Below are 72,089 nucleotides of genomic sequence, written 5' to 3'. Positions count from 1 at the left end.
CACAAAATTGAGCAGAAATAGTTTAAATTTAGCAGTCTTCCCATATGTGTACAAGGACTGAGAGCAGAAATTGGATTTGCTTCAGTGGAGTCAATTAAAAAAGACTCAACAAGGAAGGGTTGAAGTGCATTGACAGGGCACTGGGAATTCTGTGAATATTGACTGGCACTGGCTTGGGTACAAATTAAGGAAGGCATTCTGGTTTCTGACATTAATTTTCTTCAACTGAAAAATTACACTAATAGATAAACGATTATGTAAATAATAATAATGATAATGATAAAAGACAAATGTAGTGAAGAGAAACATTCACCAGTGAGCAGGTCCCAAAAATGGCCATGTCAGTTTCACTCTTATTTTTAAGGACTCTCGTCATATAGTTTATTTCACACAATTCTTCTGCTGGGACTCCAGTCATCACGCCTCATTCCATTTCATGGTATTGTTCACATAATATTTACCCTGCTCTAAAGAACTGAGAGGTACCTAAGAACAAAGCAAAGTTTTTTTCCTTTCTCGTATCTATGGCAAATTATTTAGCCTACTCTGGCTTACTCAGCATGTCACTCACTTCCCTTGCTTTTCCTATCAGCTCTGAGGTTTGAAATGTTAGATAGGAGTCATTTGTGTAAGTGTTTACCATGACATGAAAGGCAGTGAGAAGTTGTAATGGGGAGAATGTGCTAATCAAAACAAATCAACACCCAAGTCTGCTGTTCGGTGCTCATTTCATTAAAAGCTGCTAGATTAGGAAAGACCTCCCAAAAAGAAAAATGTCAAACAAATTTCCACTTTAATGGATTTTAATTCTTTAAAGAATTATGGGAATTCAGAGTACCTTCAAATTCTACAGTCTTTGGAGGGAGACAAAATATAAGTAAAACTAAAAGTGAAGAGAATTTTATACTCTCTTCCTGTGCCTTATTTTTCTTGCGTTTTCCCCCCCATGAAGAATATATTTAAAATGAACATGTTGGTAAGAATCTTGCCTTGCAGTAATTGGTATCCCATCTCTGTTGCAAAATTACATGTTGAGATTTTGTTTTGCTTTTCTTTCTTTTTTTTACACAATTGAAATCCATGCCTTAATCTTATAAAGAAAATGAATATTACTGTCGCTTACTTATCAAACAAAGAAAGGCAAGCATAGGTTAATGAAAAATACTAACAGGAACCTACAAAGCCTGGAAACTAGCAGGACAAAATGCATTTAAGAATCTACTAAGTGTTGGACTTTAAAGTATTATTGTAAATACCTAATCTAACAAATTTCCGGTACCCAGGACAAAAATATTTAGCTCCGAAGGAATATTTTTAAATGTTTAAATTTAAGGCCTTTGTTTATATAACTCAGAAACCATGATTTGGTATTCATAACTTTATCCTCAATTTGCATTCTCCAAACCCAACACTTTACTTCAATAAAAAGCAAACTCTCCTCAAAACTGTTGAATTCCTTGTGGTTCTAAAACCTTGTGTTTCCCATTGGACTACTCTGGGGGGTTGATTTTATAACAGGGTGAATTGGAACTGGGAACTAGAAACCCAGGGAGGAAAGCTTTTTTCTCCATCTCTGGAGAACTTCATGGTCTCTAGCCCATATTCTTCCCTGCCAGCTTCAACATTCCCTCCTTCTGCTTCCTAACATCAGAACTGAACAATGGCCGCTCTGGCAATTCAAGTGACCAATCCAACTGATGAGAGCAGGCTGGCAATCCCAAATAACTCTAGCTATTAGGCCCTGACAAAGTAGGTGGAGCAGAGGGAGAGAACATGGCTCCAAATCAGCCCCGCTGCTTTTTTACCTTAAGGTAATGTCGGACTTTGTATCTCCAGAACTTTCATTTTTCAAGAGAAGCAAGAATTCTAATGTGTGTGTGTGTGTGTGTGTGTGTGTGTGTGTGTGTGTGTGTGTCAAATCACCCAATTTTAAAATGTTAACAATTTTTAAATAACACAGTTCAGACTAAACTATGCAAGCCCCTGTGCCAACAGATACTAGCTGAGAATTGGAACTGTAGGTGAGGAAACCACCAGACAAAAGCAGTAGTCATGGGAGAATACTGCTGTGCCCAGAAACAAGGCATCAAAGTAGTGTGAGTGGGGAAGAAATACTTGGCACTTCCTGTCTTCCATTGTCTCAGCTGCTAGAACTTTTCATTGGCTAAATCTAAGACTATTGAGCAAGGGAACCTAGGTGATATAAACTGCCCTGTTTGACCTCCTGTGACAAGGAGGAGAGCAGAGAAAGATAAAGAATCTGGAAGGTCAAATAAAAAAATATCCTGCACATTTTAGTAGACTGTGTATCTTTACTTCCAGGGCAGTCCATCTTTTTATGGATAGACGGATGGATGGAGAGATGGATTAATGGTGGCGTGAACTGATTGAGAACTTGGACACTAAATGCAGTCTTTCCAGATTCACGTTGCAGCCACCCACTTTTAAATGTGTCTTGGATAGTTTCCTCAGTATGTAAAAAGAGAATACTGAGAGCATCTACAACATAGGATTGTTTTAAACTTTAAATTACAAAATATTTTTTAAGTTCTTGAACCCATGCTTGACAGATCATAGTATCTGTTAATTATTAGTAATTATAATCATTTGCTCTGTTTCACTTTGCCAAACGCTTCTGATGGGCTGGCCAATTGGCCCAGCATAGAGTCAGATATAAGACAGAATCATAGGTACTGACCAGATGAACCTGCTAGGTAGGTATGAGTCCCCAGAGGGGTAAACAGAAGAGATATTGTTATTGTAATAACCATCTTCATTGTTGCCAGCAAAGTTGTGACACATTGGATTGGTAATATATTTGATCATCTTCTCATAATTCAAGCTCTAAATTTTCAGACCTTTAAGAGCTTAAGAATAATTCAGTAAACTAATACTTGGTGTATCTAGTTAAATAGAAATACACTTGGAAGGAATGAAAAGTTTTCCATACATGAACAATATCAATTTGAATCCCATAAGTTTTTGCATATTTTGTTTTCTCCAAATCACTATGAGAAAAGACAGAATTTTAAAAATAAAGCCAATGAAAAGAAAAAGAATAAAATGAGCTTGTTATTTCTCAAAGAACATCTAACCATATACCAAGAAATTACTTCTTCCTCCTCAAGCTTATGCTGTCAAGATTAATATCCTCATATTGGCAGAGAGTCAAGACTAGAAAAATTACTAAAACCTGAGTTAAGGCTAGACTAGTTATTGAAAGTATGGTCACTTGAACCAAGAAGGCCAGTACAGCCATTAAGATCAAAATCCTTGTGATTTGGATTGACTAAGATAAAATAAAGCATTATGAGACAAGAGATTTGTCTTTATGGACACTAGAAGCTAAAATGGAAGGGCAGAAAATCGTGCCCAGTTCACTGTAGCATCTCAGTACTGAAACATCTGCAGATTATCAATGGGTACTTAGGAAAGAGTATGAAGAACTATAAGCTTCCCATTCAGTAGTGTTCTCCAAGGCATGAATGTGTAAATACAATGACACAAAAATAGTCTGAAGACAAAATAATAACAGCAGCAGACCTTACAGAATGTGGGGTAAGAATCCTACAATTGTTTTTCTAGTGATTAAAAAAAATTAATACTTGATTTACTCATACTGTTGATTTGGGTCCTCTCAGTTCCACCGTGTATTAAATCTATTGTTAGGGGCGCCTGGGTGGCTCAGTCGTTAAGCATCTGCCTTCGGCTCAGGTCATGATCCCGGGGTCCTGGGATCGAGCCCCACATCAGGCTCTCTGCTCAGCAGAAAGCCTGCTTCTGCCTCTCCCACTCCCCCTGCTTGTGTTCCCTCTCTCACTGTATCTCTCTCTGTCAAATAAATAAATAAAAATCTTCAAAAATAATAAAAAATCTAAAAATTAAATTAAAAAAATCTATTGTTAAAGAATTCTACTCAGGTATACTACAATGTGGAAAGCACAAAGCAGACCCACTGATTTTTTTCAGAATCAAGCTATATGATTCACCTCTGTGGAACAGGAGCTCTGAGATTCTTGGGAGAATCTGAGTGGCAAGAATGTTCTCCCCTAAGAATCTCAGAGCTCCTGTTCCACAGAGGTGAATCATATAGCTTGATTCTGAAAAAGGATGTTTTGATAAATAGCTATGGAGAGGTAAAATGAGTCTTATATTTTATTTCTATCAGAGCATGTAATTTAGTGTTTCTCAATGCTGACTAGACACTAGAATTGCCTGAATAGCAAAGTAATAATGCCGGAATTGTACTCCAGACCAATTAAATCAAAATCTCTGGTGGTAAAATTCAGGAATCAGAATTTTTTAAAATGTTCTCATATGATTACAATATATAGACCAGATGAATACCTCTCTAGACTTCTGAGTCACACGCAATTCTTTGAGACATCTAATTCTGGTCCCATAATATGTTTAAGACACAATAAAAGAGAGCAGCCTTCAGTGCAGCTTTGCTTCTAGGTATATAACTAAAAGCAGATGGTTTTTATAAGGATTTATAGAGCAAAATTTAATGGAAGATAAGTACTTTAGAAATAAGGAGAACTCTATTAGATACGAATTGCTTTTTTGAACCATAGAATTTAAGAGCTAGCCGAACTGAAAAAGAGTGTCTAGTTAGAAACAGTAGAGCATCATGGATAGATGCTATTTTAAAGTTTCTTGGTTTGCTACATCCCTACCTTAACATTACCTATTTTTAAAAAAATGAGAACATGGGGTGCCTGGGTGGCTCAGTCATTTAACATCTGCCTTCGGCTCAGGTCATGATCTCAGGGTCCTGGGATCGAGCCCCACATCGGGCTCCCTGCTCAATGGGAAGCCTGCTTCTCTCTCTCCCACTCCCCCTGCTTGTGTTCCCTCTCTCTCTGTCTTTCTCTCTGTCAAATAAATTAATTAAAAAAAAATGAGAACACTGAGGCCTAGTGAAGGAAAGTAAGGACACTAAATTCATGAAATTAGTTAAGAAAGAGGTAACATTATAGTCTAAGTCTCTTGACACTAAAGCCAGTGTTACTCCTACTTTACATGTTACATGACCAATTTCAAAATAAACATAATGATTTCATTATTTTGGTGGGGAGGTGGTGGTATTGGATTGTTCTATTGTCATTTTGATGACCTTGGGAACCATGTTTCCCAGAATCTCTTTCCCTATGTGGGACTAGATTAAAGTTGGCCAGAAATGAAGGTTGTGTGTGACAAGGTAGACTGGAGTGAAGCAGTTGACATGACTCTGAAGATTTGGGGGTCAGATGCAGTGACAAGCAGATGCATAAGTACTGGAATATTCTTCCTTATTCTCTCTCTCCTCACTTCATATCCAGCTTTCTTCCTAACTTCTAGCATTATTGACCAACAGCAACCATAAGCCTGTCACAGACACTTAGCTGTGAACTCACAGGGGCAGTAGGTACAAGGAGCCACCAACCTTCTGTGGAATTTTCCATGGATCCTCCCTCCTAGTCTCACTGTGGCAGCACACTCTGACTTGTTGACTTATACCAGTACTCAGAGAGTGTTGGTTAACAACATCTTTTATATATTTTAACTTTTATTTGTGGACTCTTGCATCTCTAGTGCCTTCCACAAAAGTGTGGGATCCTATAATAAATCTCTTATTCTATTATTCTCCTATTAGTTCTGCTTTCATGAGTGAAGCCTGACTGATATGAGGGGAAGAGGGTAATAAAGTAGGACTTTCAACTTCTCCAGTGCGGTTATAAACCCAAGGTGATGGTGATAATATTCATTCTCAAAATGCTCAAAATTTACAAAGTGACTCTTTATAGTTTCTAATTAATTCCTGTTTTATAAAGAAAAAAAGCATGTTCAATTCAGAAATAAAGCAGCCTCAATTCAGAGGAATGAAGGCAACTCTACTGAATCACTAGTGCCTATGGCTCCCACCCCAGGCTCCCCTGACTCCCCTGCAGACAGGCCTCAGATGAATGCTGACACTGTTGGGAAATTCTGCTAATTATACAAGTCACTTTTGAAATATTCATTTGGATTACTTTACAGAGATGGATATTAATGGCTTGCTAGCTTTGAAAAAAAAAAGAAAAGATGTTCTTTGATCTTAGAGAGTAAGGTCCTATGCTTTGGTAAAGAAAAATGGACTAAAGAGAAGGGAATGTGAGCATTTCCTATTCCTCCAAGTAATGATGGTGAAGTGAGTTTTCTTTGATTTAGGTGGTTATACTTAAAGGTATAGAGCAAGTGTTGTAATCATCCTTTCAGGAGTCATTCAAAAAAACCACATTAAGCTACAAATGTCTAAATCGGACCAATTCAATATGGTTTCATTGTCAAAAGCTAGATTGAGAAATGCGGAATGGTTACAACAAGCCCAACTATAAAGTCCTTAGGCACTGTATAGAAAGCATTGAGTAGGAACTGGAACTATTCACATATTAACAGATCAGAGGTATTTAGTAGTGAATTAGTAAAGAATGCAAGTCTATAGTTATTTAGAGCTTAAGAGAACACTAAGAACACCATAGTTCTTCAATATCGATATGCAAAGATATCATCACCTTGTGGTGTTTGCTAACTGAAGTTTCCTGGGCCCTACTGTCTGGATATTCTGATTCAGTTGATATACAATGGGACCCATATTTGTTATCAATTGCTACATTATAAACTACTCCCAAAGATAGCAGTATAAAGTAACAAATTTTCGTTATCTCACAGTTTCTGAGGTCGGAAATCTAGAAGTGACTTGGCAGGGTTGTTCTGGTGTAGGGTCTTTCATAACGTTACACTGACGCTGTCAGCTAGGACTTTATCACTGGAAGAACTGAGTTGGAGCCAGAGGAGCTCTTTCCAAGATGAGGTAATCAAGTGGCTGTTAGCAGGTAGCCTCAGTCCTCATTAGTTAATTCCAGGAGACTTCGGTTCCTTCCCACATGTGGTTTTCCACAGGGCTCTTCTACATGGCAACTGGCTTTTGCCAAAGTGAGTCATCCAAGAGAGAGAGGCTAAGTGACCAAGATGGGTACCATGGTGCTTTTTACATCTAATTCTCAGAAGTGACCTATCATCACTTCTGCTGTATTCTATTGAATATGATCAATCCTGACAGAATGTGGGAGGGAACAACACAAGAGTGTCAATACCAGGAGGCAAGGATCACTGGGGATCATCTTTGAAGCTGCCTTCCACAGGCACTATAGTATACTTTAGTAAGCACCTATGAAGATTCATTTGCATGTGGTCTGTAGAACACAATTTAAGAATGTTCTATAGAGCATGTTAATTTTTAAAAAGTGTACAATTTACTCATCATTGATCCATTCATTCATTCATTCAATAAATATATATTATTTTCTGAGATTTATCCTAGAGAATGTTGTTTATCACTGGGACCAGAAGTTTTTTAAAATCTGGCTGAACCCATCCCTAAGATTTTGTCAAAGGCATGAGTGGAATGAGGGGAAGACACTGAGTCTGATATAAACTACCACCTAGTAACTTCGAAGCATCTTTATCAAGGCAAACAATGATTTGGTAACTCCTTGAAATATTAAAGATATTCAAGCAAGTATTTCTGAGTAATGCAGATGATAGGGTTACTGGTCACCAGAAAGTATAGTCACTGATACAAAAAGGCTTCTAGAAAAGTAATGGGAAAATAGACTAAAGATTCTGCTGTAGTTATGATTGCCAGCTCAAGCACAGCTCCCCAGCCCATTCCAATTAATGAAACCTTTATCAGTCAGAAGAAAGAAGCTTCCAAACTTGGCAAGAAAGAGAGATCCGGAACAATTGGAAAAACACCCACTAGGGCTTTGGAAACTAGTATAGTTGGAAGCTTAACCCAGCAGATAAAAGCTGGCTTGTCAGGTAAAGGGACTCCTGCAAGGCTTTAAGGAATAGAATTTAAGTTCAGGATTTTGGTACTTCACTTGGTTCAGGTATGTGTGCTCACAACTGGCGATCCTTCAAATCTTTCACATTAAACACTGATAACAGGGATTAGAAGCTCTAGTCTAACAGAAAGATGCAGGGAAGGAGTCTTTAGCTTTTGCCAAAAGCTGCTCAGAAGTTTACCATTTGTCAGTGTAAATAGGCCAATCAGAAAGACATCCCAGCAATAAATTTGGACAAAAACCTTCTCAACTACATGCTCATCAACACCAAACTGATGGCAACAAGCAACCAGTGGTTAATGGCTGTATAATTTTTATTGTAATTTTCCGGCTTCCTATATATCCGGGATCAGCAAGCATCAAGGATGCTGATGATCTTTTCCAACACCCTCAAACACAGGGCCTGAAAGAGGTTCTGATTAAGCACTCACATGTGGAATTTAAGAAACAAAACAAACAAACAAAGGGAAAAAAATAAGAGAGGGAGAGAGACACACACACACAAATCAAGAAACAGACTCTTAACCATAGAGAAAAAAATGATGGTTATCAGAGGAGACGTGAGTTGGGGGGATGGGTGAAATAGGTGATGGGAATTAAGGAGGATGCTTGTGATTTATGGAGGTGTTGAATTACTATATTGTACACCTGAAAATAATATAACACTATATATTAACTAACTGAAATGAAAATAAAAACTTAAAAAAAAAAGCATTCATTTAGACATTTAGAATTTCCAGCAATTGGGACACAGGGCCTTAATAACTTACTAAAAAATTCACGGCAGTCCCCCAAAGACCACACCTACAGTGGTTTTAGACAAACACACATGTCCCTTTGGGGTAGTTGCTGAGGACTTGGGCACAGCACAATAAGAAGACACCAAGGTCAAAGGATTAGTAAATAAAAAATCTTCACAATTCTAGTTGTGGATTTCCATAGCCTCTTCCTCAGGAAACCAATAATTGAATTTAATATTGACTTAGGCCAAAACTAATGTATATGGTATTGAAAGATAATGAGAAAAAAGTATCTTTGTTCTATGAGTACCAACGCTTCATTCTGAGAATCCCAGCTGATGTCAATGTCCATTTAGGGAAAGAAAGAAGTCAAGAACTGTATGAATGTAAAGTAGAGCAATAACAGAAAATGTAAGTGTCTTTGAAATATGTAATGCATGATTAAAAATCAGAGGCTCATAAATAGTTTCCCAGATCAGGGACTGCTCAAACTGTGAACACACATTGGGCAAATTTAAAATAATCCTCATAAGGAAGGACAAGGAAATGGCTAACAAACAGGCATCGTTCTTCAGAGATCTGAATGTGTGTGTTGAAATGGCTCTTAATCTTGACCACACAGTTGTATGTGGATAAAAAAACAGGGCTTTTTAATTTTTTTTAAAGATTTTATTTATTTACTTATTTGAGAAAGAGTGAGAACTAGAGAGAGAGAGCACACACAAAGGGAGAGGGAGAAGGAGAAGCAGACTCCCCACTAAGCAGGGAACCCGTTGCGGGGCTCCATCCAAGGATCCTGAGATCATGACCTGAGCCAAAGGCAGACACTCAACCAACTGAGCACCCAGGAACCCCAAAACAGGCCTTTTTTAGAAGATTTTATTTATTTATTTGAGAGAGAGAGAGAGCGAGTGCAAGGAGGGAGGAGCAGAGGGGGAGGGAGAAAGAATCTGAAGCGGACTCATCCCTGAGCACAAAGCTGACCTGGCTCTTGATCTCACAACTGCAAGATGATGACTTGAGCAGAAACCAAGAGTTGGATGCTTAACTGACTAAGCCACCCAGCTGCGCCTTCCTGAAACTTTTTAGCACTGGTTTTGATCTGTGGAACCATATATAAGATGAACTTTCACAAATTTTATGTCAGCATTCACATTTTCATTACATCTTCATGTTCCCAAGACAGACATTTGTAATTTCTTCAAATTATAGATATTTTAAGTCTTGTCTGGATCTGGTCAATCTACTCCTCATGTGTTTGGTGTTTGTTATATTCTTAATGTTGAGCACTTAGAACCAAAACAGGATTTTCCAGGTGTGGACTGGCCACTATTAATTAGACATAAATTCTTACTTCCTTAATTGAATTAAGCTGCTTTCCAATTTCACTTGAATTTGCAAGCTTTGCTGACACCATGTCAACTGCATACACAAAATAACTGTCTTATAAAACCTTTAACCCTGTGTTTAACATGAGCACCTCCTTTTGTTTATGTGTTTTATTTTTTAGATGCATGCGTATGTATTAAGTGTTACTGATAAATTTTCTATTGTTAGATAGGCATTCCTCAAATCTTTAAAAATATTTTTTATTCACAATCTGTCTTCCATTCTGTCAACTATTCTTCCTAGTTTTGTCTACTCCTAATGCAATGGATGTCTCTCTTCTTTATCTGGACATTATGGAAATGTGGACTAGGAATTTAAGGGACTTTCAGCATTGACCTTTACTCTTAATACATTTTTCTGATGATCTAGAGGTACTACTATTTTGTTCATTTAATCCTCTCAACTACCTGTAAGATACACATTATTATTTCAATGTTACAAAATAAAAAAGAGAGTTAGAACAGTGATGATCTGTCCAAGGCAAGAACGTGATGAAGCCAGCTCCTACAGGTTCTGAGAGCCAATTGTCCACATTTCTCCTCAACTCTAAGTGACATCAAGTTGCTAGCTTGAAATTGGCCATGGTAGGATTATATAATCAAGGAAATCATACATTTCAAACTTTTTTCCCCCTAAAGATCAGAAGTTAGATATTTAGCAAACCACTGGTCCAAGGACACACAACCAGTAAGAAGTAGAACCAGGTCTTGAACTAATGGCTACTTCTTATCCCAGTTTTCAGGGTCTTTATACTATATTATACTGCATTTTTGTAATCAGATTTTAATAGTGAGTAAAAGACAGAGACAATGAATTGCATGAGAAGCTGGCTTTGCTCAGGTACTTCTAAAAGGGAAAACTTTTAGAGCTACTGAGAGCTGCTGGATAAAAACCTCCCCTATTTCATGTTTTGCTCTTTTTTTCTACTAACACACTGCCAAATTGATAGTCATTTTTTTCATTCATTATCGACTATTAATCTTGGAATACTTTTCTATCCATTCCTTTGTAGCCAGACCTTTTATAAACTGTACTTTATTGATACACCCTTGAACACATTACCAGGCACTTGTGCCCATTGAATTTCAGTTTATTTTGTAGAACCAATCCCAAATCCCTTTGGTTCTCTGTTTCTCTTCAGTTATTTCAGAATAAAATTATACTTGTCATACTCCAAAAAGTAGCAAAGATTTACCCAGTGGAAAATAAAGTAGAAAGTTCTTAGAATCAATTGGCATGGTATGAAAAGCATTGATGCTGACTCTTTTGGACAAGGTGTTCTCCACGGTATGTCTTATAGAAGTGAAAACGTGGTGTGAGACACTACAAAGAGGTGTTTTACATGCTGGGAAGAAATTCTGACAAGTAAAACTTTTTTAAGGTAATCATAGCTCTAATTTTCCAACTTGACAACAGAGCATCTACGTTTTGTAAAGCCTGGGGAGAGAGGGACCAAAAAAATAAAATACTTTCTTCTTGTTGCCTTAAAAAAATATCTTCCAGGGGGGAAAAGAAAGTAGTTCTCACCTTTGAATGCCTGTTTTCTCCTCCTCCTCACATTCCTCTTTCCCGAGCTACAGAGCTATTCTCCATTTGACAGTTATCTGCCATATGACAACACTGTTTTTCATAGCAATGTGCAGACTTTGTTTCCACTGGAGAAGCCCACTAGGCACAATTTTGGACTTGTTATTAAAGGCAAACTAATGTCCCCCAAAGATTTTTCAAAACACTTGACACCAGAATGTGGTATTTTAAAGCATTCCCATTTCCCATAATTGAATGCATTCAGCATAGCAAGAGGAAGAACATTTAACAAATACAAGAATTAATAAGAATTAATACAATTTATTCTAGAGGGTCTCACAGGATATGTATGGATTTCATGCATAATTTTATAAAAGGTAAGGCTGTGCCAACTATTCAGAACTCAGCTTAAAGACCACTGACCCAAGAAAGAAAGTAAAACAGGGAAGGTATTTGAAAGGGAACAAAGCATCCCATTAATATTCATCTTGTATTTAAAATGAGTACAATTTTCATCATTGGGAATATGTGCCCTGCTATAGTTTCTTGGGATGCTTGATCAAGTCATTGGTAAAACTCTGTCAGATTTCTGTATAAAACAGAAATAACCCTCTCTTCAAAATAAGTTCTCAAAAACTGAATGCACATTGCAAATATATTATTAATAGTGCATGAGGTCTTCAAATGATTATGATTATGATTATCTCATAAAAATATCAGAAGATAGGGACCCTATTAGATTATCATGTTAATCATTTGGAGGGTCACTCTCTCTAATCATTTAAATATGAATCTAATTTATCACACAGCAACATTTTAAAGTTAGAGCTTTTTATTTTTTTTAAGATTTTATTTATTTATTTGACAGAGAGAGACACAGCGAGAGAGGGAACACAAGCAGGGGGAGTGGGAGAGGGAGAAGCAGGCTTCCCGCTAAGCAGGGAGCCCAATGCGGGGCTCAATCCCAGGACCCTGTGATCATGACCTGAGCTGAAGGCAGATGCTTAACGACTGAGCCACCCAGGTACCCCTAAAGTTAGGGCTTTTTAAAACAGCAAGTCAATAAACATCCAATCTTGGTTTCAGTAATGTTCACATATGGATTCACAAGATCACCTGTTTAAAATAGGACTTAGATTTAAAAGGAGCTTTAATTATAATGGTCCTTTCTTGTTGGCCTTCTAAATCAAATCTACTAGTTTCTGCTCATGTGTCCTCAACATGGACATCAGTACTAGTCATTTGTATTAATGTTTGTTTGCATGTCAGCCACATGCCACAAAGCTAAGAATAAAGAAAACAATCATAGCATTTTAAAACTGACAAAAATTTTGGTATGATATTTTATAGCAAAATAATGTTTCATATGCTCTTTATCTCATGTCATCTTTTTGCATGAACCTGCAACCCACTATGATTATGAGAGCTTCTTTAGGATTGAGGCTAGGGGGTTATGAGCAAAATTTTCCTACTTAGAACTCTGTTAAAAAAGAAATAATATGGCACCTGTGTAGCTCAGTCAGTTAAGAGTTCAACTCTTGATCTTGGCTCAGGTCTTGATCTCAGTGTCATGAGTTCAAGCTCCACATTGGGCTCCACGCTGGGCATACAGCCTACTTTAAAAGAAAAAGAGAGAGAAGAAAAGAGAGGAGGAGAGGAGACAAGAAGAGAAGAGAAGAGAAAGAATATGAACTGCATGTTTCTGGGAGTAGAGGTCTGAGTAGAGACATAGGAAAAAGATTCTGTTGCTAACCATTCCCATTCTCCTCCTCACACCAACTAGCCTTACTTCTCTTTGATGGCAAAAGCAACAGGGAAATCTGTTTACATCAGCAGGGTGCTAAAGCCACTACTGGTCCAGTTGAATTTACAAGGGCTGTTCTTTGTAAGCAATTCTTAAAAGTGGAAAAAACAAAGAAACTTGAATCTGTTTGCAATGTATTTAAAAAAGAAACAAAACAAAACAAACCAAAAACAATGACCAGCTACCTGTCGGCTGGAAATATAAGAGCTCTGTAGAATCCTACAAGTTGTCGAACACACAAGTTTAAATTCACATATTTATAAAAAACAAAACCCCCTTCTTTTATTTTATTCTAGCTGCACCACTGTCCCCAGTAACACCCCATCCCCCTCGTTCTACAGAGATGCCTACTTCAAGGACCAAATTCTGCTTGGCAAACTGCTTCCTTACACAGGCATTTATGACATGTGAAGTCCTTTGGAGTCCTGGACCACCCTTATTGCCTAAGCTGCTTGATTCTAGTTACCTTTGTTACGAATTGTTTGCAAACCTTCTTCCGCTTCCGTACGAAATCTGATACACATCACCCATATTTTTTTTTAATTTTATCTTATAGACCACTTGACATTAAAATGGCCTATATGGGTAGTCAGGTTTTGAAAATTTGTTGTTTGTTATTTGTAATTTTTTGCTTTTTCTTCATTTGATTGGTTAATTCCATGATCTTTTCATTGACTAATCTGTTTTTCATGTAAGTCTATTTCTTAAGATGACTGTTTATTTCTGAAACACCACTTGAATGTAATCATAGTAATGTATTTTAGCAAAAATTTTACTACCCGTCTTTTCATTCCCTACATATATAAAGAGGCAAAAGAGAAAGAACTGGAAAGAAGAAAATCAAGAACCATCTCATTGGAATCCCAAACCACTTAATCATTTTTATCTCGAGATGCTCACTAACTACAGGTAGTGCAGGTGCAGATGACAGTAGAGGCTTCTAGTCTCTGAAAGAGCAAGATTTCTTCTACTTTCATATAGAAAGAGTGTAACACACGAAGACATTTGAGAAAACAAGAATTTTGTAGGATCCCTAACTTTTAATTCTAGTTATCAAATTTAATTTTTGTTATAATTTTTCAGTTTTATCTTTCTCTAATACTGTGTTTTGAATATAAAGTATTGAGTTAGTATAGGTTGGGAAATTCCTGACTACTAAGTATGGTATATTTTTTGTTCTCAGATTAGTTGGGTGTGAGTTAATACTAATGGATATGGGATACTCAGTATTGGGGTCCCCATTGTCATGCAAATTCCAGAACCACAATAGACAAAATAGTGCTGTGTGAGGGGGTAAGCTCACGTGCCAAACTACCTATGTTTCAATACTAATTCAGTCAGTTACCAAATATGGACTCTCACATAAGTTATTAACTTTTTCTCAGTCCCAATTTCTTCCTTTGTAAAATGGAAGTGGTAATATCCATGCCCTAAAGTTGTTTGGATGATGAAACGAGATAATGCATATAAATTATTTAATAACGGTGCCTGATACATAGTAAGTCCCCAGTAAGCTGTTCCAATGACTGAACAATGCAATGCTGCTAATGAAGGCCATTCTCACAAAACATGGAGCTCCTTTAATGGTTGAATCTGGCTTGAGTACTCTCCAACAGCCTCGCTGAAAATTTCCTGGAACTGTGCTTCAGTCTGAGATGTTTCCTATCTAACCCTTCTCCCTGCCCTATCTCCTTCAGGGATCTGATCTGCACTGTTATCTGAAGGCTCACCTTTCCTCCGTCACTCTCTCTTTTTTGATCTTTCACAGCTATTTCTCCCAATAAATATCTTGCACATTTCATCCTATCGTGACAACAGCCTATCCCAAAACCTAACCTGCACAATTAGCTATTGTATTACTCTCCATTTTTATCACATTTGATTCTATGTGGTTTCATTTCAGAAAAAAAAAAAATGTCATCTTCTCTAAACCAAAAAAAATCAACCTCTGTCTTTCTTCTTCCTTATACAAATGAATATCAGAAAATATTGGTTCTGGTGTCAGTTGTTCTATTAAGTTGTTTGATCTTGAGAGAACCACTTATTTGCTGGGGGCTGCAGTTTCCTCAACTATAGAAGAAGACCAAATGATTTCTAATATCTTTGCAGATCTAAAATTCAGCTTTTCTATGATCTATTTATGGACTATTTGCTGAGATGATACAAAGAAGACTCAAGTGCTGTTCCTAGGTCCCAGAAGCTCGCCATCTACCAAGAGAGATGTGTCAGATATACATAAATAACTAGACCACTTTTCTATTGGGGATCTTTAAATATGAGTAAATAGTCCCCCAAAGACATGGCTGGCTCTATGTTTATTCTATCACCATTTTGGGAAGCACGGAGAAGGTTTGCAGAAAATGACAAATGCACTACTTCTCTAAGGGACAAATATATAAACATTTGCACCATCTTGGTTGGAAATGATAAGAAGGGTTGTCCGAGAGTGGATGAGAAACAAGAGCTAAGTTCCTTGTAATATTTTAGAGAAAATAACCCTAGAGGAGCATAGAAGAAATCTGGATGTGCAGTCATTTTCCTAAGGGATGTACTCTGCTAAGTAAGTTAATGACTCTCAGCTCCTGTCTGCATAAATACAAGCATCACAGGAAAATCTGCCTCGTGGGCAATTTTATAAACATTTCTTTCATCTGATTTTAAATTTTTGATTTTTCAAATCAATCACTCTTTATTTCTATTTTATAAAATATCACTATTATAAAAGTAAAATAGACTAAGATGAAAACATCTAGAAAACATTAGAAAACAAATATATGAAGGGGAAAATAGAGATCACCATATTTCACCACTGGGTAATTGCTCAACAGTCTAGTGTATTTTACCCCCATGTTTTTATTCTATGCTTATATTTTCTGAAATTGACACTACTCAGTATAGTTCTGAATATTTTTTCAATTTAAATTGTATCTACACACTCTCCCTTAATCACAATGTCATCAAAACACGTGTTACACAATTGCACAATGTTATCATTTGTATGTGTGGTATGTGTGCCAGTTCTCCTATTTCTGAATAGCTAAATTGTTTCCCACTTGGGCCTTTACCAATGATACTTTGTGTTGGGTAGAAATTTGTTTTCTTCCAAATACAGGCACAATCACAACCCATTCTACAGAAACCAACCACTGTGGCCCCCTCTGGAAACAACACATGTTTGGAGCACTCCTGGGAACCACACAAAAGATCAACCAATCTATGGACTGGACAACAATCTATGAGATTTCTGGCAGAAGCTCATTCACTCACTCATTCTTATTTATTAATTTATGAATGAATGAGGGTATACTAAAGGCATTCAAAGAAGTCAGAGTCTCCTTCTAAAGGCAGAAACCAAAATATAGAGAGAAAGCAATTAAGCTGAATCTAGCAGTGGCAGTCATGATGTAGTAAGAAAATATTCAGGGAAGAGTCAGAAGTGTCAATAAACAAAGACAGCAACTTAACTGAAGTGACAATTTATAAGAGGAAAGAGCAATGGGCACATGCTACTATGGACAGAACAAGATGATCTTCCTGAAGAAGCTTCAACGTATCCTGCATGACTCCCTCTTCCTGCCCTTAATTCCAAATTGCATGCCACTCTCACTTAAGGCTGGCTGGACAAGTTTTTCTCTTTTCCTTATCTACCCTTGTAGCTTTACAACAAACCCATAACACCTGGGGGCCATCTTGCATCTGTTCCTTATAAATTAAAAGAGCCTAAGTTATATACACCACTAAAATAAAACTTGAGTATATACTCTTGTCACATCTGTGATTATATCCTTAAGGTGGTTCTGGAAATAGAATATATTGGTCAAAATAAAAGAATATGTTGAAAGCTTTTGCATAATGTCAAATTGCTCTCCAGAAGTAATAAGTTGCTAATGTGAACCACCACCAACAGCACATGGAGAGAGGACTCCCTCATCACCACTGTATATAATTTTTAGAACACTTGTCAATTTAAAAATCTAAAATTATGTCTCAGAATATTACTGTAAATTCCTTTGATCATCAGAGAGGCTAAACCTTTTTAATGCTTATTGGCTATTTGCATTTCTTTTGCTGTAAAATATTATTTGCTATGGGTCCAGACTCAATTATTACTTATTCTTAACTAGTGATAAGATTCTTTCCCTGTGACAGAATCAACCACATCATATTTGAAACTTCAAGTGTTTGTTCTTGAGGATTGTCATATATATGATAGATTTATTTCCCCCCTTTGCTTTTATCTGAATAGTTTTGGGGATAGAGAAAAGCATGAATAAGTCTGTTATCATGGATTTGATCCCCAAGTGAACTAATTAGTGTCTTTATCTTCTATGGCCACTTAATGCACTTATTTTCAGGTCAGTTCATTATAATGGTACCAGGGGAGGGAATGAGGATGGTTTAATGCAAATCCTACTTCACAGATAAAAGAGAAGAAGCAAAGCATTCCTAGTGGTGTAAAGGTGAGAGTCCTAGAGCCCTGCTTGGTCTCCCCTACCGTTCCCTCCACATTTTACTCTATAGTGCATCTGTAAAATCTTGAGTTTCCGTGAAGTACAATATGAAAATCAATGGAGTTACAATACTAATGAAAGATACAATAACTTTATATATGAGTATTTGAGGCTCAGAAATATAAAGCAATCACTTCTTGGCCTTTTGGCTAAGATCAAGTGCAGAAATATAAAGCAAGGTAGTAATAACTGCTTAATTCCCACTCTGTTATTGCTATTTTGATCACATAGAATGATATGAGAGTTTTTTGTAAACTAAAAGGATATACAAAGGATACTGCAATCAGAAAAGGTAAAGGTAATATTCGTAATGATACCCTCATTCTGGAGCAGTCTGGGTAAGAAGAGAAAAGGCAACAATAATCAACAACCATTATTTACCCAGCCTAACATAAACTATGAAATACAACCACTTTTACATTTGACTACGTTCACTTATTCTGTGCTCTTTTACATCATAGGAAAGAAGATCAACCATTCTCAAAAAAATATCAGTTTTCCTCTGTCATTAAAATGCACCTTTATTGACTAAGTAATTTACTTAGACTGATAGAATAATTATCTACCCATGCCCAATAAGCAAAATGACTCCCAAACGTAAGAGATCATGGGTTTAGAATAGGATGTGATCAAGGACTCTTTTTTAGTAAGCAGGCCAGCCCTAGGCAAAATAACAGGGTTGTTATTTTGAGCCCCTGCTATGGTATACAGACAGGCTTGAGTTTTTGAGCCCCTGCTATTGTATACAGACAGGCTCACCGTCAGGTGGCCGGGCCTCAAGACACGCTTTTTTCTTAATCTCCAAACTCATGTCTAAACATTTTTTTTTTCCGCTACCCCTTCTCTGGGGAATATAGGAAATACAATTTAGCTCGCTAAACTCAACACTTGAATCCATTTCTAATAAAGACCTTGATAAAAATGATTGTATCATCTCATCAAGATACTATTCTTTGATTCATTCACTCAATAAGCATTTATTGAATGTCTTTCATGTTCTAGATGACACTGATGTGATGATTACCAAGACAACAGTCTCTGCTCTCCCAGAGCATACAGTCAGAGGATGCAGGCAAACAAACAGGTGGTTTTAATATGGAATGACAAGTTTAATTTTGGAAAGTTTAGGTGATATAGCAACATATCTAAAAAGCCAAAATTACACAGAATTTAAGGATCAACAGTCATTCCAGAATAAGTATATCTAGGAAAGAAGGTACAGAGTGATCATTAGGGGTTCAAAGGCTTAAAGCCTGGCCAGCTGAGCTCAAATCCACAGCTGTCACCTGGGAGTCATGTGACCTCCAACAAGGGACTCCATGTCTTTGATTCTTGTTACCTTTCTGTAAAATGAAAATAATAGTGTCCGCACTAAACTCACAGGACTGTTGTGAAGATTTAAATGAAACAATACACACAACTGCTTAGAAGAAAATGAAATGAAAGAGTACTCACAACTGGCATATGGCATATGCAGAAATATAAATTATAAATATAAATTACTATATAGACCATAAAAATGAGTAGGAGTTAAGTGAGCTAAGGAAAATGAGGGAAGAGAGCTAGACTAAGAGAACAGTACATGTCAACCTTAAAACTAGAATGCAGGGTTTGCTGACAAATTAAAGTAGGTCAGAGTGGCGATTTCTGTTTCTCGCTGTGATGGCATAATGAGGAATTACCTTCTAATTTTAAGCAATTAAATACTGGAAAAATATATGAAATGATATTTCTCATCATTAGACAGTAGGCAGCCCTGGACAGTGACCCTGGAAGAAGGGAAACCGGTAAGGTGAGGTCAGCCCTGCAAGTGCCCCACCTCACTGCTTTGAGAGACTTTCCAGACCACAGCACCTGGTGAGGCAAGCCAAATAGATCACGGCAGGCTCCCTGAGTGGGGGAGGCAAAATATGGAACTCTGGGAGGCCAAGGTGGTTAGAATTTGCACAGCAGAGTTACCATGGAACAGAAAGCTGCTCAAACAAAACTCTGGGACCTTCACTGGGTCCCCGGCTACTTCACTGCACCTATATATGAGCTAACTACAGAGACTGGAGAAAGAATCATCAGACAGAAGCAGGTGAAACTGTCACTGGAGTTCATACAGGGCAAGGAAGAGTTCGTGTATCCACCAGCCGGAGTGATGAGCCGTCCCCACACACAGAGAATCATGTGCAGAATGCAGAAGGGCATTGCCTCATTAGTGGGGCTAAAGAAGCCCTAGACTACAAGCTCTCTTGTCCTTCCTAGCAATGCTCATAAACAATCCTCAAAAAGATCAAACTTAGCTCCAGCCCAGAACAAAGTCCTAAATATTGTAAGAATTAAAAAAAAAAAAAAAAAACCCAGCAACCAGTATAAGAGTCACAATGCCTGGCAACCAATCAGAAATTAACAGGCAGATGAAAAGAAGCAGAAAAATATTATTCATAAACAGGGGACAACCAGTTAATAGAAACACATGAGAAATAACATAAAATTAAAGACTTTAAAAAAGCTATCATAAATATATGCCATACATTCCAGAAGGGAGGACAGTATACATGTAATAAGGCAAGAAATGAAAGATATTTTTAAAAAATGAATTCCTAGAGGTGAAAAATACAATACTTAGATTAAAAAAAAAGTCAATGGATGAAAATAACAACAGATTAGACACTATAGTAAAAAGAAAACAATGACCTTTAAAACCTAGCAATAGAAAGTATCCAGAATGAAACCACACAGAAGAAAAAAGATGAAAGTAGTTCCGTGTAGCTTTGGCAGAGACATCAAGGGAAAGTGGCAATGGAGAAGAGGTAGAGATGGAATAGAAGCCAATTTATACAGGAAAGAATAAGCCCAATTAATGAGTTTACAGTTAATGTGTTAAAGGAATATTTTTTTTCTTCAGCTAAGATAGCAGAAGAGATGATTTATTGTACACATGTTACATCCAGCCACAAATGAAAACAGAATTAGTCCCGAAAGTCACAGGTCCAGGGCAAAGGACCAAAAGGGACTGTTTTGGTACTAACAAGGCAGGTGTCTTCAAAGGTGTTCGTTGCGATCAGATGGCGATGGATGGTCTAAAGCCCTTGAATCAAGTTCTAGAAAGTAGGCATGCAGTCCAACAATTGGTACCAGTGTCCCTGGTCTCTGGCTTTCTTATTTCTGCTCCTGTGGCTCCATGGGTGCACAAGCTAGCGGTTTACTTGGACCTCTGCCTCTCTTTCTTCTTTTATGCTTCAGCCTGCCCATTCTCTTCTTCCTCCACTTGGCTCTCATGGTGCAGAGGTTTCCAAGAAGATGGTGCCAAGGCCGAGAGAGCTAAAGGAGTATTTCAATAAGGAATTTCAGCATGGAGGGTTCTGAGTAAAGGTATATTTGGGCAGAGGGGTTCCTTGGTAGCCCTTCAAAAATTACCATTTCAAAATTCCAAAATGCTCATCAAGAGTTTCAGTAATAACTAAATTGTGGTATATTCACATAATGGAATACAGCAGGAAAAATGAAAAATCTACAACCACATATGGCAAAATGGCTGAGAACACCAACATACTGTTCGGCCAAAGAAACCAGGTTCAAAAGAGCACAGACTATATAATTCCATACTGAACAAAAACAGGCAGATTAATCTATGGTGTTCAAATTGAGATGGGCGTACCCTTGGAGGAAGTGACATGAAGCAGGTACAGGGAGGCTTCTGGGATCCCGGTAATGTTCTGCTGCTCGATCTAAATTGCCATTATTGGAGAAAACTGTTTATCACAATCAATCAGTTAACACTTTTATGATACATGACTCTTCTGTGTGCATATTTCTCTGCAGGAACCTGTTTTTGAAGGGTACCACTAAGAAGGCTGACTATGAGTCAGGTCTGCTGAGGAGCAGCTAGGAGGGGGACAGGTTCAGAAAGCGCTTAGACTGGCATCACAGGACTGATAGTGGTGGTAGTGGTGTTTTGTTTGGTGTTGTTTTGTTTTTCTCAATCAGAATCTGCAGATTCCAGAAAGCTGAGCTGGAGGATTTGCACTAGGGCTACCTCCATCAGTCCCTAATGCCACAGGTCAGGCAGTTCCCTGAGGCACTCTCTCAGGGGCTCTGGTGGGTTCTGTTTTCACTCACTCTGTTGATAAAATTCTTAGAGCCCAGGACACAAAGAAGCTTCAAGTGCATGATAACTTGGGCAAATGCTTCATCTCTTATTCCTTCTTTTCCCATTTTGCTTACAGTCGGGCATATCCTAAAGGTATGTGAACTTCCTTTTAGAGAGCGTTTACTGTGTGTCATAGAGCACAGTCCCTTGATATGAGAAGAGAATAACTAACTTATTTATTAGCATTTGAAGGAAACTTTTGACAGTTATTTGAAACTTGATTGTAAATGCTATTGAATTATGACTATTTTTCCCTTCTTTTTCAAGCATCAGGCTTCATCTGCTAATATTTTTTTTTTTTTTAGTTAAATAGTAGCAATGTAACAACTGAAATGTCTCTTCTATTAGCAAGGATACACTTTTTTTCTTCTACATTCTCTCTCCTCACTGTACTGGTCTCCTCGGATGCACTGATAATTTTTACAATCATCCAAAATTACTAATAGCCAAAAATATAAACATGTATATAAATGACATAGGTATAAGAAGAGGATTAAGATTGGTAAGTAGTTAGTAAATGATATATATATATAGGTAGATAATGATTAGATGATAGATAGATAGATAGATAGATAGATAGATAGATAGATAGATAATAGCCTCTATTTATTTACAGGCAGCATCTCTTTGGGTATGGCTTAGTAAAGAATGGTATATTTATTTTCCTTTAGAAGAAATATTCCACAAGTCTTTTAAAATAAATCTTGTTATTTGCAAATGACATATCAAATAAATGGCTAGTATCCAAAATCTATAAAGAACTTATCAAACTCAATACCCACAAAACAACTAATCCAATCAAGAAATGGGCAGAAGGCATGAACAGACATTTCTGCAAAGAAGACATCCAATTGGCCAACAGACACATGAAAAAGTGCTCAACATCACTCGACATCAGGGAAATACAAATCAAAACCTCAATGAGATACCACCTCACACCAGTCAGAATGGCTAAAATTAACAAGTCAGGAAATAACAGATGTTGGCGAGGATGTGGAGAAAGGGGAACCCTCCTACACTGTTGGTGGGAATGCAAGCTGGTGCAGCCACTCTGGAAAACAGTATGGAGGTTCCTCAAAAAGTTGAAAATAGAGCTACCCTATGACCCAGCAATTGCATTACTGGGTATTTACCTCAAAGATACAAATGTAGTGATCTGAAGGGGCATGTGCACCCCAATGTTTATAGCAGCAATGTCCACAATAGCCAAACTATGGAAAGAGCCTAGATGTCCATCAGCAGATGAATAAATAAAGAAGGTGTGGCGCATATATATATATATATATATATGGAATATTATGCAGCCATCAAAAAAATGAAATCTTGCATTTGCAACGACATGGATGGAACTAGAGGATATTATGCTAAATGAAATAAGTCAATCAGAGAAAGATAAGTATCATATGATCTCACTGATATGAGGATTTTGAGAAACAAGACAGAGGATAATAGGTGAAGGGAGGGAAAAATAAAACAAGATGAAACCAGAGAGGGAGACAAACCATAAGAGACTCTTAATCTCAGGAAACAAACTGAGAGTTGCTGGAGTGGAGGGGGTGGGAGGGATGGGGTGGCTGGGTGATAGATATTGGCGAGGGTATGTACTATGGTGAGTGCTGTGAACTGTGTAAGACTGATGAATCACAGATCTGTACCCCTGAAACAAATAATACATTATATGTTAATAAAAAAAAATTTGTAAATAAATTTTAAAAAATTTAAAAAATAATAAAATAAAATAAATATCTTGTAACCAAATGCTCATTTTCTTTAAAATGTTTAGGCTTTACCCAAACTTGTACAAACATCTCCAATAAAAGCCTGATTCTGTTCACACATCCCAATACCAACATCCACAAATGAAACAAAATTGTCATAACTCTATGACTGGCTATATCCTTATGTAGTCTGAAAGGTTCAAACATTCACCATGTTGCTAATAAACATATGTACATATAAATATACATGTATATGTATGTATAAATATATACATATGTGTGTGTATAATGTTTGGACTTACCCCTCTTAAAAGTAATAGTAAAGGGCACAGTGTCACTTTGCTGTATAGTTGATTTTTCTTTTTTTTGCAAAGGACAAGCACATAGGGGCCACAAAAGACCACATGCCTCTCCAGATGCCTATTGGCACAGGATGTGTGAGCCATCAAAGTTTTGTCAAAAATCTGTGCTCCAGTCCCCTTTAAGAAGTATTTCCCCTAGACTGTGCTTGGGAGGTAGCTTCTAGACTCACAGCCCCATCTCCTATAGTATGCCACACCCATCATTCAAGGCATAGCTGGTTTCCCTTTTCCTCTGGCTCTAAGAAGCATTCCTTAGCCTACAGATCTAAGCCCACAAATTTTACTCATTCCTCTGAATCCACAGTCCCTTCAACTTTTATTTTTTTAATTTAAATTCAATTAGCCTTCAACTTTTAGAGCCAGAAGAAATTAAGATGATTTGAATCTAATAAAATGCCTGATGTAGAGTAGGTATTCAATTTGTGGTTGTCAGATGATTATTAATTAAATTAACTCATCCAGGCTCTTCATTCCACAATGTATTGATTGACCTGCTATGACCATGAGTCATTCCTACCCTTAAGAGGTTTTGCCTTCTCCATTACTTTAGTCACTTAACATATATGTCTTAAATGAATGTTGTCAGATTTCACTTACTATCCCTAATAGGCTATAAGCCCAAACCTTCCAGAAGGTGAAACTATATCTACACATCTGTGTTATAATCAAAACATTCATGGTTATTGTTGGGGTGTGTGTGTGTGTGTGTGCGCGCGCGCATGTATAGTCACCATGAGCAAAACTAAATTTATAGTAGGGAACATGTGACCCTCTCTGCCAAACAAAGACCCTTTTTTCGTTGGATCCCAGAAAAATCTTCCTCAGGAGCCAGGAAGTTTAATGATTTTTGCCACTTCTCAAGAAGACTAGCAAGGGGGTGCCTGAGTGGCTCAGTCGGTTTCAGTATCTGCCTTCAGCTCAGGTCATGATGTCAGGGTCCTGGGATTGAGCCCCACGTCGGGATCCCTGCTCAGTGGAGAACATGCTTCTCTCTCTCCCTCTACCTCTCCACCCCGCTTGTGCTCGCTGTCTCACTCTCTCTCTCAAATAAATAATAAATAAATAAATAAATAAATAAAATCTTAAAAAAAAAGACTAGCAAGAAGCAGAAAATTACCAAAGCTGATATAAAATATAAAAATAGGGAATGTGTATTTATAAAGTTTGCATAATCCAAATTGCAGTTACTTTATGTGAGTCACGTTATATGATTGGCAAGGAAAAATGAAGGTACATTTAACTTGGTCACAAGAATATATAAAACTTTGTAACATGTTCATGCTACGTTATTAGGTGTGGTAATACCTGATTGGATATCTGGGTACCTCCTTAATGTCCCCTATATTTTATCATATAGTGTCCCCTTTTTAATAGCAAAGGTGTTGTGAAAGCTTCCCTAGCACTACAGCTAAATATTTATTTGCTTTGCCCAAAACACTGTTCTGCAAAGAAATACAGCCAATAGCTCCAGAATCCTCAATTTTCTGGACTCTTAGTATACCATTTATATACAAAAAGAGTGTAACAAGGATGCTGTGAAGCCTAATCTCCACATCTGTGGTTTAGACGTTTCAGACTTAGTTAATACGGGAGACAAGAAAACAGTGTGCAATGGCACTCCACTTGCTTCTTTCTTTCTCAGAAATCAAAACAATAACGAGCCAAAAGGTTATTAAAAACCCAAATCTCCAAAAGTAGTGTGAAGTTAAAAAGAGCATTTTTGCTTTGTTCTTGGGCAAGTAGAATGTGTTCCTGCTGGCATAGGGCTACCTTCAAGAGTTTCTGCCTGGGAATATTTGACAATCTGAGCACAATTAGAGGTTGAGAATCCATTCTTGTCCCCAGGAAGAGAGATGTGAAGCTTCCAGCTGTATTTTCGAGCACTGCACAGATCTGGAATGACAAAATTGTACATTTTGAGGGGCCTTGATCATCAAGGTGGTCTACCCCATAAGGTATCTGCCAAACTGTAAACCTGTGCCTAGTATGATACTAAAAAACTGAAATAAAAGTCTCTTAAAGGCAGGGAGAAATTCCCAGATCTCTGTTGAGAGCCCTTGACAACCACACCCTAGGAAGTTGAATGAACAATTGGCTACATCTCACTAACCTACAACTCAAACCTTAACCCAGGCAGTGCATAGTTGGATAAAAGTGATCAGATTTCCATTCTAACTGGCTGGCAAAGGAAAGAGAAAATCCTCTCTTATGGAAGATAACATTATCTGGAACTTCTTTAACACAATGCCCAGGTGCAATAAAACCTCTAGGCATACACTATCTGGCAGATAATCAAGATAATAATAGATAAGAGAACAGATCCACAAACTGATATAGTTATTAGAATTCTCAAAAAACTTTTTCAAATACAATTAATTTGTTCATGAAAACAGAAAATGATGGGCAAAAATAGACAAAAGTTATAAAATTTCACTTAGAATTATAATCTATAAAAAGAATTGAATGGACATGCCAGAAGAAAAAAGGTAGTATCTGATCTGAACGAAAATCTTTAACAGCAGATTGGACACAACAGAATTAGAAAACTGAGAGAATGGGCAAGAGAAAACACTTATACTAAAACACAACAGAATATATTAGACACATACAAATAGTATAACATGTTTAATGACTTCAATAGGAAGAAAAGAGAAAAAAACAATAAGTAATGATCAAGTGTTTTACAATACTGATTTTTTTTAAAAAATCAATTTCCAGGTTCGGGAAGGTCTATAAAGTTCAAAAAGAATAAATTCAAAGAAATCAAGCCTAAATATATCCCAAACTGCTGAAAACTCAGTAAAATCTTAAAAGCTGCCAAAGATACATTATCTTCAAAGGAACAACAAGACTGACAACTGACTTCTCAATAGAAAGAAGGAAATCTAGAAGACAGTTAAGTAACACCTTTAAAAGTACCGAAAGGAGGGATGCCTTCGGCTCAAGTCATGATCCTGGGGTCCTGGGATCGAGCCCCGCATCAGGCTCCCTTCTCTGCAGGAAGCCTGTTCTCCCTCTCCCACTCGCCCTGCTTGTGTTCCCTCCCTCACTGTGTCTCTCTCTCTGTCAAAAAAATAAATGAAATCTTTAAAAAAAACTGCTGAAAGGAAATAGTATGATGGTGTTTTGGGGAGAAGAGTTATTAAAAATGTGTTTTACTCATAAATAATATTCTACAATGAAAAGTACACCGAATATTTTGGAAAAGACATAGAAAATCTATTGTTTGGGTTCTTAGCTCCTAGCAGGGGTATGAGGAATATACACGGGCATAATAAATACTTGTCTAAATGTAAACTTCCCTAGACTTCTCTAGGGAAGCTAGAGAGCAAAAATTAGAAAACCTAAAAAGAGGTAAGGTGATGAGATGCCAAACTCACGTTAGCCCTAAAGAGGGAGCTGCGAGTATGGATGTTTCTTTACCAAGATGGCAGATGTCATCTCTCTATAAATGATTCATAAGTGGTACAGTTTTCTGACTTGTGTGCCAGGTCAACTGAGCCACCGCATGCATATATATATAAAATAGATACTAACTATATAAAATTATATATTACATATTATATTATATTATATTATATTATATTATATTATATTATATTTTATTTTATTTTATTTTATTTTATTTTATTTTATTTTATTTTATTTTATATTTATTATATTATATTATATATAATCTTTCAGCTCCAAGCCTTCCTTTTTGGACTCTATGCACAGTGCTAGGGCTGGGATTTTGTAAACTACATTTTGGTTTTGCCAGCCAGCTTTCTGTAAGGTCTTCTAATGGGGGGCACTGAATGCAGGTTGCAAGGCTGCAAGAGGAAAAGGAGGCTCTTCATTTCTCTTTTGGCAACTGTTACTGCCAGCATTCCTCAGCAACAGGGCCCTGCTCCAACAGTGGCTGCTCCTTCCAGCTTCCGGCTCCTTCCAGCTCTCCCCAGATGAACCTTACTGCGCCCCTCAGCAGGGCACACCCCCTTAGAGGTCTGAGTGTCAACCCTGCAGAGCCACTTCTTCAAGCTTCTAGGTTCAGATAAGCCGGATGTCTTCACAAACACACACTACAGATAGAGATGTACAGGTGCAAACACCCCTTCCTTAATTCATACAAATATTTTGGTGACAATAATTTCTCAAAGTGCCTGTCTGATCACAGGAAGGCAGAATGATACTTTGGTTTCATGTGTTTTTGAAACAAACAAAAATGATCTATCTACATGTTTTGTTTTGTTTCATTTTTTTAATGTGTAGTCACAAACAATAATGCCTCTAGTATAAAAGTGAAGGAAATGTAAAAGTATCCATTTAGGGAAAAAACGCAAGATACAAATGTTAATAGTTGGTCATCATCTTTGGAAGACAGAACTGTAGATAACCTTTTTTTCACGTGCTTTAAATTTTTCCAAAGGCTACAATTATGAAAACAATGCCCATTTGAAACTATTTTAATTGTGTTGCTAATGTGATATCAATCAATCTTCGAGCAGCTTTAAAATCTAATGAATTCCCTATGTAGATGCACTCACTATTTTTAACTGCCTTTATCCTGATTTGTCTTCTAGGAAACAAATGCAATTTGAGTTTACAGAAGCCTGAGAAAAAGAGCTCCGTTTGCTGCTATGCACCTGTATGCCCATATTTGTGGTTTACAGCCTGTGTCCGTCTGTTTGGTTCAATATTTTTAATGTCATTACTTTTCAGGAGTTTGAGCCTTTGTTCCTCTCATTGCCCTGACTGGTAAAAAGCACAGATGTGATTGTCAGAAACCTTTTGCCTAATCACTATTAAGATCTGATGTTAGGCTTTGCTAGCAAAATATCTCCTTTATCAATTGTGATTATAACTTACTATTAGGAATAACTATCATAATTTCTGTTATCATCTTACTAATATAGCATTAATTAAAATAAACACTGAGGGTAGGGATAAAGCATCCTGAAGGGGGAGAAAGAGAACAGTGAAGTCTTGCCTGCTTTGGTCAGCAGCCTTTTGTTCTTTCTCCTATACCAATGTTTATCCCCTCAACCCATTCAATTCACTCTTAAAAAAGATCCAATAGAATCACTCACATCAAGATATGCATCACTGCTATGACCCAAATCATTCTTTTTTTCAAACAGTTAAAAATTTCCCCACAAATAGATTTGCTAGAAACTTTGGAATTTGCAACGACATGGATAGAACTGGAGGGTGTTATGCTGAGTGAAATAAGTCGATCAGAGAAAGACATGTATCATATGACCTCACTGATATGAGGAATTCTTAATCTCAGGAAACAAACTCAGTGTTGCTGAGTGGTGGGGGGTGGGAGGGATGGGGTGGCTGGGTGATAGACATTGGGGAGGGTATGTGCTATGGTGAGCGGTGTGAATTGTGCAAGACTGTTGAATCACAGATCTGTACCTCTGAAGCAAATAATGCAAGATATGTTAAGAAAAAAGAAAAAGAAGAAGATAGCCGGAGGGGAAGAATGAATGAGAGTAAGTCAGAGGGGGAGACAAACCATGAGAGAGGATGGACTCTGAAAAACAAACTGAGGGTTCTAGAGGGGAGGAGGGTAGGGGAATGGGTTAGCCTGGTGATGGGTATTAAAGAGGGCACGTTCTGCATGGAGCACTGGGTGTTATGCACAAACAATGAATCATGGAACACTGCATCAAAAACTAATGATGCAATGTATGGTGATTAACATAACAATAAAAAATTAAAAAATTAAAAAAGAAAAATAAAAAAGAAACTTTGGAATTTGTGTGTATAGTACTTTTATTGACCTTTTATCAAATCCTAGTTTTCAAAAGTCTCATACAACAATTTATGATTATCAACTAATGTATAACTAAATAATGATATTTAGGTATCATTCAGAGTTTTGAGATTTTTTTTTCAGCTTCAGTGTCCTATTTCCACCATGATTTTCCCTTATCCCTGTCCACCATGAAGTCTGGGTATAGGAAGAAGATATTATATTATGACCTTATGACATTGGGAGAAATTTGCTGGTTACCTCATGTATACAAACTGGTAAACTTTGAGGGATAACTGGTCCGATTTCTGGGCATCTTCCAGTGTGGGCTACCATTATTTGTAGACAAGAGCTTTCATAGTCATGTCTCTGGGCTTTGCCATTTTCCAGTGCTGAAGATTTCTTTCATGTAGTCCATCTTGTCTTCTGTCCTAAAATAGCCTACCTCAGCCTCTGCTTTGGCATTATGTCCCTTTCACCACAGCTTTCCCCATAGCAAGCACACTCATCATCCATACAAGAATTAGCAGTAAGCTTGGAATTTTAAACTTGACCTCTCCATTCTTAGCAAGATAATTCCAGACTCTTAACTAAGTTGGACTGTCCACTGTTGGGTGCTGAACGACTCTGCACAGCTACCTTCCTTCACAGTCCCAAAGCAGGGGAAGGCTAGAGCTTCTCATGTCTGTGTTCCATAACACATCTTCTCATCCCAGGTCCGAATCGGCCACACATTTGACATCTAATGTCTTCTCCATCTTCTCTTGATCCTTCAACCCCCTGTGTGCAAGAGTTGAATTCCTTTTAATCATCTTCTCTTTGTCCTTTTTCCTAAAATCAGCCTCATGCACCATGAGGGAAAAAAAACAACTTGTTGTCTAAAATCCAAGCTGGCTCTTGATACACTGAAAAAGATTTTATACCAAATCATACACTGAATATCAGAAAAGGAAAACTAAATCTTTCTCTTTCCATTCCTGATATAACACCCTGAATCTTACTCCTGAAATTGAGGGCTATCTTGGCCTGATTATAAATGTGCTATGTGCAAAAATACAGGAGAGAAAAACACATCAATACTTGTCAAAATACTACACACACACACACCTAACACTGATATCTCCTTTTCTGATGACTAGATAGGATAAGGTTAGGGAAATCTCCCAAAAGGTGAGAACAATTTCCTCTATCTCCTAAAGTCACTTTCCAAAAATTAATAGCATTTTCAAGGTATAGAAATATGGTGGTCATGTTATATTAGGTAATTTTAAATCATGTTCCTGTTTCTACACTGTTTAGTGGGCTTTCATGAAAACTGGAATATGCCTAGGTTAGGAATGAATCTTTTCCTTCTTTTATCCAGCTATAGGTGTAAAATCCACAAATAGGCATTTCCTGAAACTTCCTTCTGGCATCCAATAAATCAACATTAAATTAAAAGAGAGATAATAATTCTTTTGTATTATCCAATTGTCTGTTCCTAGAGGGTAAGAATAAGAATTATGCTATTGACTCATTAGTAAATAAATAAGCAAACAGTTTACCTGGCTCTTTAGTGAAAAATATTGATATAAATTTTGTTTATAAAAGAGAGACAGATTAGTGGAACTAGCACACTTTTTGCAGTTTTTACTGTCTACTCCTGTGGCTTCTCTTTCCTTATTCTGCCTGGTTCTTCTAGTTTTTGTTCCCACACTAGCTATCCTTCATGTTCTTTCTCCCGGGAGTTTCTCTCTCAGCTTTATAGCGACCCAATAAACTTGTGAAAATAAGAGAAAACTGTAGCAAGCTTTAGCAATGCCAAAGGACTTCCCTGAGTAGTTCCAGCAAAGACTCTAACATTGCATGCTATACCACTAAGCATAATGAAATCCCAGAAGCAAGTAGAATGGTTTTATATAAACATAGCCTTAACCTCTCCTCTTACATGTTAGAAGAATTCGTTAGAAGAATTCCGGGGTGAACTGAATGTGGAACACATGGGGTTAGCCCTGAAGACATTAGTGAATTCTCAGGTGGTACAGACCACCTTCAATTTGTGTGCACGGAACTGCAGGGCAAAGATGATAGCATGTGTCCATCTGTGGTTTTCTAAGGTGGCCCCTCAAAGTGTTACTGAGCTATCCACTGCCCCTGAGCCTTCAAGGCAAACAGCTGAGTTTCCGAAAGTCCCAATCCTAACAAGCTCTGGGAAGGTAACTTTAAACAAAATTCACACAAAAAGGTAGCCTTAGAAGTGATTTCTGAATGTTTTCTTGGGAAAACACACAGGGCATTGGTAGGAGAGCTGTGAGAATTGAAATGTGATGGATGTACAGTTTTGTAATATAACTCATCTCTACAGTACATGGGTCTGGTATCTACAAGTTTATGTCCCTTGAAAGAGAGCCAAATACACAGCCAATTTAATCAGAACCTGATACTGAATTGGTAGCAATATATAAGTTCTGCCTCTTTCCCCTCATTTGTCTCATCCACGTTGTGTTTCAAAATTCACCCTTGCTCTAACAAGGAAAGAATCAAAAGCTAATAAGTTTAGTGATTCAAACAGTCCCTGCCTTAGTCCCTGGTCTAGAGCTGTACTCCAGTAAACCACGCTGAAAGAAGTAGTAGGAGATCAGGCAGACCTAGGTTTATACCCCTACTCATCAATTTACTCGATGACAACCTCCAGCTTCAGCTTTCTTGTCTTGAAACTGAGGAACAAATTACCTATTTCTAATGGCCATTGTGAGTATAAAAGCAAATATATACACAGTGCCTAGCAGACATAATATTGGCCCTCAGTAAGAGAGATGTTATCACTTTAGCTTATTTCCTCTATGATTAAAAAAAATAAGGCACTAAATTTATTCTGTGGATTTTAAAATAATTAATTAATACTGTCTCACTCTTGATCCTGAGGACACACAACAAAAAAACTAAAAGGAAATGGTTCAAAATATACACAGTAAGTTAACATAATAAAATGGATCTTATCGCACATAGGTCTAATTTCTGCTCTACCTTTCAAGAGCCCTCCCCCCGCCTCCAAAAATCATATCAAAATTAGGTCATATCAGTGATACTCCATGGGTATTTAGACTACATGGCTTTGCAGCCAAAGGGCTTTGGAACTGAATTCCTAGCTATATTCTCCACAGTTAATTCCAGTGGGAAATGCAACTGCAAACTTTGCTCAGCTCAACCTAGAGTTAAAATGAGATCCGCGTGAGAAGCAGTGCAGCTTGGAACATTCACATACAATACAGGATGCATCTTTAATGCAAGGAAAAGGCTCACTGGGAGTGGAAGGCATGAAAGCTGGAAATACCAGAACTGATGTTGAGAGCAAAGCTTCCCAGTGAAAGGAGAGCTGATTTACTTTTGCAGAAAGATACCAAGGGAAGAGTACATCCCAATTTGCCCTTGAATTGGAAAGCACGTTGATTGCTTGTACACCACTGTTAGCTCTTAAATTTATTACCAGGTAGATTTTGGATTACCTTCGGAAGACTCTCTGACAGATTGTAACAATTGGATCAATCATTGTTTTATTAAACTGATATTAATTAAACATTTTTACTTTTTAGTGGGACTTGTTAGATCCTGATTAGCCATGACAGATCATTATTTTCAGCAGAACATGGTCAAGATCCAGCAATGAGCACTGAGATGTAATCAGGCACCAATGTGTGCTGGAATTAATAATTATACTAAATTGGCTGTAATGAATAATTTATGGTGTAAATTCTTATGCAATTTGCTATGGTAACACACCAGAAGATATCTGCTGTATTTTAACAAAGCACAAGTTTCCAGGAATAAAATAATGAATAAAATAATAGGGAACCTACTTCAGGAGGAAAAGGCTTAGAGATGGGTAAAGTGCAAAAAAGTAACACACGGAATGCCGTTGTCATTGTCATCATTAATTAACATTCATTATTCATCCAGAGGTACAAAGTCCACAAATGAAGCATTTACAGGTTGTAGAGAATTAATTCCTTGCCCTTCAAATGTTAACAGAGACAAAATAGGTAGTCAAAGGCTGTTCCTTATTGTATAAGGTACTGTGGAGTATGACGCTTGCTTTGGCTTGTTGGTTGTTTTCTGGGTGACTAAAAACACGCTCAAACTTTTATTTACTTGATTCTATCTTAACAGTAACATAAACATAAAATTAAAGAGGTGCTTTACAGAAGGAAAGTGTTGCTAAGCAGATTATCACCAAATATGGGTTCTTTAAAGAAACTGCACCTTGTACCTAGTAAGTGTCCAATTTTAATCACTACATCTACCAGGTCCTGATTATTTCCCAGTATCTAGCACCTTGTGAATATGTTCTTTTTAAGCCTAAAATCAATGATGCATGCGATAGATGAGGAAACTTCGACTGTAAGCAGTCGGGCATGTTCAGTCTGCTAAAATATTACTAAAACCATGATTCCAGAGTATTATAAAGTCCACAGAGTTTGCAAAATGTTTCAATGCCTCAATAGTTTGAAAAACTATGCTGAGTTTCATCAAAACTGCTATCCCTCGTATATGACTATTTGGTATATAGTCTTGGATTTTAAAAAATCAGATTATTAAGGGGCGCCTGGGTGGCACAGTTGGTCAAACCTCAGACTGGGTTTCAGCTCAGGTCGTGACCTCAGGGTCAGGAGATCGAACCAGATGTCTGGCCCTTCATTTAGCGCAGGGTCTGCTTCAGATTCTCTCTCCCACTTTCCCTCCCCGTCATGTTCTCGCTCTCTAAAATAAATAAATAAATCTTTCTCTTTTTTTTTTAAATCAGATTATTAAAATCCAGCTATTCACTTTTTTTGTGCCTTGAATTCTGACCTGACAAGTTTGATGGGATCTTTTATATTTAATAAAAAGGGATCAAATTATTGTACATTTGTGATCACTGCTATTTTAAGTGCACGTTCAACTAACTTACTTGGTAGATAATCTCTCATATTAATTTCTGTATACATTTATTTTTAATACTTCCTTTTATGTTCGTTGTTCAATACCTAAGCCTAACCAGAAGAAAAAGAAAGAAATATTTCATTTTAGTGAGAAGAACTCAAATCAGTGGAGTCTGCAGATTCAGTTAATGGAATCATTTATTACTATCTTACACAAAGGCATGCTATCATCTATATCATATAAATAACCACAAGCACTAGCTTGTGGCCAGATAGTGGCTTGCATTTTATATTCATTATGTCCTCTAAAATGCACTATACCTGAGAATGTATTAACTACTATTATCTCTATTTTAATGGAAATTGGCTCTTACAGAGATTGACAAACTTGCCCCATGTTCGCACAGCAAGTAAGTGATGAGGCTGACTTTAAATTCGGGTCAATCTGTCTTCGGGATTCACAATGTTAATAATTTTACTCCCTTTCCAAGCTAGCGTCTGAAGGCCCTGCCTTATCTTTGCTGACTTAATTCACACAAACCAAACCATTAGTTTCCACTGGATGAGTGATGTCCTCAACTCGCAACTGTATTTATTTGACAGACAGTTTATATCTAACTAAGAGCAATTACCTCTGGGAACGGTTATCACTCACTTTTACCTTAGGGTGAATAAGGAGGTGAAGACAGCATTTGGTACAGTGAAGGAGTAGAGCACAAAGAAAAAGAAAATGTTGTTGAGGTGTGTGTGTGTGTGTGTGTGTGTGTGTGTCTCCTGGGATGAAAGACACAATATATTTTTCAAACAAGAGTCAAATTTCCTGCTTGCTTTTGTCCACACTCCAATTTTCACCTTGGGATCAATCTAGGTTACAGGTGAGTGTGCAGACCCAAGTACCCTTTGCCTAGTAGCCGCCCGCAAGACACTAAGCCTCCTCCCAAATGACCATTGCAATACCTGCGTTTCAATGCAATGGCCCAACCCACTGTTCATTGCAGTCCAATCAATGTTGAGCCCTCCTCATTTTGCTAACACTCTGCTGGAGGACAGAAAAAGAAGGTGGAATGACGGTAGGAACTCTCTTCCTAGAACTTTCTTCTTTGAAGGGAAGGGTCAGCTCGTATGTTTATGTAGGGTCTCTTTTTCAAACTTCTTTTTTTCTTAAATACTCTGCACGTAAAGAATGTTCTGTAAGGCTCAATCGCAGTGATGATGATTAAGGTATAATCCCCTGGAATACTATGTCCTAAGAAGATGAAAGCAGCAGGGCAAATCTTATCTGAATAACAGAATCCTAAAGTAGATGCCACTCTTTCCTTCTTACTCAACTACATAAGTACGGATCCTCTTTCAAAATAAAATGTTTTCTCAAGCAGTCATAAGAAATTCCATGGAAACGAACAACAGAAAATGAAACTGTTTTTCCCCTCTTCAAATATGTTTGACTTCGCAGCACTAGGACTTTCAAAGATTAGTATTACCAACAAATCACTGTGCTCACAGATGCGGAGCAAGACAGAACACGGGGCTGCCAAGGCATCTATTACGACAATAGATGCCTTAGCAGCAGTTTTAACTGTTTGGCAACAGATTGTGCCCTAAAGCAGTAAATACCATGCACACAGGAGGTTATTTAGCATTTGCTTTTTCTAAGTAAATAAGTAGGTAGACAGACAGACGGATCCACAGAACTTCATCGCCATCATTTTCTGTTGTTCTCAGGTTTGTGAAAAACTGAATTGGTAAAGATTCGGTAGCAGAAAGCTCTTAAGATTGATACAAATCCAAAAGCCCTCATGTTTCCCTTATAATTTAGAGTATACTGAACAAAAGGCATTCTTAGCAACGCTCAGGTAGAGGCGAGGAGCACCAGAATCAGCACTGGCTCCATATGCGGACCTGAGAACTTGGATGTTTCTTTTCTTTCCTTGAATGTAATCTTCCATCTATCTCATATTCTGACATTAGATGAACTCCAACTACCAGACGCGCTTCTGGTATTTCTACCCAGAAACTAAGAGAAGTGTAGGTAAATTGAAACACTACACGGGCCCAGGTGGAGCCATTGCAAATTGAAATAAAAAGCCCAAAGAAACCACCAAGCTGCATTAGCAGGTGGTGGGATCACCCACTAACATCTTACTCATGTTCTTTCTACAGGGTTTCCCTACAGCCCTGAATGCAGAGAGTGAGAAGTCCACTCCACTTCCTCCTGTGTAGTCCTTCAGGGGTGACCTGTCTGACCTACCACTATGACTTCAAAAGCTTTTCCTTGGCACTCTGCACCTCTCACTGACTGTCCAAAGGCAGCATGTGGATTATACACCCACCAAACCAACCTGAGGTAAGCTTGTGAGGTTTGGGAGTTTGACTTGGATGGTATTCCTGTCTCTTTAACTATCACCTCCACACCACCCTCTCAATATAAGAAGAATTTCTCTCTCTCTCTCTATCTCTTTCTCTTGCCTCTCTCTCTTTAATTGGAAGACAAGCTAAAATCCACGTGCCTCAACGTTTCAATGAAAATAATAAGGGTAGCCATGTCACAGTTTTGTTATGAAAATTAACTGATACAACTTGAAAGACAGATAGTTACCTCTTATCCTCTCTCTGAGGATACTTTTCCCGAGAGGAGGTGGTTTATTGTTCCTTCTGAAATGCCAAGAAATCTCAGCACAGGCAACAAGAGTCATTCTCCCTTCCCTTGATTCTCCTGCTCTTGCCTTTGCTTCTTCCACAGACTAGCCCTTTATGCACCATCGCTGAAGTGATTTCTGAAATTTGAATGTGAACTTAAGGAAAAAGACAAAAATTCAGCCCTTGTCTGCTGTGTTCCAGATCTTAGGCCTGTTTCGGACACAGGTAGAGGCAATGTTCCCCATCAACAGGCTGGTGTACCAGAGGATCCCAGCCCAAGTTTTCTTGCTAGGTTTTCTAGCCTTTTCTTCTCTGTATAGTTCCCTCAAGAACCTCAGCAAGTGACGTGTGGTCAGAAAAGGGCAAATCCCATGTTCAGGTGACCCTCCATCTTAGCCATTAATCCAGATGACAGTATTTTCCATCTTTTGGCGGCTGAGCATGCATGCAGGGGAACTTGCTGTGGAACAGGGCTTCAAGGGATAAAGGTCCACATGAAGAAATAAAGCCTCTGAGGTTGAGAGAGTTTAAGAAAGGGCCTCCGTGTTCAAAATTCAGACCCATGGTTTCACTGCCAGGCTTGTGTGGAGGTGTGAACTCCTGGAGACAATGGTAACCTGCTTTTGCCTTCTGGAAAGAGGACTTGCTTGTCTCCAAAAAAATCAGAGGATGACAGAGAGCTGTCAGAGTTGTTAGAAACGAGAACAAACAGGAAGGTGAAAACAAACAAAAAAAAGAAATGTGGCTGGGTGTGGATAAAGAGAAGGTAGAGTCCATGTCATATATTTGCGAATTCCAGCAGATTTCATAGACAGGATTATTCACTCTGAGATACTCAAGGAATGCAGAAGTATCTGGGACATAATATGAACAGGTATCACTTTAGTTCAAAATAAGTTAATTTCAAGTGGCCCCAAACGTCCATGGTGTTTCCTCCACAGGGAAGAGACCCTGACCACACTGCTTGAATCTCAGGATTTGTTGCTTCTAATTCATTTTGACATACAAATGAGTAGAAGAATCTAGAACTTATTTGCTATTAATATAGGGGATTAGAAATCTTTTAAGAAAGAGAAAAGGTAAAAATCCAACTTTAGCCAATTGCTGACTACTATCCCAAGTTTGGCTTATTAAAACTGAAAAACCAGCAAGTTTGAGGAAGAACTTGCAATGATGTATTCAAAGTAAAAATCATTGCCTTCAGTTGCCATGAATTTTAATCATTGAGACTGTCATCATGCTTGACCCATAAAGAGTAACCTTGATGGTTATTTGTTATGTATTCAGTTTTGTCTGACTTAGCTTAAGCTTAAATATTAATGGAAAAAAGAAAACCTACAAAATCCCTCAAGCTGCCCTGTAGGACTCCAACGCTTTTAGCTGGTGGCAATGAATATAAACATCATTTCCGTGCTAATTTTTAAAGACAGAAACAAACATCGAAGCAAATCATTTAAAGAATGCTGGATAGAATATTTGACAATTTGCATATGCAAAACATATTGCTTAGATTCTGGGAGTCTCCTTTCTAGGATAAGTGTATTGAGGAATGTGGGAGATAACCCATAAAAAATAGGAAGGGATTTCTTGGTTGTGTCAGAGAAGAAAAAGGATGGTATTAATGGTGACTGGCTATAAAACTGTTGCAAGCTCTCCTTATACAAGTTACTATGGTCCGGCTTGCCTTAGTGCAATATTACACAGTCGGTAAGAGTACTGTCTTCACCGGCAGATTTTCTTAGTTTAAATCCTAACTCTACCAATTACTGTGTGACTTTGAGCAAATTAAAATCTATGCACCTTCACTACTCAGTGAGAATGAAAATGTTAGCTACATGATGGGTTTGTTGTGACAATTAAATTGTATAAACCTTGACAAAGTGCTTGGAACATGATAAACCCTCAATCTCTGTTAGCTGTTATTATTTGGTCATAACAGGGATGGCTGAAGGGCATCCCGTTAGACATTCCTGACTCCACAAATAAAGATCTATGCTTCTGGAAAAATTAACTTTAAAATAGAAAATCCTGTTAAAAAATTCAGCTTACTCCAAACACTTAAATGGTTATTAAGCAACTATTCCTAGATTATAATAGGGAATCTCTGATGTCGGTCACATCAAGGAGCTTTCAAAGCATTTGAGGATATACAGTTGACCCTTGAACAATGCAAAGTGAAGGCCACTGACTCTCTGTGTAATTGAAATCTTCATATAGCTTTTGACTCCTTGAAAAATTAACTACTAATATATTCCTGTTGATTGGAAGCCTTATTGATAACATAACACATTAACACATATTTTGGATGTTATATGTATTGTATAGTGTATTCTTACAACAAAGAAAACTAGAGAAAAAAATGTTATTAAGAACAAAATAAGGAAGAGAAAATTCATTTACAGTATAGTATTTATGAAACCAATCTGCATGTAAGCAGACCCTTGTAGTTCAAACCCAACTTGTTCAAAGGTCAACTGTGTAATTAAGTCATTAAATATTTATTGAGTAGGAATTAATGGCAAGCAGATATCAATTGATTTGTGGGCATTTTTCATTTAACATTTCTCTCTACTTAACCCTTACAACTCAGGTTCTTTATGTAGATCATATCATAGTAAATAAATAAGCTAACATATAACTACAATACGGTATGATTAATGCAACAATAGGGCTCTGTAAAAGGTCTAGTGGTGATAAGAAGTGAGGAATAACAACTTATTTCATTTCATTGGATTAGGTAGGGCTCTAGCAGAAAAGCAGAATTCTTGAAAGACCCAAGGAACTACGGGATTGATCAAAAAACAACATGTGTAAAGACCTAACATAAAACCATCATGATATAATGGTGTGCCTGGACACCAGAATATGTGGGAGCAAGTGAGGGAGAGGAAACAAAAAAAAGGAGGCTGGAGGATCTTTTGAACTCAGTGTACACCACGGTCTGCTCAGATTATTAAGCAGCAGATAATCTTCTCATGTAATCAGAATGATTACAAAGAGGACAACATACTCAAATTAAAATTCCAGAACCAGAAACAACATTGGATTCATTTACATAATTTCAAAAATTAAAAATGTGCCTAAAGTAACCTACGTGAAGGTCACAGGCCAAAAAGAGGCAGGCAGTTAGCTACTGACAGAACCAGGACTTGATCAGGAAAAAGGAAAAAGAGTGACAAAACCAAGGAGTAACTTCACACAGGAACTCTGACTGTTCACTACAGGATTCATTATTTTCTCATCATTTGTACCTCTTCTTTTTACCAGTCTTTTTTTGCACCAATTTCACCATCTCCCTTTATAAAATTTTGCCTGTGCAAGTAAAGGTTAGTTGTAACAATAATAATATCCTATTGGTTGCCTGTTCATTATGTTCTACTATGGAACTAAATCACTTTTCCATATTTCATTTAATACTCATTACAAACCGTATAGTACCTTTGTTACTTGATTTTATATAGGAGGACACCGAAACTTACAAAGAGCTAAGTGTGCTTTGTCTAAGCCACATAGTTAAGGAATGGTGTAATTTGGATGAAAACTCAAGGCTTTTTGATGGCATGGCACAACTCATGAACTCTCATTTAAAGATACTGCTTGTTTAAGACTTTCATCTTGGAAAATCCATGAAGCTTCTGTAGAGAGAGCCCTATGGATAGATTAATGCCTCTGTAGTCAAATTAGACAAATAAAAAAACCCATATGAACAAAGGACAGATGGAATTTGGGTGCAACCTCTCACCATGTGTCCATTGTGTCTCATAACCCCTACGTCATGCCAACTGACACAGGTCAGAGACACCTGGATAAGGCCTAGGAAAAATAGAAACAGGATATTCATGATGGGAAATTAGTCAGAGCCAGTCAAAGAAAATGTTGAAATTATGGTGGCACCATGGTCTAAAAATTTTGCAGGGTTTTCAGTTTGGTTTGGTTTTTCTTATGCTTAGTACCTCTTTTAGCAAGCCAAATAACAAAGATTTAATCATCCTATTATGAACACAGGACTTGCCATACCTCTGATTAAGACCTTGCATAGATTTCACCAACTTTACAAATATTACAAAACAAATACAATTTTGGAGAAAACAGATATCTCTCTAATTCTCATATTTCTCCTGCTTTAATATGTCTTGGAAAAAAAGTACTCCAGACCTGAGAACAGAGTAGAATGTCAGATAATCAAATACATGGTAGAGAAGCACTTTCAATTTTGCCTCTAGAAGGAAAAATTTCTCTTTCTTAGTCACCTCAGAGAATGCATTAGAGTATCAGTTACATGGTTTCCTTAAGTAGTTTCTTGCTTCTAGAGAAAATCCCCCACAAAGAAGAGAACTTGAAATATTGAGTATAAATGCCATATAAAACATCTGCTGTAGCATTCGGAGCCACTCTATCAATAATTTTAAAAAGCAATGCCATCTACATAATGGGTCAATAGCATTTAAGAAACAAACAAACAAAAAAAAAGGTGGGGAGGGAAGAATGCTTCCTAATTCAATTATGTTGAAAAGTTGACTCATTTCTTCCTGTCTGTCACAGGACAAAAATGTGAAAAGCTGAGAATTACATGCAAAAGAGAGAAGAATTGAATCTGAGATGTCAGATTTTGATTTGGCTAGCCCATGCTGCTGTACAAAAATAGCCCTAGGCATTAATCTGTCAGGTCCATTATTATGCTTATTTCTGAGATTTATACATTGGTTTATGGTAGCAATAGATATTTATTGAGTGCTGATCACCTGCCAAGCTCAGTGCTGCACACCTTAGTAGCGATGGTCCCAACCCAGTGGGTTTTCAATCTAATAAGACAGGCAAGGCAATTAAGACGCAGACTCAGAGGAAGAAAATGACTAATGCATGCAGAGGAGATGGAACAGCTTTCCTTTCCTTTGCTACACCTTGTGTAGCCCACTGTGGTGTCTTTGTTCAAGGAAGTTAAAGAAGTATTTTATAGACCAAGAGGGTGTGAAGATGGATGTCAGCAGCATGCTCAGATCACCTGTTCACTTTGGAATTTTTGACATTGATGCGAGTAGTAGATTTTCAGATGTTTTACTGGCCCAATTCAATTCCTTGTATGAGTTATTTTCTTATCCTCTTTGTTTTCTCATATCTCATTTTATTCTCCTACATATATAGCCATCATTACAATCTTTCTCCACTACAATTATCCAATGTCTCCCTTTGAAATGCCTTAATGGTCGTGTTCCCTCATTCTGGGAATGTAGCATCTTCATCAAAACGTTTATCAAGACCCTCCATACACTTGATAATGAACCTCGTGAATTAAACAGGTATGATCCCTGGTCCCCAACTCACATAAAATTTAAGACAAAAAAAATACTGAACCATTCATAGAATGTTTGTACAGACTTAATAATTATCATTTAACACATGCATTCATTAAATATTATGCTTATAAAGGTTGAAGTAAATTCAAAGGAGCTGTAAGTGAAAACAGAAGTATGGACATTACATATTCTTTATAGGGTGAAAATGATGGTAATTAGGTCCCATTCTCCTTAATTATTAAGTTGTATTATATTATTCTACATCTTTGGTACGTGAGCATATAAACTCAAGTTGCTTTATATTAAAGTATAAATTTTAGTATGAAAACTTTCTTCACTAGTGGAAGACTGTTGCTAATATTTTCAACCCAGGTAGACCTCTCTTTTAGTTCAAAAACAAAGACAACCTTTTATAAATGCATTTCAGTAGTTATTTTTTTGCATAAAGCCAAATTTATTCATTGTCATTCTTTTTTAATATTGAAGTATCCTTTTCCAAAATAGATGATTTTTTTTAAAGTTCTCACTTGGCAAAATAAAGTGTTTGCCCACAATGCAATACCACCTCATACCAGTCAGAATGGCTAAAATTAACAAGTCAGGAAATGACAGAAGTTAGCGAGGATGCAGAGAAAGGCGAACCCTCCCACACTGTTGGTGGGAATGCCAGCTGGTGCAGCCACTCTGGAAAACAGTATGGAAGTCCCTCCAAGAGTTGAAAATAGAGCTACCCTATGACCCAGCAATTGCATTACTGGATATTTACCCCAAAGATACAAATGTAGTGATCCAAAGGGGCACCTGCACCCCAGTGTTTATAATAGCAATGTCCACAATAGCCAAACTATGGGAAGAGCCCAGATGTCCAATGACAGATGAATGGATAAAGAAGATGTGATATACACACATACACACACACACACGCACACACACACACACACACACACACACACACACACAATGGAATATTATGCAGCCATCAAAAAATGAAATTTTGCCATTTGCAATGATGTGGATGGAACTAGACTGTATTATGCTAAGTGAAATAAGTTAATCAGAGAAAGACAATTATCATATGATCTCACTGATATGTGGAATTTAAGCAACAAAACAGAGGATCGTGGGGGAAGAGAGGAAAAAATAAAACAAGACAAAACCAGAAGGAGACAAACCATAAGAGACTCTTAATCATAGGAAACAAACCGAGGGTTGCTGGAGGGAGGTGGGTGGAGGGATGGGGTAACTGGGTGAAGGACATTAAAGGAGGGCATGTGATGTAATGAGCACTGGATATTATATAAGACTGATGAATCACAGGCCTGTACCTCTGAAACCAATAATACGTTACATGTCAATTTATTGAATTTAAATAAAAAATGCTTAAAAAATAAAATAAATTTTTCAGATTTACTAAAAAAATTTAAAAAAATAAGTAAAGTGTTTGCAGCCCCATATTGTTCCTCCCCTTTTTTTAAAATTTTAATTCCTGGGTAGTTAACATACACTGTTATGTTAGTTTCGGGTATACAATATAGTGATTCCACAGTTCCATATATTGTCATCAAGGTAAGTATATTTTTAATCTCCTTCACCTCTTGCACCCATCTCCCCACTTACCTCCCCTCTGGCAATCATCTGATTGTTCTCTATCAATAGTTTTATTTTTAAAGAGATTATAACCATTAGCCCATACAAAGAAGATACAGATATCTCTAAGAATCTCAACCAGCAGCCAGTGTAGGAAAACATAGACTCTCAGGAGAGCAACTGCATAATCCATAGAGTTCCAGACTACTAAATGGGTTTCCAGGGATTATAGGAGACAACATTCTCTGCAATATCCCAAATATAAAATACTACCCTGTTCACTACTATAGATCTATGAAAGAAAAGTTCCTGCACTCAAAGGATTTATAGTCAAATTGGGGGAAAAAAAACACATCAAAAAATAACCTGAAATCTAAATAAATGATGAATCAATGAGACCCATGTGTATGTACAGTAACAGTGGATGGTCTGTTGTGGTTTTGGTAGGCTCCAAAGCAATCCCAACTTTGGTCTTCTCTATTTTAAATTTAATTGTTGACCTCAGATGCATAAACTAGAATTGGTCTTGAAATACGCTCATCATTGGTCCATGCACAGGCTACTTCCATTTCATGGATTAAGAAATTAATATTTGATAGTAAAAATCAAGGGTCTTTTGCAAGCAAATCAAAGAGGGATTTAGGGACAAGAGTGATCCAGGGCCTATTAAAGCATCTTTTTTTGCATCTCTACTTAAACTGTATTCCTGAGGGCTACACTTAGACCATAGTACTCACAGTACCCATGGCAAGTGTGCACAGAGAACCAATATGAAGAAATATATTTATAAGAGAGAGACAGACAGATACACACACACACATATACACACACACAATTTTGGATTATCCAGTGTAGCTAATTATAGCTCTACACTTATGTCTGATGCCCACCTCTCTTGTGGTTCCCTTGTCCTTAACTACATAATGCAGGGCCCTTCTTCAGCTAGAAGTTGTCCTTCTTCAACTCACTACTCAGAAAGTGATGTGATTTTAACTCGCAAGCATTCACTCAAGGAGAAAGCATTCTATTGTGAGAGGTAAGCAACTCAGGGGCTAATGTGAGATGCACATTTTGCTGATATTAGTTCAAGGCTGCCATGGCCTCTGGAGGCCTGTCCCACGTGGTGATAATTAACTTTTAATGTAAGCCTGGAGGGCAAAACACTTAAGAATTACCCAGTTTTCCCCCAACAGAATGAATAGGTAAATGCTAACATATGTTTATCAATAGCTGATGTACTTAACTATTATTAGAAAGGTAAAAAAACCTTGCTTGCTGACATGTTCTTCTATTTTTCTCAATCCAGTATTATAGAGAATTGAGTGGCTAATCTTTAGAAATGTGTAGTGAGGTCATTGAATCTTAGAGATTAGATGGCTAACAGCAAGTATGAGTCATCCCTGCTGCCACTCCCATTTCTATGTTCATTTTTGGCTGGCATTGCTAATTCATCACAGAATTGTTTTTATTGACTCTGAACTCTGCTTTAGAAGCCTTCTTAATAAAGCATTTAGAGTAGACACTTTGGTCCAATGCAACATACTTGTTATGCCAGTATTAGACTATAAATTCCCCAAGTACAGGAACCAAGGTTTCTTTGCCTCATTTATTGGCTTATCCACAAATTAAATTCATCTCACTGAAGGTGTTCAGTAATACTTGGGAAGTTAGGATCTTACTCTCCTGGTTGTCTATCTGAGTTTGCTTTGGGTTGGTGCAATCTAGAATTCTTAGATTGTTTCCTTAATCCTTAAGAATGCCCAAGAGACTGGGACCCACCCAGAAAAGGAGCAGAGCAAGGAGTTTTTCATGCAACATTTATGAATTTCTCTAGATTTTCATACCCCAAATCAGAATTCCTCTTAAAAATATCAAGCTACATAAAACTGGTATCTTCTGAATGTTTTCCGCATTTACCATGAAGTAGGCACTCTATTAGATAAGGGTCTAATTAGATAGGGATACAGCAAAATAATAATCACAGCTATGACATACTAAGTACTAAATATAGGCAGGCACTGTGCTAAATGCTTTGTAAGCATTGTATAAGCAAGAGATTCATAGTAACACTTTAGAGGAAGGTACTACCATCTCAATTTTACCGATACAGAAACTGAGACACGGAGAGGATCATAGATGACCGAGTTCGAATTTGAGGTACTTTTCTACATGCCACTATAAAGCTGTTAAATATCACATGATGCATGTACCATACTGTCTTTCTAAAAGGCAAACTAATCTGAATGCCAAAACATGTCTGGCTCCAAGTTTTTCAGAGAATGAACTTTGGACTTGTGGCACTTCTGAGAAAGTCACATATTATCCATCAGTGTTTAGACAGATAAGCAGAGTCACTTTCAATGCAAAGGAATAAGAGAATTATTAAAATAATAAGACCTTATGTAATTGAGGGTGTTGCTGGGAAAACAAAGGTTTGGAAGATAGAGTTCCAGTTTCAAAAAGAAAGGCACTAACTAGTCCTCCTAAAGCTCCGTGCTCATTTTGAGAAAGGGAAGCTCACTGAGAGGTCTATAGGATGTGCCTCTGGGTAGACAGGTTTCTGCAGCTCTAAGGGCGAACGTCAGGTGTCACACTTAGGGCTGTAGACAGAAAGAAGGGCAGCTGGTGGAGGAGAAAAAAGAGACAAGCTACAAGCCACCAGTTCCTTCTTCATCTGTCCTGAGAGCAAATACCTTCCGGAAATAATGGTTCATGCTTCACTTCTGCCTCCCAAATCTTGATCAAATTCTTCCTGACCAACTCTTACCTGACATCCTACAGAGAAAGGGATACAGAAAGCATAATTCCCAGCTTATGCAAGATGGCAATAGAACAACCCAGCATGACTCTGCATGAGAACTGGCAGGGTGCTGTCAGTGAGATGAGTTCGGCAAGGTCAGGGTCAGATCCTATCTTTATTTAAAATGTTGATGTTTTTTCATCATGGACTTCTTATAGTAATTTTGACTTTTTTTTTAAATATTCGTTTATCTGTATTCCTGAATTTTGTGGTGCTCCCTTGATTTGTACGGTGGGTGCCTCACTTGACTCACACTGGTTCCAACCATGCCAGCTGGTCATGGTTCCTTTGCAGGTGGGGTGACTCCAACCTTCATTCTTGGGCCATTAGCCCTTCAGCCTGCATTGTGATATTATATTTATGCATTACCTTTCATCCCAGAACATGAGAGTATTAAGAAGTGCCCTAGTGGAATATATGCAATCTATATATACTCCTATCTGCCCTGATGTGGACTAGCAACCTGATTTCCCCTTCATAGGTCAACCAAACATCCCACTCAGTAAAATAACCCCCTTCTTTGAATACTGGATCACTACTATGAGTTCAGATAGTAGTCCTAGCTCCCATTTTAATAGAACCATTGCTATGTTCTCTCTTGGAATTTAAGACAATGAAAAAAGAACCCAAGGTTATAAGGATAGGAAGCAAAAATTGTGAGAGAGGCCATTCCCATTTCCATCCCTGTATCTCAAAGCCATGATTCCAGGATATTTTCCCAGTCCTAAAAGATGTTGCCATCCAGCGTGCCATAACTGAGCCATAATAAAAGCTATTCCACTATTTTATAAAGTTATCTGTTTTAAGTACTGGGAAACATGTTACCATGACCAGTGAATTCCATAAGCAGATCTAATTGATTATAAAATCAAGGAAAGCCTTCTTCTTTGGGAAGAAGTCCAACAAGACCACCTATTTGTGCTTTCTCACATATGATCATAATGCCAGAGACCCAACACTAGCAAAGAGCATGCTGTGAGCGGCTCTCAGGGGTGGGGTAGGGGAGAAGTGATGATCCACCATTCCCTCTTTTGACCTCAAGCCCACATGTGAGCTTTGGCTAAGCAAAGTTTGAGTACAATATTATCATGAAGCTATATTATAGTTTTATAATAAGTTATGGAATATGTATTACTACATAGACCAGTTTGTCTTCACTAGCAAAGAACACTAACTAGTTATAGGAAATCAGGACCCAGCAATACAACCTTTCTTGGTTTATGGTGATCTCTCTTTACATTATGAGGACAACTTGGTGACATTTTAATTGAAATGTGAAAGAGCCACCTACTTGATAAGGCCTCAGAAAGGAGAGTGATTTGGACTGAATGTCCCCCTCCCCCAAATATTCAAAGTTGAAATCTAATCCCCAATATGCAGTATTTGGAAGTGAGGCCTTTAGGAGGGTAGAATCCTCATGAATAAGATTAGTGCCCTGATAAGAAGAGGTCAGAGAACTAGCTCTCACTTTCTTTCCATCCTGAGAGGATACAGTGAGTAGTCAACAGTCTGGAACCAGGAAGAGGACCCTCACCAGAACCAAAACTTGCTAGAAACTTGGTCTGGGACTTTCAGCCTCCGCAACTATGAGAAACTAACTTCTACTGTTTATAAGCCACCTTGTCTATGGTACATTATTATAGTAGCCTGAAGTAAGACAAAGAGAAAAGGAAAATTAAATGCCAAATGCGTTATTCAAGGTCATGCTACTCAAAGTATAGTCCACAGACAAGCACCATCAACATCACTTAGGAACTTATTAGAAATGCATAATCTTCAGCCCCATCACAGACATACTGAACCGCAAACTACATATTAACAGGAGTCCCTGGTGATGCTGAATTAAGGTACAGCCTAAATTGTTGCCATAAAATTAAAAACACAAAGGCTTAAACAACACAGGAATTCGTGCTTCTCTCACTGAACAGTCCAATGAAGGGAGCAGGCTAGAGGAGGTAAGGAGGTTCTGCAGCACACAAAACCCAGCTTCCATCTCTGGGCCTAAAGTATCTGCTGCTGTTTTTGTCAGTTTCCACCCAGGGGGAGGAATAAAGGCAAAAGCAATCCAGGCTCACTTCTTTCTCTTAGTAGTATGACCAGAAGTGCCACAATTTATGTCCAGACCTCAGGAACACAGTTACACCTACCACAATGTACACATAATGCGGTTTTAGGTGAGGTGAAGTGTGCTCCTCTAACCACTGGAGTCCCATTGTTCAAAAAGAAGAGAAAATCAACATCAGTCAGTAATCGGCAGTGTCTGCCACACCTTTACAAGTCAGACCGTTTTCTGTCTGACTTTGACAACCCTATGAAGAAGAAGAAGACAGTGTTAATCTCACTTTTTCACATATATTATTGCTACCAGAACCAAGACAAAACTTAATAGTTCTGGACTTGTATGATCCTGGAGCAAGGTAAGAGAAAATAGATGACTATCCTGATTTATATAGCTGAAGACATTTTATTGATAGTATGATACCTCTTATCTCTTACCAGAACTTATGAGTTCTGGGATGAGGATATCTCCCTCTTAGCTTAAAATTCTACTTTTTAAAATATGCCATAGAGTTGAGAAAGTCTGCATTCCCTACAGTGTCATCTCCTCTCATCCCAGTAGGCACCAGGGTCTCCAGGAAGCTATATGATTGCCAATGGGAACTCCATCCTCAGTGTTTGCCTTGGACTGTTTCTTCATGTCTCCTTGTAAGCCACTGGTTCTTAAAACATTAAGTTCAAATTCTTCATACCTAGGCTCTTGTTTGAATCTTCCTTTACATCCAGACCAATCAACTGATCAGACAAATACCAAAATCACTCTCCCCAAACTACTATGTGCTTGGCCTCTACTAGGTGCTTTAAATACTTGATGAAGGAATGAAAACCTGGAACCTCAGTTTTTCTATGACAGTGCTTCTCAGTCATTAACTTGCACCAGGATTACTGGGAAGGCATATTAATAGGCAGTTTCCGAATTAGTAGGTCCAGGGTGGGGCCTGAAATTTTGCATTTCTAACAAATTCCTAATTGATGCTGATGTTACTGGTCCAGAGACCACATTTTGAGAACCATTACTGTAGGATTAGATGAAATTCATATTATCGCCAGAAGGATCTGTTAAATGATGAAACACAGAGGTTGACAAAGGATGGTAGCATTGCCTTATCTTAGAAAAACCAAAGTCTACACTCACACAAGACACCCATATTCATCTGAGTATTTTGCCATATGCCTTGGATATCTCATCATTAAAATGGGGATCAAATGTAAGGAAGGTGCCTTCAGCTGGAGCACACAGAGTTCCCACTACATTATAGCCACCATTATTATCATAGCCATTTATACAAAAAATTAGCAGTATAGATCATTTGAATTGTAGAGTCAACAGAAAACCTTATTTCAAGGTATAATTTATTACCCACTCTCACTGTTCACAAGTAAATATATTTTCTTTCAGAATTATGTTCTATAAACACAGTAATTTGTTTAACCCCATTATGTAGATATGAGTCACTATGAAGTATGGCCCCATTATTTTATTTTAAATGCCATAAAATATCTGGTCATATATTAATCATAAGATCTTTATTACTGAATTACTTTTAGAGCCATGGTGCCAGATAATTGAAAAGGTAAAAATGTCATTCTAAAAATCAGCCCAAACTTCTCTTAATTGCAGTAATCAATTTTCAAACTTTTTGAGTTTCAACTTTGGAATTTAAAAAATTCTAGCTATTGAAATAAATGTTTAAGTAAAACTCATGAACTAGGCTAGAATATCTTTACATACAATTCTGCTTACAAGGTGCTTTATAATCACTTTTTATCAGAGCCTCTTAATAAAAGTTCTATAAAATAGGTCAGTAATAAGTTCATAATTTTGCAAATGTAGATGATAAGGGATCTGCCTAAGGTTATACTGTACACTGGTAGCAGTTACAGATCGGAGTTTTCAGACCCTGACATTCTATTCTCCCACGCCAATCCACACTGCCTCACTACCCTGTAAATTATTGATTTAAAACCTCATTGCTACCTTAATGGGCCAGGAGGGTGTTATAAAACTTTATGAATTTACTGATTCTGACCTAGTTTATATTAATAATGCCTTATATTTTTATAGCACTTTATGGTGTTCAAAAACATTTTATATAATTTCTCGTTTGAGCCTAACACCCTCACAAGGGAGTAACCAGATTCCCTGAAGAGAAACTCTGCCCAAGATAAGAGATAAGACAAAAGTCCACTTCTCATGATTCATCCTTTCCACCTCTCCACTGATCCCTTTAGTTTATTCCAAGAACACTGGGTGAGTAACATACAGAAAAATGATCCAGTGTCAAGTCAAAGAAAAAATAGTGCTAATGTTTCAAGTGTATTACATCACTTACCCATTGGGTAAGTTCCTTAAACTCTCTGAGCCTTAGTTTGCTTATTGCTAAAATAGTGTATAGTAGGGGTGCCTGGGTGGTTCAGTTGGTTAAGTGACTGCCTTCGGCTCAGGTCATGATCCTGGAGTCCTGGGATCAAGTCCCACATCGGGCTCCCGGTTCAGCAGGGAGCCTGCTTCTCCCTCTGATCCTCTCCCCTCTCATGCTGTTTCTCTCTCTCTCTCTCTCTCAAATAAGTAAATAAATAAAATCTTTAAAAAAATAAATAAAATAAAATAAAAAAGTGTATAATAACGCCTATCTCATAAGGTCATTGGGAATACCAACAAGGTGACATATGTGAATGATTAGTGCTCAGTACATAGTAAATGCTCAGTAAATTGAAGAAATTATCACAAAAGATGAGGAGGTTGATTTCATGGGTTAAGAAGTTTCAAATTATACTACATTTAGTAAAGCTGTATAACAAGATGCATTCATATTTGAGTTGAATTTGATTACTGACTCTGGCCCTATTATCCTATTATCCTGGCCCTATGTGTTATTTTAACACATCTTTGTATTCAGTCTCCTTATCTGTAAGAATAAAATGAAGTGAGAATAACTACTTCATATGGTTTTCTAAGATTAACATTGAATAATATATGTAAGGCAATTGCACCATTCATGCTGCATGCATTTGCTTATTAAATATATTGCTTTTCTTTTTTTTTAAGATTTTATTTATTTATTTATTTGACAGAGAGAGACACAGCGAGAGAGGGAACACAAGCAGGGGGAGTGGGAGAGGGAGAAGCAGGCTTCCCACCGAGCAGGGAGCCCAATGCGGAGCTCAATCCTAGAATCCTGGGATCATGACCTGAGCCAAAGGCAGACGCTTAATGACTAAGCCACCCTGGCACCCAAATATATTGCTTTTCTTGTTCTTCTGAATTATGGGGTGGGACACTCCATGAGGGGTCTTAAGTAAACCAGAGACCAGAGAAGCAATTGCTCCCTGGATAGTTCTTAAGGATATGCCCAGGAAAGGAGAAGGCTAGCTGCCTCCTTCACAACTTTTCTGAAGTTAAGTCTTACTAAAGATATTGATTACCAGCAGATTCATGGCCATTGCCTCATCTTTTTTCTAACAGCTTTGAGATATACTTCAGATACCATACAGTTTGCCCATTTGTGTGTACAATTCGATGGTTTTTGTTTATTCAGAGTTGTGCCACCATCAGCACAATCTAAATTTAGAATATTTTCATCTCACCTAAAGAAAACGTTTTATTCATTAGCATTCCCTGTTCTCTTCCTCACTCCCTCCTTCCAAGTTCTAGGCAGTGACTAATTTATTTCCTGCTTCTATATATTTGCTTGTTATATAAATGTATATAACTATATAAAAGTATGCACATTAAATTTATGGTATTTTGTGTCTGGCTCCTTTCACTTCAGTGTTTTCAAGGTTCATACACATGAGTACTTCATTCTTTTTTTTTATTGTTCCTCCCCAAAATTTATTGTATAGATATTCCATATTTTCTTTACTCATTCATCAGTTGATGGATATTTGAGTGGTTTGCAATTTTTAAGTATTATAAATAATTCTGCTGTGATAGGTACATATCTGTTTATAATTGTAATGGTTTCCAGATGAAACAACCCTTTTATCCTTGTAAAATATCCCTCTTTATCTCTAGAAACATTAGCGATAATTTTGAAACATTAGTTTTGTCTCACACTACTATAGACTCTACAACTCTTATGGTTACTATTTGCACAGTATACCTTTCTCCATGCTTTTACTCTCAACCTATTTGTGTATTTAAATCTAAGTGTGTCTCTTGTAGACAGCATAACATCAGTCTTACAATCTCTTTTAATTGGATTGTTTAATCCATTTATAGTTAATGTTATTATTTATATAGTTGGATATACCACCGACATCTTGCTTTTATTCCCATGTGTCTGATGTCTAAAAAGACATCAAAATGTTTCTGTGCCTTTCTTTTGCTGCTTTCTTTTGCACTAAGTGAATATTTGGTAGCATAAAATTTTAGTTACTTTAATGATTATTAATGATATTTACTTTTTGAGGTATTTTCTTGGTGGTTGCTCTCGGGCTCAAAATGCTCATCTACTGGGGCACCTGGGTGGCTCAGTTGGCTAGGGGTCCGACTCTTGATTTCAGCTCAGGTCATGATCTCAGGGTCCTGGGATCTGCCCCCATTGGGCTCCTTGCTCAGCAGTGAGTCTGCTGGAAATTCTCTCTCTACCTCCCCCACTACAATTCCCCCCTGCCTGTGAACTTGCTCTCTCTCTCTCTCTAAAATAAATGAATAAATCTTTTAAAAAAAATGTTCATCTACTCATCATACTATATTTATTCTAATTTCAGAAAGATTTAGAAATTTTACTCCTGGTTTCTCTTCTCTTTTTTGTGCTCTTATTGTATACATATTGCATCTACATCTATGAAGAATTCAAAAGCAAACTTTTATTATTATTTTATATAATCATATCTTTTTAAAAAGCTAAAAAAAGAAAGCAGAGAAATAACATATTTATAGAATTTATTACATTGATTTTCTTAATTACCCTTTTTAGTTCTCTTCATTTCTTATTATGGATACTTTCTAGTGTCATTCTCTTACTATAATAGAGCTTTACATCTTGTTGCCACCTGTCTCTTTGGTCATGTTATTTTCAAAAATCATACATTTCTAAATATTATAAACCCCACAATTCATTAAATTGTTTTTTAAGTCAATGAAAAGAAAAAGTAATCAAATTGATTTGTTTTTTTATAATTACTACATACTTATTTTTCCAGAGCTCCTCACTTTTTCATGTGGATTTATTCAAAGTACTGTTTGGTTACTTGCTTTCAACCTGAAGAATTTCAATATTTCTTGTAAGATACGTCTACTAGAAACAAATTTTCCCAGTTTTTGTTTATTTGAAAATGTATTTATTTTATTGAAAATGTCACCTTCATTTTTGAAAGACTGTCGAAAGATGATTGATAGTTCCCCACTCTCCACCGTCAGGATCTTGTATATGTCTTACCACTGCCTTTAGCCACCATTGTTTCTGATAGAAAATCAGCTATTCTATTATTGAGAGTCCTCTTATATATATATGATGAGTCACTTTTTCTCTTTTCAAGATTTCCTCTTTCTCTTTATCTTTCAATGTACTGATTATGCTGGGTTTGGGTGTGGATTTCTGTGTTTATCCAAAATTGGACTGAATTTCTTGAATTAGAGTTCACTGAGTTTTTGGATATGTGGATTAATGTTTCTTTTAATCAAATTTTGGAAGTCTTCAGCTATAATTTTTTTTTAGTTTTTTTCTCCTCCTTTTTCTTCTCTCCTGGTATTCTCAATACACACTTGTTGGTATATTTATGGTGTATTACATTTCTCAGAGGTCCTGAACATATTTCTTAATTATTCCTTCTCTATGTTCTTTACATTGTATGATCTATATTCAAATTCATTGACTTTTTCTTCTCATACTCAAATCTACTTTTGAGATGTGAATTTTTCATTTCAGTTATCAGACTTTTCAACTCCAGAATTTCCATTTTTTAAAAGTTTCTTCTCCTTATTGATATTTTCTTAGATAAGGTATTGTCATCAAGTTCCTATAATCCTTTATAAAATGAGCATACTTGTAAGCTGCTTTCAAGTCTTTGTCTGGTAAATCCAACATAGGGTTCTCTAAAAGGCAATTTATATTGCCTGATTTTTTTTTTTTTTTACTTTGAATGGGTCACACTTTCCTGTTTCTTTGTATATCTCATTTTTGATGTTGTTGAAAATTGGACATTTTAGATAATACATTGTAGCTGCCACTTGTAGATAACTGTTCTTCTCCCTCTGGGGCTTGTTGTTGTTTGCTCTGATCCAAAAATGGCTCTCCTTTACCCTCTCTTTCCTTTGGTATCTCTGTTATGCTTCTTGTTCTAGTCTCACTGATCACTCCTTAAATGCTTCTTTGATGGTTCCTTGTTTCCTTCCATCATAGTAAAGCTTTCCCATATATTTTTCTTTATCTTTCCTTGGAAACTCTGACTTCTGTCTACATACTCCTTGTTGGTGTTTTCATTTACTCCTGTGGTTCCAGGTTTCAAGTGTCTGTTATCCTTGACTCATTTCTCTTTTAAGCTTCCACACTGTCAGCTGACAAGTCCCTTTGAGTCTACCTCTCTGACATCTGTAATTCTTTATCATTTTCTCTTACACCTATAAATAATACCCTGAATTGTCTCCTGCTTTTAGTCTCCATCACTCTTCTACATAATATTGACAGAATATTCTTCTTTAAGTACAGTTGAATTATGACCCTCTCTGCAGTCCCTGCCCCAAAACCTATGGAAAGAAAGAGACAGGGAGAGAGAAATGGAAGGGAGAGAGGGATGAAGGAAGAGATAAGTTCAGACTCAGACTTCAAGCTACTTTACCTTCTCATCCAAAACAGATTTTTCTCTATCAACATTCCATTATGTATCAAAGGATGTGTTCCACTTGCACACCTATGTATACATTGTCACCTCCATATAGATACTTGCTCCTTATCTCTTGCTTAGTGAAATTTTCTCTGTCATTCAAGAACATTCTCAAATGGGTGGAGCTGCTCCTCATTCTATAAACTGGAATAGATTTCTCTCTCAACCCTCATAACACTTGTTTGTATCATCTGCATGTCACAGTTAAATAGTATATTATAAGGTTGTCGGTATACACATTTCAGTTCTTCTACTCCTTGAGGGTGGATATTATTTTATTTATATCATGATGCCTAACCAAGCACATTTAACATTCATATTTATATAAAAGTGAATTTATTCAAGAGGATCTCAGATAATGATGATTATTATACTGCCACTGAGAACTTATCCATCTGATTAATTTTATTTTTTAATATGTAAGTATTTTTTAATTGAAGTTAGTTGACACATCTGATTAATTTTAACCCTTTCACAGTAGCCAGGTTGGAAAGTTCTACATTTAACCTAAAATGTTACCACTATTTTAATATTTGTGAATAATCTGAAAACAACCAACAGACTCTCTGGCCTGCCCTCTGTAGGACACACACAGGGAAAGTAGAGCTGGGAGGTGAGCTCCAGTCACGCTCTGCGGTTGCCGGTGGTGCATTCGGAGGAGCGAGAGGCTGCCCGGTGAGAGCCTGGAGGTGAGGGGAATGGCCTCACTCCCGGGGTAGTGTGGGGCGGGTGGATCGATCACCCCAACTTACCCCAGGTCTGCCGGAACTGATCAAGAAAGCAGTCCCACGTGAAGGTCTCCTCCAGTGGGGAGGACACCCCGGCTGTTCCGCCAAGGTCTTGCAGGCGTGAGTATCAAGGCTGTGAGTCTTTTGGGGACAGGCACACAGGCATGCCCAGAGGAAAGAAATAAGGGACGCCAGTAAAGACCCACATTTAGCGCTATTGAGTACCTTCTAGGTTAAACCCTCAAAGCACTCCTGTGATTAAAGCCACATCATTTCAATAGTTCATTCTTCCGTCCATGCCAAATGGATCATGGGGAAGGTGATTGGAAGAGCAATCAAAAAAACAGCTAAAGTGTTTTGGATCCCTATTTATTAAAGTACTTTAATAAGCGAAAAACCTTTGCTCACGATGCTCTTCAGCAGTGCACATTTGGGGATATGGTGCTTCTCAAAGCTCTACCTGTTCCACAAACAAAGCGCATGAAACATGAACTGGCCGAGATCATTTTCAAAATTGGACAAGTCATAGATCCATTGACCAGTAAACCCTACCTACCTGGAAAGACCAGTCAGCTTGGAAACCACCTACTTAACCAAAAATCTGGGAGAACTCAATAGCTCTTCAGCACAGTGAAAGACGATTGGAAGAAGGAGCCAAAGGGGAAGATTTACAAGTTTGCTTTATGAAAAAAGAAATTTTTCTAAGTTTCATTACAAACGGTCCAATTTCTCTTCTGGTTTTTATGGAGTAGCTAAAAGTAAATGAAGTAAAGGCCTTGTTAAAATTTTTCATAAAAGTTTAAGGTCATGTTTTAAATTTCCTTTTCATTGGACATACGTTCCTCTTACAGTAAGTGTGTCTAGCAGTCCCTTGCATTGCTGTGTAAGCTCACTGTTTTAGAAGGTGTATTTTTTTTTCATTCAGAGGAATCTTGAATTTATCTTAGAATCTTTATTTGGGGAGGAAAAATCTTTTGATATAAAACAGATAAGACTGCAGTAAGTGAATATTTATTTTTGGTATCATATATTTGAAATTAATTTTTTCTCTAATTTAACCACTTACAAATGGAAATAATCAACAGATTTTATCAGAATAAAGTCTGTATTAAGAATGTTGACACATAGAAAATAAAACTTGAAAATTCAAAAAAAATCTAAAATCAAGTTGTTTTTGTTTTTGTTTTCTTTTTTCTATGAGTGCCTATAACAAATAATGCAGTACCTGGTACATAGTAGGTCTGTTAATTTAAATGACTAAATGAACAAAGAAACATTTTTGGCTTACCGTTTTTAATTTGTGGCTCTAACAAGTGTCTTTAATAATGGCAAGTGTTTGTTTTTTTGATGATGGCTTCTCTTTTTTTGAAAATAGCCAACAATAATGAGATAAGTTTGGTGCATAATATTAGTAATCAATTTATTAAAGCAATTTTAACCGCAAGAATGAAAAATAATGAAGAGGTTGATTTTTATGCCAATTCCAAAATCTTTCTTTTTAACTAATTTGCCAGGCACAGTATTTCTTTAGTCATAACTTATATTAATTCCATTAGAAGCATTTAGAAATAATCTGTTTCTGTTGTTGCCTATTTTGTACTCTGATTTGTTATTTCAATGATACTACTTAAAAACTTATTCTTTTGTGGGGTGCCTGGGTGGCTCAGTCAATTAAGCTTCCCACTCCTGATTTTGCCTCAGGTCATGATCTCAGAGTCATGGGATCGAGCCCCATGTTGGGCTCCATGCTCAACAAGTAGTCTTCTTGAGATTCTCTCTCTTCCTTCTCCTTCTGCCCCTCCCTCTGCTTGCACACACTCTCTCTCTCTCAAATAAATAAATAAATAAATAAATAAATAAATAAATAAATATCTTTTAAAAACTTACTCCTGGGGCACCTGGGTGGCTCAGATGGTTAAGTGTCTGCCTTCGTCTCGGGTCATGATCCCAGAGTCCTGGGATCAAGCCCCACATTGGGCTCTTGGCTCAGTGGGGAGCATGTTTCTCCCTCTCCCTCTGCCTCTCCCCCTGCTCATGCTCTCTCTCTCTCTGTATCTCTGTGTCTCAAATGAATAAATAAAATCTTTAAAAAAATTGAAATAAAACTTAAAAAAATAAAAAACTTACTCCTTTGTCTATTTCTTCAATGTTATCTTCCAATATCTGAACCAATTTAAGTAATAAAGCATATGTATTTAAATCACATTTCAAATGAAGTCAGGATTGGACACCATGCTCGATCAAGCTCTGAATACGTGGGGTTTACAAGTGGGAACTATGTGGATATGATTCAATTGAAATTGAGACAAACACTTCTTTATTTAGCTTTATGTACAGCTAGGGAAGATATTATAACAAACTAAACCATTAACATGATTCACAATAGTCAGTTTTGGACAGTTGTTTTTCTTCCTTGCCCTTTATCAAACAAAATACAATGATCTTGTATCATTGTGTGATTAAAGATGTACATGTTAAGAGAAGTTGAATTTTAGATTACCTAGGGAAAAGTACAAGTCAAATGAGATTTTTAGAAGCAGCAGATATTTAGGATGGTTTATAAATAGCCCTGTCTGCAAGGAGGGTGACAGAGTGAGAGTCCTCTACAATTAATAGGGATAAAACTTCTCCCTTTCAGTTCTTTTGTGGTTCTGTTATTCTAAAATGATAATAAGAAGCAGTAAAACCTGTATATAATCTGGAGGATATTTGTTTTACTCCAAACATACTCAGCATTTCATTGGATCATTAGCTCCACATGGAAAAATATATGTCATGTTATTTTCTTTGAACCTGTGCCACAATTTTTGACATAATTCCAGAATGTAGTTGGGTATGTAATTCATTTTTGCTGAAATGAACATATTAGTTTAAAATATTGGGATGAGAAGTATGTTTTTATTTGGAAACACTAAAATATTAGATGATGGAAATTCAATGCTGCCTCTTCTCACAGTCCAGCATTCCTTAAGAATATTCCATAGAATACTTTATACCCTTTCCTTAAAAAAAAAGAAGGTTCTGCATTCAAATAAACTATGAAATTTAACTATCTTTCTTAGTGATTCATAGTTTTGGCCCAAAATGTCACTGAAATGTCCTAAAATGAAGAAATCAGTTTAACTGTTTTATCCAAGCTTCCCCCCGCCAAAAAAATTATTTTGATCCTGGAAACTCTTTTGCAAGGAATTCTTATTAATATTTCACAAACATTCTGTAGCATTTACTTTGAGAAAGGCCGCCAAGCATCCATTTCTGAAATACATGGCTGTGTAATTTAATCTAGCCCTATGCAGTCTAGAAGAATCTAGAGGGGTATGAAGAATTTCTGGCTCATGATTTGCTTAAGTTTGTGTTGTCAGAGCATTCTCCTTCAAGGACTTCAAACGATTGCATACTTCTGGTTTGGCTGGCCAATGGTGGAAAACACATCAGAGATGCTGTGCTGCATTAAGGCAATTCTGTCTCTCTTCTACTATAGTTAAGAAGACTTGTTGGCTTTTTTCCACATTCTGCTCCCATTCACAGATGAGCATTAGAGAGAATTTGGAAATGGAAGGCCCTTATGTCTGCTGTGAACAGGGTCAATTCAGTGTGGCAGCTGTGAGCTGGTGACATAGACTTATATTGACACAACCCACTTTTTTGCTGCAGAATCACAAAGTGAAAGCACCCGGGGCTCTTCTGCCGTTTTCAATAAGATACGAATTTTTCTCTTCCTTGTATTAAGCAGAGATCTGTCATCTTGACTTGTACACTAAATGGTCCATTCTGACTGCCTTGTTTGTGTCCAATCCCAGCCAGAATCCAGAAACATGTGTTAACATTCGGCATGTTTGGGGGCTAGTTGGAAGGGCCTGAGGCAAGACTCCCTGATGCCTGCTGGAGGCTAGTCAATAATCATTAGCCCTTCAAGTGGTGGATGCCCAACATAAACTGTATTTATTTATTTAAAAAAAAAATCTTTACTTTAAGCCACAGGGAAAGGCATTTTAGAGAAGGCAGTTTCCCTGCAGTAACTAGATTGTAATAAAGACATAGTTATGAGGGAGGGGGAGGCTCAGAGGGAGTACTGTTCTCAACAGAAAGAATGGGAAGTCATCAAAATTAATTAATGAGGCTATGTATAGCAATGTCACTTAGTAGCTTCAGTTATTTTTTCATAGCCAACCTTCAAAAGTTCACCACTCACACCAAAAAAAAAAAAAAAAGATCTCTTTGCAAAGGGGAATCACCAGTATGCAAAATAATGCATCAAGTTCTTCTATATACAAAACACTCCATGGGTTAAATTAAGAAATTAAATATGATCACTGACTTGGTGCCTTCACTCTGAAAGAGACAAACTGAGGACATTGCAATTAATAAAAGAATATACAGAAACACAGACAACTTTGTAAATATTGGTCATATCTAAGTTAAATAAGGTATCTTTTCTATAGCACTTTTTCTTTATTTCAGTAGTGGAAAGTGAAGAATCTTTATTGCATACAGAGCTTACTGAATAAGAAATTATGCATTTATTGATGCTTTTTTACCCCTTTTAAATTTCTCTCCAGGGCGCCTGGGTGGCTCAGATGGTTAAGTGTCTGCCTTCAGCTCAGGTCATGATCCCAGGGTCCTGGGATCGAGTCCCGCATCAGGCTCCCTGCTCCTTGGGAGCCTGCTTCTCCCTCTGCCTCTCTCTCTCTCTCTCTCTCTGTCTCTCATGAATAAATAAATAAAATCTTTTAAAATAAATAAATAAATAAATAAATAAATAAATAAATAAATAACTTTCTCTCCAAATTCTAATGCTATAACCTATACTACACCATCTATAAGACAGAGAAGCCCATCAAATGAGCTCTGGAGTACACGTGAATTCATTCATCCTTTACTGAAAGAAAAACTGTGATTCTCTACTTTGAACCCAGCTCTGTGCCAGGAAAATTCCTCCTAATATAAGGACAACAACTTTCAGCCAATAAAGATAACTAGCAATGCAGCTATTGGAGTACTTTTCCCAAAGAGTAGGTAAATAGTAAGAATCTCAAATCTAAGCCCATTAATTTGTTGGCTTTTATTGATATAATTTATGCATAGTATTGGTGTCAATTTTCAACCTAAGAATATGAATTAGTATGCATTTCTTCTGGCCTATTTTTTAGGCCCTTACTCAGATAACATTTCCACTTGAAGCTTTGCCTAAAAAGCATTCCCTATAGAACTAAGTTTCTCCTCGGACTTGGGCTGAGAAGCCAACGAGAAGGAAATAAGGCAAAGATGAAATAAAAGGATCCAGGGGGGAAGCTACAAGGACTCAGGATGAGGGCAGCAGAACTGCCACTGGGCTGAAGCCAGGGTAGAGTCAAGCACCTTGCAAAGTAAAGAGCCTTGGAGGAGAGGCATAACACATCCAATCATAGTCCACTTGAAGCATCAAGATGCAAAGCAGAAAGAAGGGAGAAAGCTACAAAACAAGGCAGAAAGAAGGATTATCTGAACAAGGGAATGGAATCTGAAGGAAGGGAGTGGGCAGACCACAAGTGGACTCACTGAGACTTTGGTGTGAAGCTCTCAGTTACTTCTGGTGGTGGCCTTAGATTATTAAGAATGCTGAACTGGTAAAAATAAGGAGGACTGGGACATAAATAGAGGTAAATTACAAGCATGGAAGGCATAAAACCTGGATGTGAATATTACTTCCAATTTCCACTAATTATTATTTATGCTACTTTAGGCAAATTGCCTAACTTCTCTCAGAGTCCTAGGGTTCTCTATTTGGAAAATAAGAATCCACCTTACCTCACTGCTTATGATAAGATTAAATAGCAATGTACGTAATGTGCAAAACACAGTAATTAGGATATATAAATATGCAGTAGTAAATGGTTAGCTGGTGTTGTTAAATTTTTTTTAAGATTTATTTATTTGAGAGTGAGCGAGCGAGCATGAGCAGGAGGGGTAGAGAGAGAGAGAGAGAGAATCTCAAGCAGACTCCGCACTGAGCATGGAGCCCAAAACAGGGCTCAATACCAGAACCCCAAGATCATGACTTGAGCTGAAACCAAGAGTCTGACCCTTAACCAACTGTGCCACCCAGGGGCCCCTGTTAATATTTTTAATTTGACATTAATAATATCATAGAAGAACTTTGAGTTCCTACAGACATTGTGGCAAAGTAAGAAGAAAATAAGTATTCTAAAGCCCATAGTCAAGTAAGAGCTAAGCAGAGCTTTGGATTCCATTCACTTGCATTTTCTTTTCTCTCCCAGGTTGTGAAAATATATAATGATGGTCAAGGTCAACACAATATGGAGAAACATATATATGGAAAAGCATAGTAAGAATCATCAGAGAGCACGACGTGTAGTGTATGGGGAAGACCTATCCTAAGGTGCTGATAATAAAATGAGAAACTATCCAGAATCTACAAGCCCATAATATTTGGTTGTTTCAATGCAAACTGTATTTAAAAGACTGTATTTAAATGACTGGTGCTGGACTCTTAAACCTGACATACAAAGGTAAAATGATTGATATTTGATTCACTTCAGCTCTAGCTCATCTCTGGGCAGAAATTCCACTTTTCTTGAATGGTATTATGGATCTGACGTTCTAGGTTTTTTTGTTTTTTTTCTTTTTTAGACCAACGTGTTTTAAAAGGTATTATAATCAGTCATGAATTAGAGTTATTTGTCTTCCTTCCCTTAGCAGAGTGGTTTGCATAGAATAAACCACAATTTTGGCTTGTTGAGTTAATGAATAGGGGATCTTGTAGGTAGTAGGATCCATCTCTTATTCTTTTTTATATCACCCTTTATATGGAGTCTGACGTGTAAAAAATGTGAAAACTACAAATTTGAATTACATGATGATTGAATTGCTGCTGGTTTTACTTTCTAGCACTTTAACTTTTATTTGATTTCAAGATTCCCATAATAAATTTCCATATTTTTGACCACTACACTTGAGTTCCTCCTCCAAGCATATCTGGATCTAGTATGGGTCTTTCCTATTTTGGTGACAAATTCCAAGTATATCAGGAAAGTATAATTAAAAACTCCCCCTTTCATAAACTGTTACATAATTTGCAAACCAATCAGTGTTTCTAAGTTTGAATGAATAGCTCTACTGCAATCCTAAAAAGTAACTTTTTATTCTTTAGCTCTTTACAAACGTACACACACAGAGACACACACACAGCATACTACATGAACTATGGAGCAAGAAGTCATAACCTTAAATCGACTTTGGCCAATTAGAGCGCTGTTAATATAGATGTATTTTGTTGATTCACTCTCTCAAGGAGTTTTTTAGGAAAAACTAAATTGCAGCTCATTTATAATTCAACATTATTTTCTCAGATTAGAATTGTTTACCGCATGTGTCGGAATGGGATTGCCAACAGAATAGAGAAAAGCAATCAAGCCTTTTCTCATGAACACCAAACAGAAGCCCTGCTGGGGACAAACCCAGTTGAAAGCTACAGCATCAGTTTGGGAAAAACCCCTTCCCAAAACTATTTCCAGAAGCCAGGATGTGGAAAGAGAGAAAACTGTTAAAAATCTTTTTGCGGGGGTACCTGGGTGGCTCAGTGGGTTGACATCCAGCTCTTGGTTTCGGCTCAGGTCATGATCTTGGGGTCATGGAATGGAGCCCCGTGTCTGGCTTGTGCTCAGTAAGGAGTCTGAGATTCTCTCTTCCGCTCTCTCTGCCCCTCCCTGCCACATTCTCTCTCTCTTTTTCTCTCAAATAAATAAATAAATCTTAAAAAAATATTTTGCAATCATGTCAAAACATAAAGCAATGGTTCTACTTAGAGGGGCTCTCTAAGTTTGTAATAGCAGTTTCAATTCCATTATGCTTAATAAATTAGAATTTACTGTGGAGCAATAGAAGTAAATGCACAGAAGCAAGGTTAATGTTTAAGTAATGCCCAGAGGCCCTAAAGAGTGTGAGAAACATTGAAGGAAAGAAACAATGAGTGCCTGCAATGTAACAGCATGGGTGTCTCATGGACAAGGATCAGAGGAAGGTGTGTATGAGTAGAAATTCTGTTCAAACCATGCAGGTCTATAAGGCTTCTGCTGGGCTTTCAATATCTACAGTTGGACTAAAACAGGTTAGGTTCTCATTTTCTAACCTCTCCCCAGAGAATTATCATTCTACTGTCTTTGCTGGCTCCTGACGTCAATTCTTTTTCTTTCCCTATCACTTCTTGCCTCTTCAGTTCGATATCCAAGCAGTTTTTCTCACTATGATCCAGACATTCTGTCCCAGATGGACCACCCACTGAAATGCCCCCTAGCTCAGCCCTCCCCTTCCCTCTGTCATATGGACTGGATTGCTGGGTAGAAAGAGATAAATAAATAATGGAGCAGAAAGGAACTGCTCATTGGAATGTTCACCAGCCAGCTGCTGTGGCTCACACTTTCCTTTTTAGATTTCTCACCTTACAGTCATTTGTGGAAACCCCCTGTGGGTGGATAGTTTTCTACTTTCCTTTGACGTGGGTCAGAACCCCAAATTAAATAGCCAAATATCCCAGATACTCCCTCTTTCAAACATGTCTACAGAACCTGAATCAGGCAATAGTACCAATTAGAACAAACAAGGGTAAAGATGGTAACGCTTTTATTCTTATCAGAAGTTATCTAATCAATACGTAATCATTTATCTCACCTTTGTTACTTGAGCCCCACCCTGATTTCTTCATCACAACATCAAGAAAGGACTTTCCTACTGATTCTCTGCAGGAAGCCAGAGAATCAACAGTGCAACTCACATTCGTAAACCGCCTCAGTATTTCCAAGAAGTTTTATATAAATTATCTCATTAAAGATTGGGATTCAGTAGGAACCATCTAGTCCAACCTATCATTTTTCTTCATATTCTGCAATAAAGCAGAAGATGGCAAATGTTTTCAGTACACGGTCAAAGAAATATTTTAGGTTTTGCGTACCATCCCGTCTCTGTTGTAGGGTGAAAGTCACCACAGACAGTATATAAACAAATGCGAGTTAAGTGTTCCAACAAAACTTTCCAAAAACAGGTGGAGGGCTGGACTTGGTCAATGGTCTGTTATTTGCCAACCCGTGCTATAAAGGGTTTGTTTACTAATCTCTAAATATATCTTGTGTTTTCCCATCTCTTTGTACTTGCACATGGCTGTTGCTTAGCCTACATGTCCCTTTGTACAAACTAGAAAAAGGAAAAATGTGCCTCCTCTGAGACAACAATTTCGATAGAGACTAGCCCTTGGGAAGAATGAATTAGAAAAAGATTTTAAGCTCTTTCAGGGTCAGGGTCATATCTAGGTATCCAACTATAAGGCACTTAACAATTAATATTGCTGATTTTGATAAAGAAGAAACAATACAGCTTCAGGAATACCTCATGTCCTTTGAACTTAGAATATCAGATTAATTCTTATGCATCTAAATTATTTTCCAGCTTTCTGTTTATATGGGAATTAAAAGGGGTTGTGGCAATTCACAGTTCCCAAATACAGAGTATGAGAGGCCAATATAGTAGGGATTTTTTTTTACTTTGCAGCATCTGAAACTTTTCATTTATTTGGAGATTTCTCCCCCAAATGGATCTTGGCAAAAGACAAAGTTCAACTTCAATATAACACACGAACAAACCAGAACTATTTTTTCAAGCCTCTCCTGCAGCTGGCATGGAGATATGACTACATTTTATCAATCACATGGACTCACCTTAGACTTTGGACCTGGAGCCTCATGACACAAGAGAGAACCCATGGCAGAACCACTCTTGAGGCCACAGCAACTATACCTAGGGGTCAGAGGTGGTCGCTAAGCCTGTAGGGTAGGTAGTAACATCACCAGACAGGACCTCTCCTGTAATTTTATCTGTGATTAGGTCTGCTGCTTAGTTTCTCTTATTTTGCTCATTACGTGAGCTTGGTTGGCCAGCCTTCTTGGATACTTTACAAACTCAATAATTTTCCAATAAATTGCTTTTTTCTGATAAATCACTAAGATGCTTGCAATGAAGGAGTTAGTTGATACAGCCTTTTCCTCCACATTCTCACCAATAGATGTGATAGCTCTTATTAAAACTTTACCAGTGTGATAAAGAAAAAAATATATCTTATTACTGGATAATTTTTAGATACCAGACTCCTAGAGTAATTGGATGCATTTCTTTATTAATTTTTAACCATTTAAATTTCCTAGAACTGTACTTATTTATCATCCCTTCCCAATAAGCTTTACCATACTCTTTAATATCAGATTTTTAATTTTTTTCCTTACTTATTTTCAGGATACTATTTATAATGTGGATAATGCTATGTTAAATTTTTTAATTCTGGAATTTGTTTTTGATGCACTACATAAAGGGACACTGCAAAGTGGGGGTGGGTGTTATTATCATTACATAGTTGACCATTTATCTCAACAACATTCTTAGACTTTTCTCCTTTCTCTACTTCTTTGTAAGATTGGGCAAGTTTTTTGTTTGTTTGTTTGTTTTAACAATTCTAAATCTCAAAATGTTTATCTCTCAGAATACTTATTACCATGTAATTTAAGAATTCTCTAATTATGCCATTTATTCAGTGTGATCATTATACGCAATGTTAGGAGAATAAGAAAGAATGAGAGACTTGATAGTATTTTATGGTAGTAAGAGTCTGCAGTTAAGAAATGAATACATCTCATATAAGAGGAGGCAGAGCAAGGTGGCGGAGGAGTAGGAGACCTGGATTTCGTCTGGTCCCAGGAATTCAGCTGGATAGGGATCAAACCATTCTGAACACCTACGAACTCAACAGAAGAGCGAAGAAAAGAATAGCAACAACTCTCTTAACAGAAAAGCAACCACTTACTGGAAGGTAAGACGTGCGGAGAAGTGAATTCGAGGCGATATTCGGGAGGATAGACGGCGGGGGAGGGGGCCTCTGTCAGCCGCTTCTAGCAAGTGATAGAGCCGAAGAGCACAAAATCGGAACTTTTTGAAGTCAGCTCCGCTGAGGGACATCACTTCAGTGGCTAAGCGGGGGTTGTGGGACAGTGTGGTCTCAGGACCCTCAGGGTCACAGAAAGACTGGGGGTGTCTGAGGGTGGCAGAGCTCCCAGGAATTGGAGCGGGGAAGCTGGCTGCAGAGATGGGGCCGAGGAGCGGGCCTCAGCTTGGGTTTGCCATAAACCCGGATCCACGGCACAGTCGGGCCACTGCTCCTCCAGCAGGGACCCAACAAGCAGCAGATCCGGGGAGACTCCCCTTCCTCCCCTGGGAGGAGTGGCATGGGAGCGCATCACAGGGATCTGCATGGTTTGGAGACTCCGCACAGGGTCGGGTGCCAGAGATAGAAACGCTCAGTCACAGGCCCACGCGGAGATGGTAGTGACTGACTGCTTTTCTCTGGGTGTGCACTAAAGAATGGGGCCCCGAGTTCTCGGCTCCACCCAGGTGGAGATTGGGAGGCCGCCATTTTCACTCTCATCCTCCAGAGCTGTACCGAGAGCTTGCAGGGAAAAAAAGCTCCCAAGAGCAAACCGGAGCAGATTACTTAGCCCAGACTGACAAGGGCGGGGTAATTCTGCCTCTGGCAAAGACATTTGGGAACCACGGCAACAGGCCTCTCCCCCAGAAGATCAGCAAGAACCGCCAGCCAAGACCAAGTTTACCGATCAATGAGAACAGCAGAACTCCAGAGCTAGGGGAATACTGCACATAGAATCCAGGGCTTTTTTACCATGATTCTTTAGTCTTTCAAAGTTAATTTTTTTTAAATTTTTCTTTTTCCCTTTTTCAACCAACATCTTATCAATCCCTTTTTTAAAAAGCATTTTTATTTTTCATTTTTAGAGTCATATTCTATCCCTTCAAGGTAGTTACCGTTATTTTTGGCATATATATAAAAGTCGTTCTCTCCTTAAAATTTTGAGGTACAGAATCTTCTAACAGATCAAACTATACCCTAAATCTCTAGTGTATGGCTTTGTTCTAGTCTCCTGCCTGATCACATTCTCTCCATTTTTTTTTTTTGAAATCCTTTCTTTTCTCAAACGACTTCTTATCAATTCCTTTTATTAAATTCTTTATAATTTTCATCGTTACACTCATATTCCATCCCTTCATCGTATCAACCCTTATTTTTATACATATATAAGTTTCTCTTTCTTTAAAAATTTGGGAGGCACTTTCTTCTAACAGACTAAAATACACCCAAAATCTAGTGTGTGGCACTGATCTATGCACCAACGTGATCATATTTGATCATATTCTGTTTTTTTTTGTTTTGTTCTGTTTTTGTTTGTTTTTATCTTTTTCTTTTTCTTTTTCTTTTTTCTTTCTTTCCCTTTCTTTTCCCCCATTTCAGGTCTTTTCTGATTTGTTTAGAGTATATTTTCTGGGGACGTTTTTATCCTGTTAGCATTTTGTTCTCTCGTTCATCTGCTCTCCTCTGGACAAAATGACATGATGGAAAAAAGCATCTCAACAAAAAGAACAAGAGGCAGTACCGACTGCCAGGGACCTACTCAATACGGACATAATACGATGTCAGACCTAGAGTTCAGAATGATGATTTCAGATACTAGCTGGCTTGAAAAAAGCATGGAAGTCATCAGAGAAACCCTTTCTGGAGAAATAAAAGAACTAAAATCTAACGAAGTCAAAATCAAAAAGGCTATTTTTGAGGAGCAATAAAAAATGGAGGCTCTAACTGCTAGGATAAATTAGGCAGAAGAGAGAATTAGTGATATAGAAGACCAAATGATGGAAAATAAAGAAGCTGAGAAAAAGAGAGATAAACAACTACGGGATCACAAGGGCAGAATTTGAGAGATAAGTGATACAATAAGATGAAAAAACGTTAGAAACAACGTATTGCAGAAGAAGAGAGGGAGGGGCAAAAGGTATATCGGAGCAAATTATAGCAGAGGACTTCCCTAATATGGGGAAGGAAACAGGCATCCAAATCCAGGAGGCACAGAGAACCCCTCTCAGAATCAATAAAAATAGGTCAACACCCATCATCTAATGGTAAAACTTACGAGTCTCAGAGACAAAGAGAAAATCCTGAAAGCAGCTCGGGACAAGAGATCTGTAACCTACAAAGGTAGAAACATTAGATTGGCAACAGACCTATCCACAGAGACCTGGCAGGCCAGAAAGGACTGGCATGATATCTTCAGAGCACTAAACGAGAAAAATATGCAGCCAAGAATACTATATCCAGCTAGGCTGTCATTGAAAATTGAAGGAGAGATAAAAAGCTTCCAGGACAAAAACTAAAGGAATTTGCAAACACGAAACCAGCCCTACAAGAAATATTGAAGAGGGTCCTCTAAGAAAAGAGAAAGCCTAAAAGCAACATAGACCAGAAAGGAACACAGACAATATACAGTAACAGTCACCTTACAGGCAATACAATGGCACTAAATTCATCTTTCAGTAGTTACCCTGAATGTAAATGGGCTAAATGCCGCAATCAAAAGACACAAGCTATCAGATTGGATTAAAAAACAAGACCCATCGATATGCTGTCTGCAAGAGACTCATTTTAGACCCAAAGACACGCCCAGATTGAAAGTGAGGGGGTGGAAAATCATTTACCATGCTAATGGACACCAAAAGAAAGCTGGGGTGGCAATCTTTATATCAGACAAATTAGATTTTAACAATTGTAAATATCTATGCCCCTAACATGGGAGCAGCCAATTATATAAGGCAATTAATAACAAAAGCAAAGAAACACATTGACAACAATACAATAATAGTGGGGAACTTTAACATCCCCCTCACTGAAACGGACAGATCATCTAAGCAAAAGATCAACAAGGAAATAAAGACTTTAAATGACACACTGGACCAAATGGACTTCACAGACATATTCAGAATATTCCATCCCAAAGCAATGGAATACACATTCTTCTCTAGTGCCCATGGAACATTCTCCAGAATAGAGCACATCCTAGGTTACAAATCAGGTCTCAACCGGTACCAAAAGATTGGAATCATTCCCTGCATATTTTCAGACCACCACACCTTGAAACTAGAGCTCAATCACAAGAGGAAAGTCAGAAAGAACTCAACTACATGGAGGCTAAAGAACATCCTACTAAAGAATGAATGGGTCAACTAGGAAATTCAAGAAGAATTAAAAAAAATTCATGGAAACCAATGAAAATGAAAACACAACTATTCAAAATCTTTGGGATGCAGCAAAGGCAGTCCTAAGAGGAAAGTATATAGCAATACAAGACTTTCTCAAGAAACAAGAAAGGTCTCAAATATACAATCTAACCCTACACCTAAAGGACCTGGAGAAAGAACAGCAAATAAGGCCTAAACCCAACAGGAGAAGAGAAATAATAAAGATCTGAGCAGAAATCAATGAAATAGAAACCAAAAGAACAGTAAAACAGATCAACGAAACAAGGAGCTGGTTCTTATCAAAAAGAAAAGAGAAATGACCCAAATCAACAAAATCATGAATGAAAGAGGAGAGATCACAACCAACACCAAAGAAATACAAACAATTATAAGAACATATTATGAGCAACTCTATGCCAGCAAATAAGATAACCTGGAAGAAATGGATGCATTCCTAGAGATGTATCAACTACCAAAACTGAACCAGGAAGAAATAGAAAACCTGAACAGACCTATAACCCCTAAGGAAATTGAAGCAGTCATCAAAAATCCCCCAACAAACAAAAGCCAAGGGCCAGATGGCTTCCCAAGGGAATTCTACCAAACATTTAAAGAAGAATTAATACCTATTCTCCTGAAACTGTTCCAAAAAATAGAAATGGAAGGAAAACTTCCAAACTCGTTTTATGAGGCCACCATTACCTTGATCCCAAAACCAGACAAAGACCCCATCAAAAAAGAGAATTACAGACCAATATCCTTGATGAACACAGATGCGAAAATTCTCACCAAAATACTAGCCAATAGGATCCAACAGTGCCTTAAAAGGATTATTCACCACAACCAAGTGGCATTTATCCCTGGGCTTCAAGGTTGGTTCAACATCTGCAACTCAATCAACATGATACAATACATTAACAAAAGAAAGAACAAGAATCATATGATCCTCTCAATAGATGCAGAAAAAACATTTGACAAAGCACAGCATCCTTTCTTGATCAAAAGTCTTCAGAGTATAGGGATAGAGGGTACATACCTCAATATCATAAAAGCCATCTATGAAAAACCCACAGCGAATATCATTCTCAATGGGGAAAAACAGCTTTCCCCCTAAGGTCAGGAACGCGGCAGGGATGTCCACTACCACCACTGCTATTCAACATAGTACTAGAAGTCCTAGCCACAGCAATCAGACAACAAAAAGAAATAAAAGGCATCCAAATCGGCAAAGAGGAAGTCAAACACTCACTCTTTGCAGATGATATGATACTTAATGTGGAAAACCCAAAAGACTCCACCCGAAAACGGCTAGAACTCATACAGGAATTCAGTAAA

General features: G+C 37.5%; 1 pseudogene; it reads left to right on the top strand.

The window, feature by feature from the left end:
- Positions 1–45,142: 45,142 nt before the first annotated feature.
- LOC114204620 (small ribosomal subunit protein uS17m pseudogene) lies at positions 45,143–57,270 on the top strand (annotated as a pseudogene).
- The last annotated feature ends 14,819 nt before the right edge of the window (positions 57,271–72,089 follow it).

This window comes from Eumetopias jubatus, unplaced genomic scaffold (genome assembly GCF_037043125.1).
Source record: "Eumetopias jubatus isolate StellerSeaLion01/CBP00866 unplaced genomic scaffold, mEumJub1_p1.0 scaffold_6, whole genome shotgun sequence".
Taxonomy (NCBI): domain Eukaryota; kingdom Metazoa; phylum Chordata; class Mammalia; order Carnivora; family Otariidae; genus Eumetopias; species Eumetopias jubatus.
The sequence above is the reverse complement of the archived record's forward strand: the minus strand, read 5'-3'. Positions and strand labels throughout refer to the sequence as shown.